The sequence below is a fragment of the Oncorhynchus kisutch genome, linkage group LG26 (assembly GCF_002021735.2).
Source record: "Oncorhynchus kisutch isolate 150728-3 linkage group LG26, Okis_V2, whole genome shotgun sequence".
NCBI lineage: Eukaryota > Metazoa > Chordata > Actinopteri > Salmoniformes > Salmonidae > Oncorhynchus > Oncorhynchus kisutch.
In genome coordinates, this window is record NC_034199.2 from 44,881,117 (window position 1) to 44,953,205 (window position 72,089).

General features: G+C 39.0%; 5 protein-coding genes and 1 pseudogene across 5 annotated transcripts; 1 reads left to right on the forward strand and 5 right to left on the reverse strand.

Moving 5' to 3' along the window:
- Nucleotides 1-1,529: 1,529 nt before the first annotated feature.
- LOC109870667 (homeobox protein Hox-D9a-like) lies at nucleotides 1,530-3,588 on the reverse strand. Its single transcript, XM_020461258.2, has 2 exons — nucleotides 2,987-3,588; nucleotides 1,530-2,654 (listed from the first exon to the last, which is right to left on the reverse strand). Exons 1-2 carry the CDS (start codon nucleotides 3,543-3,545, stop codon nucleotides 2,410-2,412), a joined length of 804 nt encoding a protein of 267 aa, XP_020316847.1. The 5' UTR covers nucleotides 3,546-3,588; the 3' UTR covers nucleotides 1,530-2,409.
- Nucleotides 3,589-6,445: 2,857 nt separating this feature from the next.
- On the reverse strand, nucleotides 6,446-8,646 carry LOC109871229 (homeobox protein Hox-D10a). Its single transcript, XM_020462035.2, has 2 exons — nucleotides 7,814-8,646; nucleotides 6,446-7,173 (listed from the first exon to the last, which is right to left on the reverse strand). Exons 1-2 carry the CDS (start codon nucleotides 8,550-8,552, stop codon nucleotides 6,899-6,901), a joined length of 1,014 nt encoding a protein of 337 aa, XP_020317624.1. The 5' UTR covers nucleotides 8,553-8,646; the 3' UTR covers nucleotides 6,446-6,898.
- Nucleotides 8,647-12,378: 3,732 nt separating this feature from the next.
- On the reverse strand, nucleotides 12,379-14,433 carry hoxd11a (homeobox D11a). Its single transcript, XM_020462254.2, has 2 exons — nucleotides 13,761-14,433; nucleotides 12,379-13,112 (listed from the first exon to the last, which is right to left on the reverse strand). The coding sequence occupies exons 1-2, from the start codon at nucleotides 14,353-14,355 to the stop codon at nucleotides 12,880-12,882; spliced, it is 828 nt and encodes a 275-aa protein (XP_020317843.1). The 5' UTR covers nucleotides 14,356-14,433; the 3' UTR covers nucleotides 12,379-12,879.
- A 5,222-nt stretch (nucleotides 14,434-19,655) lies between these two features.
- Nucleotides 19,656-21,325, reverse strand: LOC109871398 (homeobox protein Hox-D12a-like). The gene is made up of 2 exons (XM_020462256.1): nucleotides 20,713-21,325; nucleotides 19,656-20,484 (listed from the first exon to the last, which is right to left on the reverse strand). The coding sequence occupies exons 1-2, from the start codon at nucleotides 21,278-21,280 to the stop codon at nucleotides 20,246-20,248; spliced, it is 807 nt and encodes a 268-aa protein (XP_020317845.1). The 5' UTR covers nucleotides 21,281-21,325; the 3' UTR covers nucleotides 19,656-20,245.
- A 4,276-nt stretch (nucleotides 21,326-25,601) lies between these two features.
- On the reverse strand, nucleotides 25,602-26,228 carry LOC109870773 (homeobox protein Hox-D13-like; annotated as a pseudogene).
- Nucleotides 26,229-49,423: 23,195 nt separating this feature from the next.
- On the forward strand, nucleotides 49,424-51,697 carry LOC109870796 (homeobox even-skipped homolog protein 2-like). Its single transcript, XM_020461418.1, has 3 exons — nucleotides 49,424-49,829; nucleotides 50,163-50,401; nucleotides 51,086-51,697. The coding sequence occupies exons 1-3, from the start codon at nucleotides 49,424-49,426 to the stop codon at nucleotides 51,695-51,697; spliced, it is 1,257 nt and encodes a 418-aa protein (XP_020317007.1).
- The last annotated feature ends 20,392 nt before the right edge of the window (nucleotides 51,698-72,089 follow it).

Consider the following 72,089-nt stretch of genomic DNA (forward strand, 5'->3'; position numbering starts at 1 on the left):
GGTGACTGGGGTATGTTTTGCCATCCAGCAGTCTTATGGTTGGCGTAATGTTCAGTAAACAGTCGACTGCTGAACATTGATCAAGCACACCTAGACACATTTGCAATTTATTTTGATCACAAAGATCATGAAAGGAACGCTCACAGATAACAAAACAAAAAACACAGTAGAAAATAAACCTACCACAGTTAAGGTCATGAGATATGCTATGATATAATCACATATAGGAGCTGAAAATCCAACAAATCCAACAACAGCTAACATCCGTCAACATACGTGGATAAGGCTGAAAATACACATGAAAAGCGGAGTGAATTCAGTCTTGTCTTTGTCCCATGAAGGACAACATTGTCAATATTTTCATATATGTGCGCTTTCCTTTTCATTGATCTTCTGTATTCACTAACATATCCAGGACCTTTCTGTAAAACAGTATATACATAATAGTATTAATAATAACCATCAGAATAATTATATTGATGATGATGATGATAATAATAATAAATATTACACCCAATTGCTCTAATGTAAAACTGTTTTCTGTTATCAACAGGTAATTACTTTGTTAGTCATTATATTTACGCGTTAAAATACAAATCTACAGTCAACAATAGACTGAAGGAGAATTTTTTGCAGAATCTGAAATAGCTGCAATAGCCCTCAATGTGTTCTTAGGCCTTATAGGTCAAAATATTCCATATATCGATAAAAGCGATGCACAGAAGCCCCTCGTCAATGTTTACAAAAAATATTTTTCATTAATTCATTGAACATCGTCGCAAAAAAATCTTTGTGGCCCCTCGCCCTCAACCCATCGTCATCGATAGAGATGCGTTCTTCTGTCGAACAACGTCGCCCTCTAGCGCTCCTGATTTACAACTAAATGATTTCCTAGTGACCTATAGAATAAGTTGTCTCTTCATTAGTAAATACTATCTAGTAGGATACTTTACCAATGCTTGGAGAATATACCTTTACTATGTGTCAATTATCATAATTTATTTTTACCAAACTAACCAAAATGATCATACGCATAAATTCAAATCCAACCGTTTTTTTTTCGTTTTTAAAAATGTTGTTACACAGAATAGACATTACTTGACATATTTCAATGTATTTCAGAAACAGGGTTTAAATCCACCCTTGCAGTACCAATAGAATCACCACTGTAAACGGCCTTTTACACAGCAGTCAAAGTGAAGTTTTTGCCCTCGCAGTAGGACATGTAGATAGATGGTGAATAAACATGACTTTCTTTACATTTGGGGGGCTGATTTCCTCTCAGTCGCGAAGAAAAACTATTTATCGACCAGACACCCTGTAGAAAGTGTCTGCATTTTTGTTTGTCAGCAAAAAGACTCAAACACCCAAGTAAGAGGGTTTGAAGGGAGAGAGTTACCCTGGCTCATAAAGTAATTTAGACCAGACGTCTAGCCATCTATATATCTTTATGGGACCACTGTTCTTCCTGCTTTAAAGCAATTATACGTACAGGTTGGACAATAAATTGGAGATCAGTGCAACACCTCTCCCAATCATAAATACTTTATTACCTCTTTAAACAATGCAACATTCTCCTATTCAAGTGAAATCCAACCACCTTGTGAGCTAAATTCATATTATGAAAAAAGTGTTTCTAAAATGTGAGTTCAGTATACCAAATGCCACTTTACGTTGTTTAATTCTGATGACCTTAAAAAAAAATGCAAAGAAATATCCAATCAGATCATGAATCTCTTATACAGATTAACCAAATGCATTTATGCAAGAGAAAGAAACCTTCTCACTAGTCCTACTTTCCTCGTCACCAAATAGTTCTAATTTCAGTTTTGCAATAAGGCGTTATTAGTCCTATCTCTCAATTCTGCAAACTACTGCATTAGTGCAAGGGAACCTTAAATACAGCCTGAATTGGATTCGGAAAATGCAGGAATATGCTAAGATTAAGGCTACGCCCAATCATGTCTCATTTCAAAACTAACCTCAGAATAAAAACACCATGAAACTAATATAAATACTAGTAAAGAGTATCATTTCATTTTTAATTCTAGTCCCAGCCTTACAAACATAATCAGTCAGCCTCTACCTTTTAAGTAAGTTGTATAATTTCCAATTTGCGTGATGGATCTTTCACTGAATTAGGCCTACAATATTCACTGAAAATATTAGCACAAATATATCCTCTGAAAACATGACATTGTTCAAATACACCACGAAGAAAACGATACGCAAGCACATTCCCATGGGCTCATACTGGGCATAAATACTCGAGTTCTGGAGTAATTCGTTTAAGACTCAACATTAACTTTGATTCAAACCCCCCCAAAAAGAAAGAACGTTATATTCCAAGTATTCACAACAATATGGTACAGCAAAAGGCGAGGGATTACACATCCACTCTAGCATGGGCTATAAGGGATCCTTACTGCCCCTCTCTCTGTTCATCTTTTTCATTTTCATTCTTCTGTTCTGGAACCAGATTTTGACCTGTCTTTCAGTTAAATTGAGATTTCGAGCCATTTCGTTTCGTCGATCTCGTGTCAAATACATGTTGTAGAGGAATTCTTTTTCCAGTTCTAGTGTCTGATATTTTGTATATGGACATCGCTTCTTCCTTGTTGAACGTGCATGAATCCAGTTTGCTGCAGGGTTGTCTGGAGAACAGAGGACAAAGTTGAAACTCACACGAGAAATAGCAGGAAAACTAAATAAACAAACCATGAATATGGTAAATACAAGCATCAGAATGAATAATTGTATATTTGTAAAAATATATATAAAAAAATAATAACAATAATACTGAATTTGTTGACGCAATTATTATCACACGCTTGTGTTAAATACCCACTTTACATCTGTTGGCAGTGTTTTGCGGTCCGTGGTATAAGATAGACACTTTTATAGGTTAGTAAAACCTCCAATTTTACACACCCAGCTCGTACAGTTCTTAAGGTTGTAAATCAGGGTGGAAATTTCGTTTACTTACTTGGGTCAAGTTGTTTTTTCTCTTCTTTAGGCTCGCTGTGATTCGAAGTATCACTGCCAACGCTCTCTTTGGCCACATTTTTCGGGCATTCGGACAATCCACAAGCATAACCAGGGCCACGGACAACCACCTGAGTCTCTGGCTCAAAAGTGGCACTCTCAGTCCTTTTCAGTGGTAAACTTTCGGGCTTGGTTCCATTTGTTCCATAATGCCGGCTGTTATAGTGAAAGCCGGAGAAAGAAACGTTGTTAGAAATTGGGTCTATCCACGACCGAACATATCTGCTGTCTGCTGCGGAGAGGTGGGACTGGACGTAAGGATGGTAAATCCCTGATACTGCGGCGGTGGACTGCGTGTGGACCGAGGACCAAGACCCTGGGAAAACGGCTGATTTGGGTGCAAAACTGCAGGAGGAAAAATCTGCATTGTCCCCAACACCTGGTGGCATTGAGGTCGTACTGTGCGGAGACTGGACAAAGCGTGGCCTGTACACATCCTCTGCTTCATGCCCCATTATAGAGTCCACATAATAGTTACTTAGAGTGCTACTGGTCGACATTTTTGGATCCCTTCGTAGTCATATAAAAGGTTACACTGTTATGGAAACCTTTCCTCTGAACAATCACAGTATTTTTGCTGGCTTCATTCTTCAGGGATTGGTTACATGAATCACGTGATCATATTTACCAACGCAGTGAGTAAATCAGTCCGCTGTAATGGTATAGGCCTATGTTTAATTTGCCTTTTTATTTAAAGAATGCCATAGAAACCGAATGGTTAAGGAGAAAGAATGTCAAACTTTAAGTAATGATGTGTCCGTGGACGTTTTGAATGTGCATACAGTTTAGGGTGGTGCAGGTCTATTTGTTTAACGTATAGATTAGCCTCATACACACATTTATTTCACAGCCACCACTCAACATTGACGCCACACCATATTATGTGTGAAAACTCTCACAAGATATCGTCATAAAGTATATCATACACTCAATGCTTGTAAAACATTTTTATAGACTACTAGTTGTAAGTCCTCGTTAAATAAATGTAATAACATGCTATAAAATAAGGATCATTTTTGCACTGACTCTGTTTTACATTGTTAGCTTATATATTAAACTAGTCACTTTCACTAGTTTGGTTGGTCTTGTAAGTTTGAACCAGCTAGTGTTATTTGTATAGTGATGGTATTTATCTAGAGGAGAGACATAATTATTTGATGTGTATCAATAAAATATTTATGGGGTGCGTTTGATTATACATTCATGCGCCCACAATAAAACGGACGATTGGCGCAATAAAGTGGTTCTGTGCAGAGTGATGTCTAAAAGTCTGGATTTAAGAGGATCTTTTTAGGTTTACAGAACACATGACTTGTTGATTAGGCAACTTTTGTAAACTCTCATCAAGAGATGAATACAAACGTAAATAAAATCTGTCAACTGATTTATTTCAAATACATTATGCCACGATGGAACAAAAACAACGAGGAAGAAGAAGGAACAGAACTGATTATCACATAAATGTTCGCATGAGGACAAAACAACATGGCGGCGACGTGCCAATGAATTTGTGCTTGAACATCATAAGGCCCAGACATGCACTAGGGACCCGCTTCTTCAGCAGAAAGTGAACATTGCATTAGCTTGAGCTACGCAACATATTATAAGCCTTGTTAGAAGACATTATAAAGGCTCACACGTGTTTATAACACGTCATAGAGCATTATAACTTAATATTTTAACTAGTGTTGTAAAAAATAATGATGTGGCCAAGCAGGCCATTGATAAATAAAACCATGTAATCTGTTGTTGGTGTGTGTGTGTGTGTTTCAGCGTTCATTCTTCTGGACATGGGGGTGTGCAGTTCGTGTGTAAAAGAGAGGCAGAGGAAAGAGGAAAATAGTGTGTACCGAATTCAAATAGTCTACCCGGATAGAGTTATAAACTTGGCTTGGACTTCTATACACAGGGGCAGCAGATACGTCTACTACTGGGCAAAGCGATCTGCCAGTATAAGCTTACAACACAATAACAACTTAATTTCTGATATTTTGAATCATGACAGAATGTTTGGCCAATATGGTATCAATTAAATGTATTTGAATGATTACGGTTTTAACCCGAAATAAAAACATTATTGTAGTCCTTATATATGACAAGAGGTTGCTGTTTAGGTGATAGCCTATTGGATGTGTCAATGTTGTGATAAGAAAAGCATTTTATATATTCTTCTAGGCCTATTCCTTGCTCTTTTTATTTTGTATACTTTTTTTTTATTGAACCTTTATTTAACCTTTATTTAACCTTTATTGAACCTTTATTTAACTAGGCAAGTCCGTTTTAAGAACAAAGTATTATTTACAATGACAGCCTACGCTATTAGAATAAATGGTTATGTAACCTCTTTTGGAAATCTAATGAACCCGTTTTTCTAAGAAGTTCCTATATCCGGACTCCAATGGCTGTTTTTGTAGGTTTGTTGGGAACCTTCCCAGATCCGTGTAAATATAATAAAAATGTTTAGGTACATGGCATGAATAGGATACGATGCCTGTTTTTGTGTGTTTGAATAGAAGTATTCATGTGTATTTTGTGTATTTTAATAGATGTATTAGTGTGTATTTTGAGTATTTAAATAAGTATCCTACGGTGTCTGAATGCTCCAAGTAGCTCCTTCAACAAAGCCTGACAAGTTGAGGGAATTAAACATGTAGTAGGACAGGGGTATTCAACTCCTACCCACGAAGCTTGGCTCGCTGGTTTTCTGTTCCACCTGATAACTCACTGCACACACCTGGTAACCCACGTCTAAATCAGTCCCTGATTAGAGATTAGAGGGGAACAATGAAAAAAAGCTGTGGTACTGGCTTCGAGGTCCTGAGTTGAGGTTGTAGGCTATATATACGTACGCGCGCGCGTGTGTGTGTGTACACTACATATAGGCCGTAGAAACCAATTGGATAGCATATTCACAAAACAACTCAACTTCACAAGCTAACGTTAATTTTTAAATACAGGCATGTTTCTGAATGCTAATTGACAATAGGTCTAGCAATGAATTAATAATAAGAGCCATAATTTATTAATTGGTCAACAGATAGACTAGGCCTGTTAGTCTTTGAATAGCTAAACTGCAATCATGTTGAGCATAGGCCAATGCTCAAATAGGGATGTTTGTGAAATTAATGTTGCACCTAGTTTTCTTAATTTGATTGGTTCACATAACAATGTGAAACTACGGCCAGTCACTAATAATTCTAGCGGAACTAAAATAACCTTATTGCGGGCTCCTACAAATAGTTCTCTGTTTTGTTACATTTATTTATACATCTGATATACATTAATGCATTATTGTAAGTGCTCTTGATAGGATAATTTGCTAAGTGACTAAAATGTAATGTAAATGTGTCTTGATGAAAAAGCCTATGTCTACTGCAAGACGAAGCACTGAAATAAGAAATTACATTTGACTATCAATTTATTGCAGGATACATGCCACAAACATGCGTAAGATTTACACTCATTAACATTGCTCACCACATTTATGCTACATAAACGTTTACATGATTACGATTCAGCTAAGAGTTAGCGCTTAATTCTAAACGAATGTATAACTTTTCATCCACTATCGATTTAATGTGTTTTCATGTCCGAAAAATGAGCTTCCAAACAAGTCAGACTCAATCAAACCAAACCGTTTAATAATGGATACATAGTACATTTGAATAATTTAAGAAGTTATTAATGTACCCTGTGAAAAAATATATTCAAAATACACAACGCGTCACCATGTAAACATGAAAATAAAATAGCAGTCAGTCGCAGTTTCGGTGAAAAACTAAACAAAAGTCCGATGCTCCCACACCACCGCTTAGAGGAAAAAGACAATAAATCAAGCTTTCCGTAAGCAAACTCACGAAAAGGTGAGATTTGAAGTAAGTTTCCGAATTCGGTTTTCACTGTTCATTTTCTTAAGCTTCATCCTGCGGTTTTGGAACCAGATCTTGACTTGCCTGTCGGTGAGGTTGACGCCTTTACTGATCTCTAGACGGCGCTCTCGGGACAGGTACATGTTGAATAAAAACTCCTTTTCCAATTCAAGCGTCTGGTGCTTTGTGTAGGGGCATCTTTTCTTCCTGCCGCTTGTTGCAGTCATCCAATTGCTCGTTGGAAGGTCCGTTTTGCTGTCTGAAATGTAATCAAATCAACACATGTTTTAACATGACAAAATAGGAATATAATCACTCAGATTTTTCAATTAATGAAAATATGTTTTCACTAGTCACACAGCTCTGGTCAGAATGATATAATGTTTAAATTATATTGATATCGTGTTATATGCGTATTATTAGTTGGTAGTCGTGGGTCAAACGTGTTGAGAATAGTATAGGCATAAATAACAACACATTCTCTAAATTACACGACTAAGTTTTTTGACCAAATTCATATTTTAAACGAACTAAAATACACATTTGTGAGAGACGGTTTCTGTATCATCACAACACTGAGGATGAACATACAAAACAGACTATAGGCATTATTTCTCCTAGGTGTTAATATACACATAAATAAATATATATATATTTCCCAAAAAATAAAAATTTACGTTCTATTACTATCAACAAGGAAACAAATCAATTAAGAAAATATAAATATAAAATACTAATTGATGCAGACATGTCTGGTCCGCGGTTGAACCGTTTCCTGTAAAAGCCTTTAACTGCAACCTGAGTAAGGCTCTCATTAAACATTACGACTTTAGGGCTGTTTGTGTTTTATATTGGGTTTTATGATACCGCCATACGAGTCATCCTTTTACTGTACCTACCTATAGATTCTCTTTGTGTCAACTCTGGGCTGGAGACTGAAGATTCAGTGGAGCAGTTCTCCTCCCGTTGCGCGGTGGATGTAGGATTCGGGATTTCCACGGGGATGGGTGTCTTGCTGGTCTCCCGGTTATGCGGTATCTCGGCCGTTTTCTTTTCCAGTTCGACAAAAAAGGAAGACAATTGCGGTTTTGGAGTGACTCTGTTGAGCTGCACGAATGTGATGTTTGGACTTGTCTTCTCCTGGCCATAGTCCTGGTCTTTCCCAGTCGAGTAGGTTTGGTTTAATCTGAAATACCCTGGGACAGGGATCTCGGGGCAGTCAACTGAACACGATTCGGGGATTATATTAGCATATACAGGGACATCGGACGAGTTGACCTTTGCTCTCTTTTCGGAATACATGCAGAAATTCCTCTCCTCCTTAATGTTTTGTGAAAATGTGCAATTGGGCATTTGTTTGGATGGTTGCTCTATTCCGCAAGGTCTACTGGGATCTGTCCAGTTATCAATTTGAGGTATGTAAGGGTGGAAATTCATGCCCATATTTTGGTGGTTGACGTCCCCTCGTTTACTGAGAGACGGCAAGAGTCCACAGGTTTGCATTCCGTAAATTCCCATTTCTGCACCGGACGGCATGTACATGTTGCTGCTGGAGTAAAAACGGTCAGTCCTGCAAGCGCCAATCAACGAATCAACTACAAAAGTATTAGTAACAGGAGAGCTGTTGGGAAAGGACATTTTGGATAAGTTTTTAAAGGAGAGAGATGTCGTTTGTAGGCTGACATATCTAGAAAAACAACGTCCGTGTTGCTTAGGATGCCTCTCTGCCACACGACAACCTCACCAATGAAATGTGAAAATGGCCTTGAGACGCAGACTCTTTTCCCATCACATGGAAACATTGACTCATAACTAGGAAGCAGACGTGGTCAACAGCGACACCTAGAACACAGACTTGAAATGGATTCAAACTGACTGGCAAAGGACATCTTAAACATTTAGCCTGTCTTCTTTGCTTGATATGAAGAAGAAAAAATCTAAGGATGAACATGGATTTAACGTTGAGATAATTAACCGTTACATCAAGCTCCAATTCCCTTACTTTGGCACATTTAAATACATTTAAGACCATTTTAATTCACACGAATAATCTACTAAACTAAAATAACGATTTCTAATCACACGGTGTAGTGATGGAAATATAATCCTAACCGAAAATAATCCATGTACATTAGGTGGGCTATTTCAATCATTTCCAAATCTGGCTATTATAGGCCTATATCTTTTATTTTGTAATTTAATTCTTAAATAAACCGTGTCTGGTTTAGGATATTATCCTCTAAAAAACTAAATTACAAGGAAAGGTGATATCGATTGCCCGGTTCAACATTTTTGTAACCTTTGAATGCCTGCTCAGGGTACGGCACACTGTATTTGTGACCTGTATGACGGACTGGGAAAGTAGGTGGACGCATTTAATAATAAAACCATACGGAGCTAAACACGCTCCCCATAGTAGCCTATTCTCAACTCAGCATCTCATACATATAACAGGTCCAGGTTTGCAAATAGGTAGACAATGTTGATTTTATTTTTTTTACACAGAGAAATCAACAAGCATGCAAAAATAGACACCCCGATTATTTTGCTGAATAAAACGAAGAATGTTATTAGAAGCACGTTGAACAGGCCTACCTCAATTGGTTGGTGCATGTCGATTACTAAACACAAGAAGGATATACTTGACTGTGCAAACATCAAGAAAATTGTAAATTACATTTAAAGAAAATCCGGCATAGGCCGACGATATGCTTCTATTAAAGCCAGAAAATGTGTTAAGAATCAGTGTGTCTGCAGCGTATTGTTAATTAACTGCAGGAACACAGCATCTAACGAAATCATCCAGGTATTCAGACGGGTATTATAACGGATTTAATAACTAAGCAAATAATTTAGTCAAATGCGTGAACCAGGAAAAATATGCATGCTTTTGAAGGTACTCTTCGGGTTCCGTTTAAGTTAAGGTATCAAACCAACCCTGGTCTACTCAACGTCTACTCAACATTTTAGGGTTTACACTTTTAGAGATCACATTTTTTTGTAAATAATTTGACACTATCAGAGAATATGGATTGAAAGTAAAGACAACATGTTTATTAGACAAGGTCTAATGCTCGTCCAAATCAAAATAACTTGTCAAATGCGACAAGTTGCCAAGTGGTTAGAGCGTTGGACTAGTAACTGAAAGGTTGCAAGATCGAATCCCCGAGCTGACAAGGCAGTTAGCCCACTGTTCTTAGGCCTGTTCTTAGGCCATCATTGAAAGAGAGTATGAATATGTTCTTAACCTGACTTGCCTAAAATAAAATAAAAACATGCACACGACAATTGAGGAATCCAGATAGGCCTTATGACTTAACATTTTTTTTGTTTTATTTCGTCAGGGTTTCAACTGAAATTAAGTTTAACCCAGTAATATTTCAAGTCATGTCCATAACAACAAATTACCAAAGATCATGCAAATCTATCGGTTAAACTTGGGCTTGGTGTCTCCATTGGAGGCTGGTGGGAGGAGCTATAGGAGGACGAGCTCATTGTAATGGTTGGAATGGAATGAATGGAATAAGTTGAACATGTGGTTTCCATATGTTTGATGTGTTTTTGATACCAGCCTGTATCTGTATCTACAGCTCCTCCCACCACGGCTGTATATATATGCCTATGATATACATATCCACATAGTTAAAGCTAATGTTTAATCCACTTTAAAATGGTGGTGTTAGGCTACTACTTCTTAGAAACCGTGATGGTGTCCCTTTGATTGCAATGCATGGAATGCATCAACTGAACACAGTCTGCTTGGGCTATTATGTAAAAAAATATATAGAAATAAGCTATTTCCCAACATTTACTAGGCTATATTCTCTCATCAAACCCCGGACAGAAACATTAGCAGCTTTTCAATAGTTTTCTAGATCACAGTTGTAGTCACACATACGTGTGTTTTCATGAACAAACTCTAATCGAAATTTGCTACACGTCTGCCCTCGTGTGGTTAGAATGGGAACGAGGAGTCAACTGGCAATGTCTGTACAATATTTTCCGACACAACAATTTCCTAAACCAAAAACCTAATAAATAAAATATGCCAACCATCACAAGACTGACTGACATGTGTGTGTGTGATTGATTTCCAAACATATATTATATTTCTGATTTCCTACGGCTACATTTCGAATGATCAGATTCGCTGACATTATCTCAGCGAAAGGAATAACCAAAACCTACTACCGGTATGGTAAAAGTGGTCATTCCCCTGCCTCAAAAAATACAATATTTAGGTTTATTCAGGATTATATGAATTAACTGTTTCGCTTTTAGTTTACTGACTGCCTTTTTTTGTTCATGTCTGCTATAATACACGAGGGACTCACACGCTGCTTGGAATTAAACCATAGATAAAACAATATATATTTAGGGTTTCCATGTTGGTACAAAAGCTAAACTATAATATAGTATTGTTGTATGACTATAATGTCGTGCGTAATGCTGCCACATCAGAAGCTTGCGCGTGATTTTACGTATATTGCATTACATTTAATGCAACATCTCAATTGGTTAGTATAGGAGATAGGTATATCAACTTCAAATACGAAACTGTATCGCTGGATCTGATTGCTTTTCATACAAGAAAAATCACTGCTTCGCAGCCATATTGGAATCCTGCTGCAGTGCAGATATTATTCAGGCGTCGGTTGTCAAGGAGAACAGCCAAAAGGCGCCTCTACATATTCAAAGGTGAGAGGTGACGACCTTGACATTATACTAGAAGTTCAAAGGCATCAAATAACGTTTGTATATGAAATGAACAATATTTGATCGTTAGTAGGCTACTGACAACATTACAAATAAAAACACCACTGTTTTTTAAGCTGCCAAATCAAACATAGGCATTTTACGCACGGGAGTCATTCCCTTTTAATAATGGCATGCCATTTCAAGTTAAATAAAAAATATATATATACTAAACATATATACACATTTGGTCATAGCCTATGCATTTAGATTTTCTACATGTATAACTCAATAGCTTTACAAGTAAGAAAGGACTGCATCTGTCTCGACTATTTGGGAGTAAGGCCGCATTTGGAGTGGCCAGAGGGTCCAATAGCCTCTGATTTACACATTTACAGCTAGTTTTTATTATGCTGTCTAGACGGTTCAAGGTTTAGTAAACAGCCTTAGTGTAACACAACATAAAGGGATAAAAGGTCTAGTCTAAACTTTGAAGTTGATGTAAATAAAAGGCGCTTCTGCTTGGATACAAAAGGCTATTTAGAGGATATTCGCTCTATGGTCTATTCACATAACCAGCTTCAGTGCCATTAGTACTTTATAAAATATTCAATATCAGATTGCTTTGGTATGAGCATCCCTATAGGAGATGATAAAAACCTTGTTGAATTATATAAAATGATACATCATTTTATCCCTATGCCAAATGTGGATCCTGACCAAAGCCGAAAGGAGCTCGTGATTGCAATAAATTGAGGTAACGCATAACTACATTTACCATGTGTACTTTATTTGATACCACAATATACATAACATGCGTCTATTAAATGCATACACAATTCTACTATTGTAAATTACTTATTACACTCGTTAATTACTGTAATCAAAGTACGCGTTGCTTACTGCAATGTTTGTGAATCCACCAAAGCACATACCGTGTAAACTTAAATATGTACAAAAGTAAGGTATATGACTACATAGCCTAGATATTACAATTAATTACCGTCATAATTTGCAAAGGAACATTATGTCGAGGTCTCCTGGATGATTTCGACACTGGATTGAATCTTATTTTAAATAACAGGATTCATGTGTTCATTGAGGTAAGTATTTAAGTGGAAGATACAAAAAGAGTTGCATAGATAGATTCAGCCTGTTTGCAATGTTCAGTTTTGTTGTGCGGTGTTTCAACTGTTGTTTGTGCATCGCACAGATGTACCAACAAAAAAAACAGTTGTGAAGCACTTATGGCTCCTCTAAATGCAAAAGATCAATATAAAGGATTTCCAGTGAAATACCGAAACCGGTCCCGGTTTAGCTTTTTCTCTTTCATTCTTCTGTTCTGGAACCAAATCTTCACTTGTCGATCTGTCAGGTTTAACTTCCTTGTCAACTGGAGCCGCTTCTCCTTGTTTATGTACACATTGAAGAAGAATTCTCGTTCAAGTTCTCGGATCTGGAATTTTGAGTAGGGACATCTCTTTTTTCTGGACTTTGACGAACCTAAACGGGACAAACAATTGTTTTACCACACAGATGTAGAACAATGCAGTTCAGATCAAAGTTGGTACAATGCAAGTGTTAGTACAGAACATATAATTAACAAGTTAGCTGAGTAAACAAAATGATCTTCCCTCGCGTAGCCGCTAACACACACAGGCAGATATGCGGGAGCGAGTGCGAGTGAGCGCGCACATACACACGTAGGAACTCACACGGATATTTTATTTGACTCTATGTCTGTTCTACACGGTTCGTTTCGACGTTATAGGTAAAATATTTTTATGCAGCTAAAGATAACCCCTTCACATTTATGTGTCATGTATGTCGAACAATAGCATATCTTACCTCCCTGGTTATATCATTGCTTTGTTACTTTGTACATTCACTATCGTAAACAAATAAGACTGATAAACATGGCTGCATTGTAATTTACACAGTGCAAGAGAGTCAGATGACTTCTATTCAGATATGCATCAGAAGTATTGCAGCATGGCTCACCTAAACTGGTTTCCCATCGTAAATATTTTTACAACAGTAAACTCAATCTTATTGGGGTATATAAAACCGTTGTGTGCTTATAAAGGGGCACATAAAATCGGAACGACTACGTTGTGGACTTACTATAACCCATTTAATGCTTGTACCTACTTGGGCTGTTGTTCTTGTCCCCGGGGCAGTTTGATATAGAACAATCATGTTCGTCTATGTCCTCAGTTGGGTCTGAAGTCTGTTTATTACATGCAGCATCTCCGGGGAGACTGGAGTCTGCCTTCTGTTTTGAGTGTTCGGGCCCAGAGTTGTGTTTTTCAGAGTTAACAGTCTGGAAGAACTGATCGAACCCTTGTGGAAGAACCCCATTTCGGCCGACATTGGTGAATAAATTGCATGGCGAGTTCATACCGCTGTGATGCCCGTACAATGAATCATTTTTTAATATCATTTCCGCCCTGTTCGATGACGGGATTAAGTCTCCGTGCATTATCTCGTCCGTTGAGTAGTAAGAAGCGTAATTGCCCCTGTAATGCCATTTGCTTGGGTGATCCAGTCCATAGTCTCTGAAAGCCACTCCTCGAACAGGTCGGACTTGAGCTATGTTGGAAGAATAAGGACAATTATTTTGACACGAAGTAGTCTTGGGTAAAAACGAGGAGATTGATGAAAAATCAGGCGCCGAAACATAATATGTACAACTTGGTAAATACATATTTGACACACAGTTGTTACGCTCATCGTACTCCGACATATCTCCTCTTCTCTCTTTTGCTATAGCGAAAGGAATTTGTAGCTCGAGTGCGTTAAACTTTGTCCATCTATTGCACCATAGGCGTGTGGAAAGGATCCGCAAGGGAGAAAAAAATCGGAAACGTAGGCTGACGTGCAATTCATCTTGATCGATTCCTGAGTTATTTTTCTCATGTGATCCAGTAAAGGAATTACTATATACCAATATCAGTCATTATTAATAACTAGAGCAACTCATTTGACCGCAAATAACAGTTAGTTCATTGGTTTCCTGGGTTTAGAAACAACTACTTTGTAAATATGTGCTTGCTCTTGTGATATAGACATTAGTAAACAATCCCTGAGAGATTTCATCAATGCAACAGAATTCGAGTTATATAATGGCAAACCCACAACTTTGTCAGTATTTATTTCGTGTACTATATGTGCGCGCTATTAGGGAAGTAGGCAATTTACGCATCATGATAGTTCAATATATATTACACCAGACATTACATGACCAAAAGTATGTGGACACTTGCTCGTCGTACGTCTCATTTCAAAATCATGGGCATTAATATGGAGTTGGTCCCCCCTTTGCTGCTATAACAGCCTCCACTCTTCTTTGAAGGCTTTCCACTAGATGTTGGAACATTACTGCGGGGACTTGCTTCCATTCAGCCACAAGAGCATTAGTGAGGTCGGGCACTGATGTTGGGTGAAAAGGTGTTTGATGGGGTTGAGGTCAGGGCTCTGTGCAGGCCAGTCAAGTTCTTCCACGCCGATCTCGACCAACCATTTCTGTAAGGACCTTGTTTTGTGCACGGGGCATTGTCATGCTATAACAGGAAAGGGCCTTCCCCAACCTCTGCCACAAAGTTGGAAGCACAGAATCATCTAGAATGTCATTGTATACTGTAGCAAACCTCTTAAGGATCTGCCCCTTTTTTCAATTTTCGCCTAAAATGATGTACCCAAATCTAACTGACTGTAGCTCAGGCCCTGAAGAAAGGATATGCATATTCTTGGTACCAATTGAAAGAAACACTTCTAACTTCGTGGAAATGTGAAAGGAATGTAGGAGAATTTAACAGAATAGATCTGGTAAAAGATAATACAAAGAAAAAAACAACCGTTCTCTTGTATTTTTTGTACCATCATCTTTGAAATGCAAGACAAAGGCCATAATGTAATATTCCAGCGTAGGTTCCATTTAGATTTTGTCAACTAGATGGCAGCAGTGTATGTGCAAAGTTTTAGACTGATCCAATGAATCATTGCATTTCTGTTGAAGCTGTTGCATCAAGACTGCCAAAATGTGCCTAATATGTTTATCAATAACTTTTCATGTTCAAAATTATGCACTCTCCTCAAACAATAACATGGTATTATTTCACTGTATAACTACTGTAAATTGGACAGTGCAGTTAGATTAACAAGAATTTAAGCTTTCTGCCAATATCACATGTGTCTTTTCCCTGGGAAATGTTCTTGTTTACTTACAACCTCATGCTAACCGCATTAGCCTACGTTAGCTCAACCAATCACAATTAATATTTACCTTCACTGGAACTAAGGGGCCTAACCTGAACCATGAAAAACAGCCCCATACCATTATTCCTCCTCCACCAAACTGTACAGTTGGCACTATGCATTGGGGCATGCAGCGTTCTCCCGGCACCCGCCAAACACAGATTTGTCCATCGGCCTGCCAGATGGTGAAGCATGATTCATCACTCCACGCATTGTGATGTTAGGATTGTGCGAAGGCTATTCGGCCATGGAAACCCATTTCATGAAGCTCCTGACAAACAGGACAGACAAACTTTATGCGCTTTGTGCTTCGGCACTTGGCAATCCCATTCTGGGAGCTTGTGTGGCCTACCATTTCGGGGCTGACCCGTTGTTGCTCCTAGATGTTTCCACTTTAGCACTTACAGTTGACAGAGGTAGATCTAGCAGGGCATAAATTTGACAAACCTACTTGTTGGAAAGGTGGCATCCTATGAAATTGCACGTTGAAAGTCACAGAGCTCTTCAGTTAGGCCATTCTACTGTCAATATTTGTCTATGGAGATTGCATGGCTGTGTGCTCAGTTATATACACTGTCAGCAACGGGTGTGGCTGAAATAGCTGAATCCCTTAATTTGAAGGTGTGTCCACATACTTTTGTATATATAGTGTACTTGTTACAATGGCAACATTGTAGTTGACATACTCTTAGAGTTCAAGTTAAAGGGCAAATAATGTTCCCCCATGCACAGTATACTTCGAATCCAAATCTATACACACAAGTTATATGATTAATAATTTGGAGAGATAAGACAAAACAAACGTACCTTTCTTTTCAATGCTCGTGCCTCAATAATACAAACAAATGCACAAGATGCACCAAACATCCACAAAAATATATATGTATTTTATAATCCACATCTGCTACCAAAGAAAAAGAGGAAAAAGGTGAAAGGTAGAAAATAAATAGAAGGAAGAGAACAAAAACAAGAAAGAGAGACAACATGTTGACCATTGTTGATTATAGGTCATTAGAGAGGACGATCATTTTTTATTTATTTATTTATTTTACCTTTATTTAACCAGGTAGGCAAGTTGAGAACAAGTTCTCATTTACAATTGCGACCTGGCCAAGATAAAGCAAAGCAGTTCGACAGATACAACGACACAGAGTTACACATGGAGTAAAACAAACATACAGTCAATAATACAGTATAAACAAGTCTATATACAATGTGAGCAAATGAGGTGAGAAGGGAGGTAAAGGCAAAAAAGGCCATGCCCAGCGTCGTCCGGTTTGGCCGGTGTAGGCCTTCATTGTAAATAAGAATTTGTTCATAACTGAGTTAAATAAAGGTGATATAATGTTTTAAAATAAAATAATTTTAATAAATCATCCTAAATGTAAATAAAAAAGATAAGCGTCATCAGCATGATTGGTTGAAAGAAGGCTTGGCACTGCCAAGTACAACAGATCTCTGCTGGCTTTGACCATCTGTGGTCTGAGACCATGCGTACGAATAGTTTTATTGCACAGACAAAATGACGGGTTCGAGTTTAAGTGTATATTTTAGCTGGTGGAGGAGAAACCCTTTGGTGGGGGACGATTATTTAGTAACCTATAATAACCCATAGTCTATATCCTATCCTATACTTTCAACAGTATTTCAGACAATAGGCCTGTACTCATTTTCAAGTTACTTCCTTTGCACTTTACGGATAGAAATATAGGCCTATTATTAAATAACACAAAAGATGAAAGGGAAGTAAATAGTATAACATTCACCATAGTGAATTCCTAACACATTACGCCTATAATTGTGGGCCCTTACTGTTACTTTCCATAGTATTATTGCACTGATTAGGCTATGACCGTTTAATGCAAAATCTACATAAATGTCCCAGATGAGGCACTTTCATTCCACACGACTATGCGTTGTTTTGTCGTAGAACAGGAACACAATAGGGTTACTAAATTAATTTTGGCGACACCTTTGGTAACAAGTTAGAGAACGCTTTGTGTGTGTGTGTGTGTGTGTGTGTGTGTGTGTGTGTGTGTGTGTGTGTGTGTGTGTGTGTGTGTGTGTGTGTGTGTGTGTGTGTGTGTGTGTGTGTGTGTGTGTGTGTGTGTGTGTGTGTGTGTGTGTTTTAGACCCTCAAACATAGACCATTGTTTCATATAATTGTATATAACCTCAGTTGGGTCTGAAATGTTTGAGTGTAGCTAATTTGACAAAATAACTAGAACTAAATTGAAATGCTCATCTCAGTTTTCCCGAAATGCGTTGAGCCTGTGTTGTTTTTCTATATAGGGTAACCACAATGAAATATCCCCAATCTTAACAACACAGTAAATGTAAAATTCCATTATACTATCATTGTTTATATTAAATTAACATTGCAGTAGAAAATCGTGAAACACACATGGACAACTACAATGTTAAAACGTCATTACGCACAAGACATGCCCAAAAGGAAAAGTAAACGACAAACAGACGGTATAGTAGAGGGGAAAAAATATATGTTTTATTGCAACCCATGTACTAAAACAACAATATCTAGTCCTATACTACCAATAATATCGTATGCAAAATAATTGCTATTGGCAATGAACACAGATTGACACCGAAAAGATGAGTAAACTGCAAAACAGTTGTTGTTGACCAAATGGCCGAGTTGGGCCTTGTTTTCAGGCCTTGTTTTCAGGCCCGTCTAATGGATGCGTCATGAAATAGTCCTTGCAAATACCACACAAAAAAACAACAAAAAACAATTTGAATGATGAGAAGGCAGTATACTATCTGCTTAAAGTTTGTGTATGTATTTTTGGTTGTTGTAAGATACTAACTTGACCTTAACTTTGTTTTGGCGCCCCCATATCTGAAGAGCACGAGCATACGTATTCTAGCAGAGTTCTCATAAAAAGACCTTGGGAGAACACACCGTTCCCCTTTGATCCTGTCAGATAATGGAATTGTAAAACTAGAAAATATAATTTCAGAATTGTGAGCTAAATAACGGACCATTAAAAAGTTCGAGCTAGAACACTTCGAATAAGCATTTTATTAAGTACGTGTGTGCTTATTTTGGTAATAATTCTATATTTTTAAAACAAGTATAGCCTATACATTTAGTCATTTAGCAGACAGCTCTTCTCCACAGCGATTTACAGGAGAAATTATGGTTATGTGCCTTGCTCAAGGGCACATCAACAGACCTGTCGGTTACTGGCACAACGCTCCTAACCGGTCGCCCCAAATACCAAAGATTGAAATATATCCTACAAACTACTCCCTCGAAAACCATATAACCATTTCTAAACGTAACAATAAATTAATTAAATGGTTTACTAGCAAACAAAACCATAAAGATCATATAGGCTAAGGAGTAAGAGCTATATTCAGGAAGTAGTAAATTCATGTAGGTCTATTTAGGAATAGCCTATCTGTGGTTGATGTGCCACTTGATCAAATAGCCCTCGCCTCAAATGTCTACACGAATGTATACATGTGCATAATACACACACTAGTCGGCATGGAATTGGATGAATTGATGAACATGTTTTTTGCTTTTCAAGATAAGTATATATATATGTATATATATATTTAGCCGATATCACACGTGATACTAACATTGAGCCAGTAAACAGCTCAAATTAGGTCTACTCATTAACTGGACCCCCAAGGCAGTTTTATTTTAATATAGAGAACGCTATAGCTTACCCAAGAGCTCTCATTCGATTGCAGCGCCAACAGGGGAAGGCATTACATAGCCTATGATTACGCATACATAAAAAAATAAGACAAAAACACATTTACACACAATTTTATTATAGCCATGCGATAGACATGCAAACACTTACAAAATAAATCATCAAAAAAACTATTTTTCATGGTTCATTAAACCACCGACAAAATACGAACTTGAGCTTGGACGAGCAATTCCTGTAGGCCCAGTTTGATTTCAGGCAGGACCGACCCGTCCTATCAGATATGTGCAATATCCATTTCTAACCATATAATCCATTTTTATTCGTCAATACAGTACGACATATCCTACATAATTTATACATGTTATACACGTTATAAATAACATTCATTTTGATACTGCAGAAATACAAAAATAAACTATTGCATAGCTATATTAAAAGTTCTATATAAAACACAATAAACCCCTTTTTTTCTAAGAGCGTACCTTATCACTGATTTATACGCTCAGAAATACTAAGTGTGGTCATTGAACAAAATAATTAGATGTATCCAATTAACCTAAATCGCATGCTTTACAAAACACAAGTTTAATTATGTGCCTTTCTGAAAATAAATAGAGTTTGAGGTTTGAAGTGGTTGCGCTTGTCTGAACAGAATCCGCACGAGGTCACTTTCAGGGCCCAAGGCTCTCAGTTCATGGAGAACGCATGCCTGCGCATCACTAGTCTCTTTTTTTTCATTCTGCGGTTCTGAAACCATATTTTGACTTGTTGATCACTCAACTCCAGTCTGTCAGATAGTTCCTTCCGTTTTTGCCTGTTTACGAATTCGTTCATCATGAATTCGTTCTCAAGTTCAGCAAGCTGTGGCTTTGTGTATGGTTTTCTCTTCTTTCTCAGTTTCGCTTGTGAAGAGCACCAGGGTGCGCCTGGAGAATGGAAAAACTGTCCTTAGCAACTTGTGGATCTCTTGGTATAAAACCCAACATGACATGCTGAAGAATCCAAAAGCAGGCATGGTCTGCAATTATCATCGCGTAAACATCAAATATAACAATAACTATAATTTTGAGGTGACGTTACTAAATGAAGAAATAAATAGTCTAGACATACAGAGCAGTTTAATTTTAAAATAACAAAACTCGTTAGATGCTTACCATCAGAAAAAGCAGTTCTGGCACATGCATTACTTGCAGATGGTTGAATTCGGGCAATTGAATTGGCCGACTGCTTGATGCCGGAGGCAATTGCCTGGTTGGTGTAATTCAGTTCGTGTTGTGTACCGGAATCATGTGACCGTCTGTCCAAGTTCGAAAATGCATATTTCGAGCTATCGGAACTGATAAATCCATGTTCACCATAAAAGGTCTGCGAGTGTGTAGCATGTTCTTCTGGTTTGTGGTTTACATCCTGAAAGTAGTATTTACTGGACTCGTCAAATGGTCCCTTGTTGTGGTCGTTGGGATGAGTATTTACAGGCACTGAATTGTATAGAAACGGCGGAGAGTAGCCACTAAAGGCGCGGCTCTGAGGCGGAGATGTGCACGAATTTGGGGAAGTCCACGGGAGCGAGCACACCTCTCGCCTGTTGTAGGAAATCTGATGCAGCTGGGGGAGATGAGCTCCATTGCTCCGCAAGTTGGAAAAATATAACGACTCCGCAATAGGGAAATTCAGAGAACCAACATAGCCAGAATTCCGAAGATTTTGCTCACACATGTCCATGAAGCTCTCTCAAACGCTTCTTACAACCCTTTTAGCGACTGCTAAATAATAAAGGAAAATGAATTGTTGATTTGTTAATGCAGTGTCACGTGATATGCAAAACATGTTGTTCAGTCCCACCATTGGCCTTAATACCGCAAGGAAATACATTCCATAAGGTAATGTGATGTTAAGATAAAGGCCTATATAAAAAATACCAATACATGTATAGGCCTATATAAAAAATACCAATACATGTATAGGCCTATATAAAAAATACCAATACATGTATAGGCCTATATAAAAAATACCAATACATGTATAGGCCTATATAAAAAATACCAATACATGTATAGGCCTATATAAAAAATACCAATACATGTATAGGCCTATATAAAAAATACCAATACATGTATAGGCCTATATAAAAATACCAATACATGTATAGGCCTATATAAAAATACCAATACATGTATAGGCCTATATAAAAAATACCAATACATGTATAGGCCTATATAAAAAATACCAATACATGTATAGGCCTATATAAAAAATACCAATACATGTATAGGCCTATATAAAAAATACCAATACATGTATAGGCCTATATAAAAAATACCAATACATGTATAGGCCTATATAAAAAATACCAATACATGTATAGGCCTATATAAAAAATACCAATACATGTATAGGCCTATATAAAAAATACCAATACATGTATAGGCCTATATAAAAAATACCAATACATGTATAGGCCTATATAAAAAATACCAATACATGTATAGGCCTATATAAAAAATACCAATACATGTATAGGCCTATATAAAAAATACCAATACATGTATAGGCCTATATAAAAAATACCAATACATGTATAGGCCTATATAAAAAATACCAATACATGTATAGGCCTATATAAAAAATACCAATACATGTATAGGCCTATATAAAAAATACCAATACATGTATAGGCCTATATAAAAAATACAATTTTTTTTTTTAAACTAAAAGGTGTTTGTTAGATGGATAAAATGAAATCGAAGAGACGATTTTCAATGCCAAAAGATTATTCGTATTAGTATAAGGCGTTGTTGCTAGTTAGCTATAGCCTACGATTTATTGTTGTAATTTAAACAAAATATATGTTCAGTGCAAGACAATGTAATTTACACAAAATATGCTCAAGTTAAGAAAGAATGAGGCTAGTTTTACTTAGGTCTATCATATGCCAAGCTACTAAGATTTAGCTAAAATTATAAGGCAGCAGTGTAAAAACAAACATTTCGATAATGAAACCAACATTAAGATGGATGATGGTTTGCTACAAAGACTATTCCTAAAACGTAATAACACTGGGTATGGTTGCCACAGAGGCAGAACGAAAGATATTTACCTTGTCAGTTCGGGGATTCGATTTTTACAACCTTTCAGTTACTAGTCCAACGCTCTTCCCACTGGGCTACCTGCCGCCCCGTTAATGCTATGCTTGATTACTGTTCATACAATTTCAACGCAATAATACTAGCTAATCCTACTGACATAAATCCTAAAATGGAATTCTTCCTCTATTCACAGCTCATGGACATAGCCCTACATATACCTCAAACGACTGAACATAGTTTTCTTATTCTTATTATTACATTATTGGATTAAGTATTTAGAAAAATAAGCCTGCAATGGTCAAACAAACAACACGGTAGCCTTGCATCACTTCAAATGAATTGCTTCTCTCAGTAAGACCACAATATGATAACTAATGAATAACCATATGGGAAGAAAATAGATATTATACGCCTACTGCTGTTCATCCTACCTTTTGTGCCATTTGAAAAATACCAATCCCGTTCAGGCCTATGGCTATGGTTAATTTGTTATTCAAATATACATCAACGTATTTTTTCCTTCACACTTTTAAATAGTACTATCTCTTGACATATATAGTAAAGAAATGTTCTCTTTTGATACGTTTCTTTAGCAAACCTAGTTATACATATATTAGCAACTGGATTAGACTACATAAATATATATATATATTTAAATCTATTTCACAACATAAATTGCTAGGTTCTGGATTTCTATAATATCGATATTAGAATAGCCTACTCTCAACACTTTTTTCATACTGACCCCTTGACATATCTCGATTAGTCATTTTACGTTCTCCTTAAGTTTCCCCAGGAAATCTAGACTGGATCCTCGGACGCGAGAAAATGACAATTGTAAACCCTCCGTCTCCGAAAAGAAAGGCGACAGCCTAGCCTCCCATCTTTTACGAGTCTAGTAAACGTAAGAATAGATTAAAACGACATTATTTGAGCCATTGATACACAGGAAACGACGCTCCAAAATATGTTATGTGGATATTACAATATGTTATATGGATATTACAAAATATTACAAAAGCCAACGTTTTGCTTACTGAAAGCGTGTAATATCGGTATAGTTCAACGGTATATCGGTATAGTTCAACGTCAAAGTCCAGAGAGCTTAGATTAATCAAAAACAGGTCGAAATAGACTGGCTACATGTTCAGTGTGGTTTCTTTCTACAGTCGACTGTTCGCTTGTCAGAACAAATAAATTGCCTCTGGTCGCCTTTCTAGAAAATATCATGCATACAACTTTTGATGTGGGTTGATCACTAGTAAGATAATTGCCAACACCCTGACCATTTAAACCCAGGCGTGTGTTTCATATGAACTCGTGTTGTTTTCTGTGCCTGGGTGGGTGTTGTAATGAAACAGGCACATCTCGAAGCCTTAACCTTCTGACCCGAAGTCCAGCGCGCTATCGACTATGCCCCAAAAGCATGCTCGAGTGGCAGAGTCGATATCCGCACTTATAAACCCAGGGTCTTTACAGTATATTTTTCGCTGACATAGCCGGTTTTTACATTTTCATATAAAACGTCACCAAACCGATTATGATTTTTCTTAATAAAAAATATAACGATTTTCCATCATCTCTGATAACTTTATTGGCAATATAAATGTATTTCAATTGTGTTTTTCGAAAAGAAAGTGCCCTCTTGTGGAGCAATTGCGTGCTGAATCCAGTAGATGGCGAAAATAGCCCATGAATAGTTGCCATTTTATTATTCATTCCTGTGATGAGATCATAGTCTGTAAATGTATTATAAGGTCAGAAAGAAAACATTTATATACATTTTTTTTAATAAAAAAAGACTATGAACATTTTTAGATTGATCGATTAGATTGATTGATTGCAAAACTAAAAACGTGGACCTAAGTGCAAGTAGGCTACAAGTCTCAGCGTAGACCTTCTACATGCCTTCACAGCCACATCGCAAAAAGTGTGTGTTGTTAGACCATAGTCCAAGATACACAATGAATGTTTAAGAACTAATTTGATACGTCTTAGAAATATGCGAAATTTTGATTGTGTGAACAATTGAATTTTATTCACCCAATCATACCAAATTCCCTCTTTGCTTTGGCTAAATGTTACATTATGAAAACAAATTAGCGTAATTGTAAATGTGTGGTCACGTATTCAAGCAGACACATGCCCATCCATAAAAATAAAATAAATGTGTCAATTGACTTTAAGGGGCGGTTTCCCGGACACAGAAGCCTAGCCCTGGAATAAAAGGCACTTTTAATGGAGATTGAGAATGATTTGTTGTCTTTTTCTGGGTAAACCTACCCTAAATGTAATGCCCATCGTCTAAATCTAGGTGATATGATATTATTACAATATACTTCAAATATGGCCCAAGGCCTAAAATTTCAACAGTAACAAAAACATCTCAGAGATGTTTATACAATTTAAACATACACATATATGATGTCATATAAACAATAGACAATGACTCAACCGATCAATTAGCAGGTATTACAACACATTAATATGAATATTTACCAAAATAACTAATAGCTGAGACAATAATGATAATGTACTCGACGATTTTGAAAACCATATTGTTGACTTGTCTCTCAGAAAGGTTGGTGGAAGAAGCGATCCGTCGTTTTTTCTCTTTGGTAGTAAACTCTCGTAGTTCCTTGAGTTGTAAGTTTCGTGAAGGGCACCCGTTATTTCTCCAACGTCTGTATCAAGTGCTGACTGGTTCATAATGTTTTCCTCTACACAAGTATGGAACGAGAAGAACGTAGATGTTTAGAGAAGAGGAAAATCATTTTGACATGATATTACCACAAACGTAAATGGCAGTTAGTAGTGTGGTCTTGAGTGTTTTCAGGCTAAAATACTGTGTTTATTCATTCTTCTGGAACCCTCGGGTAGGCTAACTACTTTTAAAAATTTAAGTACTAAAGCCATTGTAAGTGGGTGAAATAATAGTTCAAAATAGGTCAAAGAAGCTATAACCGACCTGTGAGAGATTACTTGCAGAATTGCGAGCCCTTGGTCTATTCTCTGGTATAATAGAGTGGACTGCACCAACTATGAGCCCAGATCCATTGATGATAGTCCTCGATAGGTAAATCACGCCCGTGCCTCGGATCTCCAGGACCAGCCCTGGTTACAACAGATACATCATGATATCCAGCGATTCTTGGGTAGCCTTGGGAAAACATCACCAACATCTTTCAATCTGGACTGCATTTTTGCTGCAGTGTAGGAACTTTGTTTTAAAACACACAAAAAAAACAAGGAAGAAATGCATTGGTTTATCTGTGGAGTATCCAGACAGAGGATGGAGACTCCGGGGACGTTGATTTCATTACACCCTATTGTAATATATTACTGTCAGGGAATTTGCATCCAAAGTAACTACTCCCGAAATGACAGCCAAAAGTGAGTGATGGATTTGCAGTTGCTGTAGACAGAGTTGCATATGGTCGAAGAGATTCTGGGCCAAGAGAGTTCGGTTTGACTTAAATTGTGTATACCCTTACTCCTGAAGCAGACCTGCTTGGGTGAGAGCCACGAGCAGATTAATACAAACTACGATTAACAGAGGAGATGTTATCTCCCAAGACCTTCATTTCAGTTTTGAAGAACAGCCACCGCCATTTCTCTCCGTGGAAAACCTCACATAGTCCTCTCAGATCCACAAGGTACTGCATTTCAACGCGTGAAACCAAACCAAGGATGAAGACAAATAAGCCATTATATATGTTTCGCCTGACTAATGACAGAACACGGACAACTAAATGTGGTTGGTCGGTTGCTTTCACGTGACATGCTTTTGTGGTTTTGTTTTTTCGAAAGAATAATAGTAGAATAAGGAAAATGTCAATTATATAATACTCAGGTTTCCAAAACTATATAACGTAAAAACTGCAAGACAATTGAATATTAAATAGGCCTATGCTTAGGCATATATAACATCATAAAGTGACTTCATAAGTGACTTCATAACAATGGTTTTGTATTGTCAACAAATGTATCAAAAGCCTATTTTATTCATCAATGACAGCTTTTATTAAACCGGATATATACAGGTTAACTTAGGCTACAACGTTTTCGTTGCCAACTTCGCCAAAACTTTCTCACGGCTGAACCTATCTGAACTGCAATCAACTACGGAAACAGCCTATTCATTTTCTCGAGTAAAAATACATCCTGAACTGAACAAACAAACAAAAAATCAGAACAGAAAAAAAGAAGGTTATTGTCTGAAAATGGGGAAAAAAACATGAACACTTACATGGGAAGCAGCTAACAGCCCATTTAAAAAATGTTGCATGTCGACTTCATTAGTTATTCTTAAAATATTTATATCAAACTAGTTATGCAATTGTAATGAGAAAAGTCATAATGGTATATACAAAATAATTCCATGGTATAGCAATACAGGAATCAACATATTTTTTATCTTCGTGTTAAAAACAATGAATGCATCACATTCACATATACAATTTTTTTTTAACCGAAAACAATATTTTTCAAGCGGCTATTGGGATCGTTTTTTTCGTTGGGGAATACACAAACCACTGTGCCTAGCTATGGTTGGAATAGGAGTCTACCACTATTCAAATATTTTAGTCCTCGAAAAAAACACATTTTAAACTATTATTCAAGCCTTATACGTCCATTGGCATGGATGTCACTATAGAATCAATAACTCCAAACATTGTTCAAAGTCTTAGAATTTAATTTAGGCAATATGCAATTTCAGTAGGATCTCTTGTGAGGGTTTACTCTGCTCAAGGTTATGCCATATACTAAATAGTAAACTCCAATAAAAACAGACAATTGAGGTTGCTTTGCGTGATGTATTGTTGTCTCTACCTTCTTGCCCTTTGTGCTGTTTGTTGTCTGTGCCCTATAATGTTTTTACCATGTTTTGTGCTGCTACCATGTTTTGTGTTGCTACCATGTTGTTGTCATGTTGTGTTGCTACCATGCTGTGTTGTCATGTGTTGCTGCCTTGCTATGTTTTTGTCTTAGGTCGCTCTTTATGTAGTGTTGTGTTGTCTCTCTTGTCATGATGTGTGTTTTGTCCTATATTTATATATTTTATTTTGTATTTTTAATCCCAGCCCCCATCCCCGCAGGAAGCCTTTTGTCTCTTGGTAGGCCATCATTGTAAAATAATATATATATATTTTTTAACTTCTTATGGCTGCAGAGGCAGTATTGAGTAGCATGGATGAAAGGTGCCCAGAGGTGCCCATAGTAAACGGCCTACTCCTCCGTGCCAGTTGCTAATATATGCATATTATTATTTGTCTGGGATAGAAAACACTATAAAGTTTCTAAAACTGTTTGAATGATGCCTGTGAGTATAACATAACTCATATGGCAGGCAAAAACCTGCAAAAACCTGAGAAGAAATCTTGGTCGATTTTCAACTCAGCCCCTATTGAATACACAGTGGGATATTGGTTATGTTGCACTTCATAAGGCTTCCACTAGATGTCAACGTTCTTTAGAAACTTGTTTGAGGATTCTACTGTGAAGTGGGGGCTCATAAGGGCTGTTTGAGCCAGGTGTCTGGCAGAGTGCCACAGGCTCTGAGGCGGTCACAAGAGAGTTAGCTCTCGTTCCATTGCTTTTCTACAGATACAGGAATTCTCCGGTTGGAAAATTATTGAAGTTTTATGTTAAAAACATCCTAAAGATTGATTCCATACATCGTTTGACACGTTTCTACGGACAGTAATGGAACTTTTTGACATTTCGTCTGCAACTAGGGAACGCGCCTCATGACATTGGATTTGTTTACCAAACGTGCTAACAAAAGTAGCTCTTTGGAAATAAATGATGGACATTATCGAACTAAATCAAACATTTAATGTGGAACTGTGTCACGTTCTGACCTTTATTTCCTGTGTTTTGTATTTAGTTAGTATGGTCAGGGCGTGAGTTGGGTGGGCAGTCTATGTTTGTTTTTCTATGATTTGGGTATTTCTATGTTTCGGCCTAGTATGGTTCTCAATCAGAGGCAGGTGTCATTAGTTGTCTCTGATTGAGAATCATACTTAGGTAGCCTGGGTGTCACTGTGTGTTTGTGGGTGATTGTTCCTGTCTCTGTCTTTGCACCAGATAGGGCTGTTTTGAGTTTTCACATTTCTTGTTTTGTAGTGTTCATGTGTACATTTACATATTAAAAGAACCATGGACACTTACCACGCCGCATATTGGTCCTCTGATCCTTTTCGCCTCTCCTCTTCGGAAGAAGAGGAGGAAATCCCTGACAAACTGGGATTCCTGGGAGTGCATTCTAATGAAGATCATCAAAGGTAAGTGAATATTTATAATGCTATTTATGACTAATGTTGACGACCCAATATGGCGGTTATCTTTTTGGCTGCTTTGTTGTCTGAAAGCTGAACTCAGATTATTGCATGGTTTGCTTTTTTTTCCTTAAAAAAAAAAAATCTGACACAGCGGTTGCATTAAAGGAGAAGTGTATCTATATTTCCATGTCTAACAATTGTATTTTCATAGACATTTATAATGAGTATTTCTGTAAAATGATGTGGCTCTCTACAATATCACTGGATGTTTTTGGAACTAGTGAACATAATGCGCGAATGTATACTGAGATTTTTTAAATATAAATATGCACTTTATCGAACAAAACATATATGTATTGTGTAACAGGACGTCCTATGAGTGTCATCTGATGAAGATCATCAAAGGTTAGTGATTAATTTTATCTGTATTTGTGCTTTTTGTGACTCCTCTCTTTGGCTGGAAAAATAGCTGAATTTTTCTGTGACTTGGCGGTGACCTAACATAATCGTTTGTGGTGCTTTCGCTGTAAAGCCTATTTGAAATCGGACACTTTGGTGGGATTAACAAGAAGATTACCATTAAAATGGCATATGTTTGTGTAATTTTAATTATGAGATTTCTGTTGTTTGAATTTGGCGCTCTGCACTTTCACTGGCTGTTGTCATATCGATCCCGTTAATGGGACTGCAGCCCTACGAAGTTTTTACTGACTTAGATAAATAAAGGTTCAAATTCAAAGTAGCACGAAATGGAAACACGATCACACTTGAACATCACACCTAAACTTGCTGTCTGTACTTAACGATATAATAGACCCCCCCCCCCCAATAAAGGCATGTTATCAATAGAAAGTTGTGTTCTTCAAATCAAATCAAATAAAGATCGAAAACCGGGAGCATACAACACAATGCGTAGCTGCACATCAAATCTGATGAAAACTACAGTGTATTCGGAAAGTATTCAGACCCCTTGACTTTTTACACAGTTTGTTACATTACAACCTTAATCTAAAATGGATTCAATTGTGCCTCCCCCAATCAAGCTACATACAATACCCCATAATCACGAAGCAAAAACTGGTTTTCAGAAATGTTTGCAAATTTATAAAATACAAAAAATTGAAATATCACATTTGCATAAGTATTCAGACCCTTTACTCTGTACTTTGTTGAAGCACCTTTGGCAGCGATTTAAGCCTCAAGTCTTCTTGGGTATTATGCTACAAGCTTAGCACACCTATATTTGGGCAGTGTCTCCCATTCTTCTCTGCAGATCCTCTCAAGCTCTGTCAGGTTGGATGGGGAGCGTTGCTGCACAGCTATTTTCAGGTCTCTCCAGAGATGCTTGATCGGATTCAAATCCGGGCTCTGGCCACTCTAGGACATTCAGGGACTTGTCCCGAAGCCACTCCTGCGTTGTCTTTGCTGTGTGCTTAGGGTCATTGTCCTGTTGGAAGGTAAACCATCGCATCAGACTGAGGTCCTGAGCGCTCTGGAGCAGGTTTTTCATCGAGGATCTCTCTGTACTTTGCTCCGTTCATATTTCCCTTGATCCTGACTAGTCTCCCAGTCCCTGCCACTGAAGAACATCCCCACAGCATGATGCCGCCACCACCATGCTTCACCATAGGGATGGGGCCAGGTTTCCTCCAGACGTGGCATTCAGGCCAAAGAGTTCAATTTTAGTTTCATCAGACCAGAGAATCTTGTTTCTCATGGTCTGATAGTCTTTAGGTGCCTTTTGGCAAACTCCAAGTAGGTTGTCATGTGCCTTTTATTGAGGAGTGACTTCCGTCTGGACACTCCACCATAAAGGCCTGATTGGTGGAGTGCTGAACAGATGTTTGTCCTTCTGGAAGGTTCTCCCATCTCCACAGAGGAACTCTAGAGATGAGTCACCGCCCTGACCAAGGCCCTTCTCCCCCCATTGCTCATTTTGGCCGGGCAGCCAGCTCTAGGAAGAGTCTTGTTTCTTGGGGACCTTCAATGCTGCAGACATTTTTTGGTACCCTTTTCCGAATCTGTGCCTCTACAGAATCCTGTCTCAGCACTCCACGGACAATTCCTTCGACCTCATGGCTTGGTTTTTGCTCTGACATGCACTGTCAACTGTGGGACCTTATATAGACAAGTGTGCCGTCTCCAAATCATGTCCAATCAACTGAATTTGGACTCCAGGTGGACTCCAATCAAGTTTTTAAAAATTCTCCAATCAAAGACTTTCTTTTTTCTATTGTGTTATTGACTGTATGCTTGTTTATTCCATGTGTAACACTGTGTTGATGTTTGTGTCGCACTGCTTTGCTTTATCTTGGCCAGGTCGCAGTTGTAAATGAGAACTTGTTCTCAACTAGCCTACCTGGTTACATAAAGGTGAAATAAAAATAAATAAAATAAAAGGTTGTAGAAATATATCAAGGATGATCAATGGAAACCGAATGCACCCAAGTCTCATAGCAAAGGGTCTGAATATTTATGTAAATAATGTTTGTTTTTATTTTTTATAAATGTTGAAACATTTCTAACAACCTGTTTTTGCTTTTTCGTTATGGGGTACTGTGATGTTATTATGGGGTACTGTGATGTTATTATGGGGTATTGTGATGTCATAATGGGTTATTGTGTGTAGATTGCTTAGGATTTAAATTTATGTCATCTATTTTAGAATAACGCTGTAACATAACAAAATGTGGAAAAAGTCAAGGGGTCTGAATACTTTCCGAAGGCACTGTATATTTCCTTTATAGTTCCTGTATTTCTAACGGCCATAACAGTGGCACACACAGACTAGATGTTCTAATACGTTCATAACTAGTTGAATTCCTAAGGTTGAATCAGTCGTTGTACAGCGAGTGTAACCTTTCGCTGTGAGTACAGTTTGGGGCATAATACTTGCATTTGAAGATTCTGTTGAAGCTAATGAATAGAGTATACCTTCTAGCACAAATTTATGGTCTTAAAGGGTGGCAGCCTGCAATGGTAGAAGGTTATCACTAGATGGCTCTATCAGTTTACATTGAGAATGGATTCATCAATTGTGACTGCAGTAGCTGAATATCCATCACAGTCCAAAGCAAGTTCTACACCTGTGGGTTTAAATTACTTCCTAACGAGCACAATTTGAGAAGTCGAAAAACAAAACCAGACAATTGATTTGTGCTCTACAACCTGCTGTTTTGTCTTTGACTTCTACTCAAACGAGTGTCTTAAAAGGTTGTTGACAGACTGCACACTGTTGTAAAACAGTGTCCACCTTTAGCCCACTAACGTCAAAGACCTCATCAGTGAGTCACAAGTGCAACAATTAAACTTGATGAAGAGCTTTGGGCATAGGTTCTTAATTAAATTTAACTTCTTAGTGATCCCTTCGCACGCCAATCCCGTTAACGAGATTGATTTGACAACAGCCAGTGAAATAGCAACGTGCCAAATTCAAAAACAGAAATACTCATAATAATAATTCATAAATCATACAAGTGTTATACATCGGTTTAAAGATGAACTTTTTGTTAATCCAGCCACAGTGTCAGATTTCAAAAAGGCTTTACGGCGAAAGCAAACCATGCTATTATCTGAGGACAGCACCCCATCAAACAAACACATGAAAATCATAATTCACCCGCCAGGCGCAACACAAAAGTCCAAAATAACCATATAATTCATGCCTTACCTTTGAAGATGTTCTTCTGTTGGCACTCCAATATGTCCATTAAACATCACAAATGGTCCTTTTGTCCAATAAAATCTGTCGTTATATCCCCAAAATGTCAATTTATTTGGCGCGTTTGATTCAGAAAATACACCGGTTCCAACTCGAGCAACATGACTTCAAAGTATCTAATAAATTACCTGTAAACTTGATCCAAACATTTCAAACAATTTTCCTAATCCAACTTTAGGTATTTTTAAATGTAAATAATCGCTAAAATGTAAACTGTGTTCAATACCAGACGAAAACAAAGTGGAGCAAGCTTTCAGGTCGCGCGCCCCAACCACAACAGTACACTTGGCCCAGAGTTTCCCAGTTTCCCACTCCTCCCAGATAGGAAATGGCGACTTCTTCATGTCTCAAAGGAATAACATCAACCAATTTCTAAAGACTGTTGACATCTAGTTGAAGCGATAGGAACTGCAAGCAAGTTCCTTAGAAATCTAGATCCACATAGAAAACCCATTGAAAAGAGAGTGACCTCAAAAAATGTTTTTCCTGGATTGTTTGTCCTTGTGGTTTTGCCTGCCAAATAAGTTATCTTATACTCACAGACATAATTTTAACAGTTTTAGAAACGTTCAAGGGTTTCCTATCCAAATCGACCAACTATATGCATATCCTAGCTTCTGGGCCTGAGTAGTAGGTAGTTTACTTTGGGCACACTTTTCATCCGGTCGTGAAAATATTGCTCCCTAGCCTTAAGAAGTTTTTAACTAAATGATTCTAAAATGAAATAGAAATAAAATAACACTGAACTATTCCAATGATAGAACCTAAGTATCATGGCTAATTTAAACCATCTACAATTAATCATATACAGAGTATGCCTATTTATTTACATATAAATATGAATTAAAACACTACATAATACGAATCAACCAATAATGATACTATTTGTTTCATGTATTTCATAAATACATACTATTTATATTTAAGTTTTGTTGGCCCTTTTCGGGAATAGCCTACAAAAGCTGACTAGTTTTAATGACAAACGACAGCTATAGTAACCTATATCACGTGACATATTAGTCTATTCATGCATCATAAGGGGAAAACACATGGCTAGACCTACGTGTTTTGTTTACTGACAAAATGACAGCTATCCTATATATCAGGTGACATAATAGTCTATACATGCATCCCAAGGAGCCAATTTCCCAAATAATTAAAATTTTCGTGCTAATATCCCATTGTGACAATGTGTGTAACATCCATTTGTGACTTCACAATACAAATTGACACTTCCCTATGCCCCGCCCCACTTGGTTACTGTTGCAATCTTGGACAACAATTTCCCAATGCTTCCCAATTCTCCATTCAACCACTGGCAAATTATTATTTAACCTTTATTTAACTAGGCAAGTCAGTTAAGAACAAGTTCTTATTACAATGAAGGCCTACCAAAAGGCAAAAGGCCTCCTGCGGGGATGGGGGCTGGGATTAAAAATGTAAAATAAAATACAAATATAGGACAAAACACACATCATGACAAGAGAGACACCACAATACTACATAAAGAGAGACCTATAAGACAACAACATAGTATGGCAGCAACACATGAAAACACAGCATGGGAGCAACACAACATGGTAGCAGCACAACATGGTAACAACACAACATGGCAGCAGCACAACACATGATACAAACATTATTGGGCACAGACAAGAGCACAAAGAGCAAGAAGGTAGAGACAACAATACATCACGCGAAGCAGCCACAACTGTCACTAAGAGTGTCCATGATTGAGTCTTTGAATGAAGAGATGGAGATAAAAAGGTCCAGTTTGTGTGTTTTTTGCAGCTTGTTCCAGTCGCTAGCCTCTGAAAAGAGAAGCGACTCAGGGATGTGTGTGCTTTGGGGACCTTTAACAGCATGTGATTAGTAGAACAGGTGTTGTATGTGGAGGATGAGGGCTGCACTTACGAAGGGTATACAGAGATGGCCAGTTTACAGAGGAGTATAGAGTGCAGTGATGTGTCCTATAAGGAGCGTTGATGGAAAATCTGATGGCCGAATGGTAAAGAACATCTAGCCTCTCGTGAGCACCCTTACCTGCCGATCTATAAATTACGTATCTGTAGTCTAGCATGGGTAGGATGGTCATCTGAATCGGGGTTATTTTGGCAGCTGGGTTGAAAGAAGAGCGATTACGATAGAGGAAACCGAGTCTAGATTGAACTTTAGTCTGCAGCTTTGATATGTGCTGAGAGAAGGACAGTGTACCATATAGCCATACTCCCAAGTACTTGTATGAGGTGACTACATCAAGCTCTAAACACTCAGAGGTAGTAATCACAACTGTGGGGAGAGGAGGGGCGTTCTTCTTACCAAACCACATGACCTTTGTTTTGCAGGTGTTCAGAACAATGTTAAGGGCAGAGAAAGATTGGACACTAAGAAAGCTTTGTTGTGGAGTGTTTAACACAAAATCCGGCGAGGTGCCAGCTGAGTATAAGACTATATCATCTGCATATAAATGGATGAGAGAGCTTCCTACTGCTTGAGCTATGTTGTTGATGTAAATTGAGAAGAGCATGGGACCTAGGATCAAGCATGGCAGTCAAATAGGAATCCTAACTTAATGAAGTGGTGATTAAAGAGTACAGCCACGTGCTCCTTGTCAGTAACAACCACATCATCAAGGGACATGGGCCACTGTGAGGAGGAGGGTTTATTCTCCAGGTCTTTAACCGTTTTCCAGAACGTCTTGGGGTTAGACCCACAGAGAGAGAACTGCTCCTTAAAAGGCTAGGGGTTCCGCTAGACAACAACCGCTGAAATGGCAGAGAGCGAAATTCAAAAATATTTTTAAAGAAATATTTAACTTTCATACATTCACAAATGCAATACACCAAATTAAACCTTAATTTCTTGTTAATCTACACATCATTTCTAATTTCAAAAAGGATTTACAGCGAAAGCACACCATACCATTATGTTAGGTAAGTGCCAAGTCAAAGAAAAACACAGCCATTTTCCAGCCAAAGAGAGGAGTTACAAAAAGCAGAAAAAGAAATAAAATTATTCACTAACCTTTGATGATCTTTATCAGATGGCACTCATAGGACTTCATGTTACACAATTCATGTATGTTTTGTTCGATAAAGTTCATATTTAAATCCAAAAATCTCAGTTTACATTGACGCGTTATGCTCAGTAATGTTGTGCCTCGATTTACAGAAATACTCATCATAAACATTGATAAAAGATACAAGTGTGATGCACAAAATTAAAGATATACTTCTCCTTAACTTCTCTAGGGTAGGGGGCAGCATTCGGAATTTTGGATGAAAAGCATGCTCAAATTAAACGGCCTGCTACTCGGGCCCAGAAGATATGATATGCATATAACTGGTAGATTTGGATAGAAAACAGTAGTGTCTGTGAGTACAACAGAACTGATTGAGCAGGCGAAATCCTGAGAAAAATATTTTGTGGTTTTGTTTTTTTGTTTGTGGTTTTGTAGTTTTCTATTCAATGCCATTACAGTATCCATTGACGTAGGACTCAAATTGCAGTTCCTATGCCTTCCACTAGATGTCAACAGTCTTTAGACATTGTTTCAGGCTTGTATTCTGATAAATGAGGGAGTAAGACCAGTCTGAATGAGTAGACCCTGACGTGTCATAGAGCTTTTGCATGCACAATCCCAAGAGAGTGCCTATCTCCTTTACCTTTTATATTGATGACTTTATTGTCCGGTTGAAATATTAGAGATCATTTAGGCTAAAAATAACCCGAGGCTTGAATATAAACATCGTTTGACATGTTTCTATGAACTTTATGGATACACTTTGGATTTTTTGTCTGCCTATTTTGATTGCATTTGAGCCTGTAGATTACTGAAGAAAACACGCGAACAAAACTGAGGTTTTTGGACATAAAGAGACTTTATCGAACAAAAGGAAAATGTATTGAGTCAATTAATGTCTTCTGCGTGCAACCATATGAAGATCATTAAAGGTAAGGGATTAATTTTATCTCTCCCAGGAAACCCAGTTCCACAATAAATGTTCGCGTTGTTAGATAAAGTTAATCTTTATGTCCAAATATCTCCTTTTTGTTAGCGTGTTTAGTTCACCAATCGAAATTCACAAGGCGCGGGCAAGTCCAGACGAAAGTCCCGACGAAAAGTCCAAAAAGTTATATTACAGTTCGTAGAAACATGTCAAAAGATGTATAGAATCAATCTTTAGGATGTTTTTATCATAAATCTTCAACAATGTTTCAACCGGACAAATCCTTTGTCTTTAGAAATGACTTAGCTCATGGTCTTCTGCCAGACCCCTTAGTCAAACAGCTCTTATTCGCTCCCCCTTCATAGTAGAAGCCTGAAACAAGGTTTTAAACTGTTGACATCTAGCCTTAGGGAGTACAATATGACCCCATTTACACTGTATCTTGGAAAGGCAATGAGTTGAAAAACTACAAACCTCAGATTTTCCACTTCCTGGTTGGATTTTTCTCAGGTTTCCGCCTGCCATATGAGTACTGTTATACTCACAGACATCATACAAACAGTTTTAGAAACTTCAGAGTGTTTTCTATCCAAATATACTAATAATATACATATATTCGCTTCCGGGCCTGAGTAGCAGGCAGTTTACTCTGGGCACGCTTTTCACCCGAACGTGAAAATACTGCCCCCTATCCCAAACAGGTTAAAGTAACTAACTTAGGCCTTCCGGATAGCCTGAGTGCACTTAGTATGCTTCTGCAGAGCTATTTGCCAAATGGAATTCTTGAGGTGGAGTAACTGCAAGATCACAGTCAAACCAGAGGCTGAACCTGTGTCTTTTTCTTTATGGTTGCGTATTTGTTAACAATACCACTGAAAACGAATACCACTGAATACCACTCAATACCACTGAAAATGAATACCACTCAATACCACTCAATACCACTGAAAAAAAGAAGGTCCAAGCGTCTTCGAAAGAGCAGACCAAGCTGATACTATACCAATTTACAGAGGCCAGGTCATAAAGGAAGTCTTGCTCATGAAAGTTTTTTAGCAAGTGTCCATGACAACTCAGAACAGGTCGTTTCACTGAGCAGCCATTACGAACACAGGCTGTAAAACAGTGAACACTAAGGTCATTACAGAAAACACCAGACTGATACCTATCAGGATTATTTGTAAGGATAAACATCAAGGAGAGTAGCCTTTTCTGGGTGTTTTGGAGTCATATCTTGTGGGATTTGTAATAATCTTAGAAAGCTTTAGGGAGTCCCATTGCTTTAGAACTTGGTCAGGCAGATTAAGCATGCCCCAGTTCAGGTCACCTAGCAGGACAAATTCAGACTTAGTGTAAGGGGCCAGGAGAGAGCTTATGGCATTTAGGGTACAGGCCGGTGCTGATGGTGGCCGATAATAACACCCAGCAACAGTCAATAAAGAGTTATTTGAAAGTTTAATGTGTAAAATCAGCTAATTGAATTGTTTGGGGACAGACTTGGTGGAGACAACCGAGCACTGAAGGTATTTCTTGGCAAAGATTTGCCGAAAAAGGTTATAACCAGGAAGGTTCAAAACACTATTTCTTAACCACATCTCAGTAATGACCAACATACTGTGAACCCACACTTTCAATTCATCCATTTTAGGTAATAAGCTTCTAGTTTTAACGTGCAGAAAACCCAGGTTTTTACGAGAGCAGAAATCAGTGAAGCAGATATCAGAGCACGATTCAGAATTGGGGCTAGGAACAGTAGATGGGCCAGGGTGTACATGCACATTTCCAGATATCATCAGCAGTAATACAATCAGGGCACAGCAGAGGACAGGGAGAGCTCTGCAGTGTTGATTTATGACATTTAAATGTGCATTAGATGGCAACAAGATCACATTGTACAGCAATTTCATCAGGTAACATGAATACAAAACCGGTGAGACGTTGTTAGAATAGGATGGGAGGCGAAATGTCTGTGTAACCAATAGAGAGTCAAAGTCCTGGGTGTGGGAACAAACATAGTTGGACCAACCCATGGTTGGATAAACAAGCAAGTTCATAGTCAACAAAGCTCATAGGAGTCATGAAGCAAATATCATAAAGCTCAAGAGAAAAATATAAAGACTTTGGGCTAGCCATTGTAAGTTCAGAGTCACTCGCCCCACAGTGCATGTGTGCTGGAGGCGAGCGAAAGCTCGGGAGAGAGGGGAGAGTGTGGTGGGGGTACCTTTACCAGACAGGGGGAGACAGGCCAGGGCAGACGGTGAACAGAGAGGGGTGAGTGTGGTGGGGGTACCTGCGCCAGACAGGGGAGACAGGCCAGGGCAGACGGTGAACAGATCGCCAGGTGGAATCCAAGCAGCAGTGCAGCAGGCAACGGTAGTAGGTGTTATACCGACTTGGGAGAAGCTTTTTTTGGGAGGAAGATTCCTTGTAGAAAATCCCAGCTAGCTGGCTAACAAAATGGCGGACGGAAGACAGGGTGGTGCGGCAGGTGCCGCTTCTCATTCGAATGCTGTAATTTGATCTAAACCATCAGATGTACGCCGATCCCAGCTAAGTAACTCATGCAAAGAGTTAAAGCGCAATTATGTGTTTTATCTCCAGTACTCTGCCATGATTGTCAGTTATGTAGCTGCTCTACTGATAATCTCAGTGCGTCCTTGCTGGGATGACACAATCAGTCTACTACCGGAGAATATCAACACCAAACACATTGGTTCACCGTTCCACGGGAGCGGACAGTACACAGCATACCATAATGTTCTGAATAATGGCCATGTCTACCTCGCTCCTTATTCTACTGAACCGCTTAGGCGTAACAAACACAAGTCCAACATTTATCGGAAACTGTTAAACTACCTGTTCGCTACCCTCCTGCTCTCCGGGGATGTACAACTCAATCCTGGGCCCAATATCACCGAGCCAGTGATACGCACCGGAGTGGAGAGCGGTGGATGGCCTCATCCACTGGTCGTCGCAGCAGTGGAGGTGGGTGAGTGCTATGGTCCTATGGTTTCTCTCGACTCACCCGGTTCCAGGATAGATTTTGACTCTTCAAACATACCAGAGTCGCTATATGCGATCCCTGACTCTGCTTCTGGTACGCAAGCTATTTTAATTAGTTCCCCGCATCCAGTGCAGGCGGGAGGGATTGTTAATTGCGCTACCGAACTGCCCCTAATCAAAACGAAACAAAACGGCCTAAACCCAGCCGTCAGAAAACACAGAAAATGTAACTTTTTTCAATGTGTCAATCACTCTCGAGTCATCTGGGACCCACGAGCTAAGCCCAAGGGACTACTAGGGGGGCACTTGAACATTCGTAGTGTCATTCCAAAAAGTGATCAAATTCAACATCTACTCACAGACTCCAACCTTGACTTTCTCTGCCTCTCAGAGACATGGCTTCATAAACACTCTCCATGTGCTGCTTTGGTTGTGCCTGGCTACAATGTTTTCAGGAGAGACAGGATTGAGGGAAGAGGAGGGGGTGTGATGATTTACATTAAAGAACATATCCGATGTAAACAAATTGAGTGGTCATGTGATAATGAACTAGAATGTATCGGTCTGAACGTTACACTGTCTCCCCAAATGTCTTTTACCCTCATTGGAATGTATAGGCCACCTTCCACCAAAAGTGTGTTTTTTGATCAGTTTAATACCATGCTTAGGGAATGTGATTTTGGGAAAGAGGTCATCTTAATGGGAGATTTTAACATTAATTATGAAGACAAGTGTTGTAGGAAAACCCTCAAACGGATCACTAATACCTTTGACCTTACACAGCTAGTTAAAGGGCCAACCAGGGTGACTTGTTGCTCTAAAACACAGATTGATTTGGTGTTCAGTAATAAACCAGAGAGAGTGACTAAATCATTCAATATGGTTACTGGGCTGTCTGATCATAATCTGACACTTATAGCCAGAAAGCTGTCTAAGAGCAGGTTTAACCTCTCTACTGTTAGAAAGCCGGATCAACTCAGAATACCTAAGAGTGAATTAAATAATTTTGAAAAAGCAATTAAGGGAATAAACTGGAATGATCTCTTGTCCTATACAGACGTGGAAGCTGATAGTCAGGTTTTTCTATCCACAATCCAGACTACAATAAATGGCTTCCTAAAGAAAATCAAATCCAAACCTGGCCAAAAGAGCACTCTTCCTTGGCTAAATGGAGAAATCTGGAAATTGATGAAAGAACGAGATTATGCTCTAAAAATAGCCCTAAAATCTAAATTAGAGCATGACAGACGTAGGTTTACCATGTTGAGAAATAAGGTGATGAAAGAAATCAGACAGGCCAAGGCAAACTTTTTTATTAACATAATTGGTGAAGCAAAGGGAAATTCTAAATTGATATGGGAGAATCTAAAAAAGTTAACAGGGAAAGACCATAGTAACACTGCAAAAAGACTAGAAATCATGGTGAATAACAATCTAACACAGGATGCAGTCGAAATAGCAATAGCCTTCAATTCCTACTTTATTGACTCTGTCAGGGTACTGACACAGAACCCCTCCACTTGTTTCTTGGGCTCAGTGCTAGTGAATGACACTCAACCTGTCTTCATCATAAGGGAGGTTTCTGAGTCAAAGGTGAACAAGGTGATTAGCTCACTAAAGAACTCTAAAGCCAAAGATGTGTTTGGGATGGACTCTACCTTTCTTAAAAACTACAAAGAGTCACTCATTGGCCCCATTACTAAGGTCACCAACACATCTATTGGTCTCGGTGTGTTTCCAAGGGTATGGAAGTCGGCCATAATAACGGCCATCTTTAAATCAGGAGACCCTGCTAACGTGAGTAACTACAGGCCCATTAGTATATTACCTGTGGTGTCAAAGGTTGTTGAAAAGTGTGTAGCAGAACAACTGATTGCCCACCTCAACAACAGCCCCTTCACATTACACTCCATGCAGTTTGGCTTCAGAGCGAAACACTCCACAGAAACGGCCAACTGCTTTCTTCTGGAAAATGTGAAGTCCAAGATGGACAAAGGGGGTGCTGTTGGGGCTGTGTTTCTGGACCTAAGGAAGGCTTTTGATACTGTTAACCATGAGATTCTCATCACAAAATTGTCCAAGTTCAACTTTTCCCCTGATGGCTTGAGATGGATGAAATCATACCTTGAAGGCAGAACTCAGTGTGTCAGAGTGAGCAATGAGCTGTCGCCCACTCGTAGCTATGATGTGGGCGTGCCCCAAGGGTCAATACTGGGGCCCCTCCTGTTCAGCCTGTACATTAATGATCTGCCTTCTGTCTGTACTGGGTCTGAAGTTCAAATGTATGCAGATGATACAGTGATATATGTGCATGCAAAGAGCAAACAACAAGCTGCACAAGAACTCACTACTGTAATGGTCCAGGTTACAAAGTGGCTCAGTGACTCGTGTTTGCATCTCAATGTGAAAAAAACTGTTTGCATGTTCTTCACAAAGAGGGCAACAGATGCTACTGAGCCAGATGTCTATGTGTCACGGGAGAAGCTCCAGGTGGTATCCGATTTTAAGTACCTTGGCATCATACTTGATTCCAACCTCTCTTTTAAAAAGCATGTGGAAAAGGTCATTCAAATAACCAAATTCAACCTAGCTAATTTCCGATTTATACGAAATTGTTTGACTACAGAGGTAGCAAAACTGTACTTCAAATCTATGATACTCCCCCACTTAACATACTGCTTGACTAGTTGGGCCCAAGCTTGCTGTACAACATTAAAACCTATTCAGTCTGTCTACAAACAGGCTCTCAAAGTGCTTGATAGGAAGCCCAATAGCCATCATCATTGTCACATCCTTAGAAAGCATGAGCTCTTGAGTTGGGAAAATCTTGTGCAATACACCGACGCATGTCTTGTATTCAAGATCCTCAATGGCCTGGCTCCCCCTCCACTCAATATTTTTGTTAAACAGAAAACCCAGACATATGGCAGCAGATCCACAAGGTCTGCCATGAGAGGTGACTGTATAGTTCCCCTAAGGAAAAGCACCTTTAGTAAATCTGCATTCTCTGTGAGAGCTTCCCATGTCTGGAATACACTGCCATCAGACACACATAACTGCACCACATATCACACTTTCACAAAATGCTTGAAGACATGGCCAAAGGTCAATCAGATTTGTGAACATGGTCCCTAGCTGTGTGTTGCCACTCCATGTTGTCTGTTGTCTGTAGCTTGTGAGGTGTGGAAACACTTTGTTGCTTTTATGAATTTTGTCTTGCTGCTTTTTGTTTTATGCTGCTCTGTCTGAATGCTACGTCTTGCTTGTCCTATGTTGCTCTGTCTGTATGCTATGTCTTGCTTGTCCTATGTTGCTATGTCTTGCTTGTTCTATGTTGCTATTGTCTATATTGTAATTGTTTTTAATAACCTGCCCAGGGACTGCGGTTGAAAATTAGCCGGTTGGCTAAAACCAGCACTTTTACTGAAATGTTGATTCATGTGCACTGTCCCTGTAAAAATAAAAATAAACTCAACTCAAACTCAAACTCAATTCACTCAGTAGCGAGCAAGTCTCTGTCCACCGTATATTCCACGTGGAAAAGGAGGTTGTTAGCTAGCTATATCTGTTCAGTTTCGGCGAATGGTCATTTATGACGTCCAAACACAGTTGCCCTGTGGCTGTTGAATTTTGGAGATTCTGAGGAGAATATCTTCTCTGCACAGATGGAGGGGGCGTCAAAGGCCTGTGAAAATCAGCTCCAAGTGATTTTAATTTTCCAAAGTATTCCCACGCACTCCACACACAGAGACACATACAAACCTCTAGACCATCTTTACTGCACACACAGAGACACGTACAAACCTCTAGACTCTAGGCTTACTCCACACACAGAGACACGTACAAAGCTTTCCCTTGGCCTCCATTTGGCCAATCTGACCATAACTCTATCCTCTTGATTCCTGTTTACAAGAAAAAACTAAAGCAGGAAGTACCAGCGACTCACTCAATAAGGAAGTGGTCAGATGATGCAGATGCTAAGCTACAGGACTGTTTTGCTAGCACAGACTGGAACATGTTCCGGGATTCTTCTGATGGCCTTGAGGAGTACACCACATCAGTCACTGGCTTAATCAATAAAGTGCATTGATGACGTTGTCCCCACAGTGACCATACGTACAGTTGAAGTCGGAAGTTTACATACACTTAGGTTGGAGTCATTAAAACTTATTTTTCAACCACTCCACAAATTTCTTGTTGTTAAACCATTGTTTTGGCAAGGCGGTTATGACATCTACTTTGTGCATGACACAAGTCATTTTTCCAACAATTATTTACAGACAGATTATTTCACTTATAATTCACTGTATTACAATTCCAGTGGGTCAGAAGTTTACGTACACTAAGCTGACCGCTTTTCCTTCCAGTTCTCTGCTGCCAATGACTGGAACAAATTGCAAAAATCGCTGAAGCTGGTGACTTATATTTCCCTCACTAACTTTAAACATCAGCTATCTGAGCAGCTAACCGATCGCTGCAGCTGTACATAGCCCATCTGTAAATAGCCCACCCAATCTACCTACCTCATCCCCATATTGTTTTTATTTACTTTTCTGCTCTTTTGCACACCAGTATTTCTACTTGCACATCATCATCTGCTCATCTATCACTCCAGTGTAAATTTGCTAAATTGAAATTACTTCGTTACGATCGCCTATTTATTGCCTTACCTCCTCAAGCCATTTGTACACAGTGTATATAGACTTTTTTTTCTTCTATCGTGTGTTATTGACTGTACACTTGTTTATTCCATGTGAAACTCTGTGTTGTTGTTTGTGTCGCACTGCTTTGCTTTATCTTGGCCAGGTCGCAGTTGTAAATGAGAACTTGTTCTCAACTAGCCTACCTGGTTAAATAAAGGTGAAAATAAAATGGGGGAAAAAACTGTGCCTTTAAACAGCTTGGAAAATTACAGACATTTTTGTTATGGCTTTAGAAGCTTTTGATAGGTGAAATTACATCATTTGAGTCTATTGGAGGTGTATCTGTAGATGTATTTCAAGGCCTACCTTCAAACTCAGTGCCTCTTTGCTTGACATCATGGGAAAATCAAAAGAAATCAGCCAACACCTCAGATAAAAATTGCAGAACTCCACAAGTCTGGTTCATCCTTGGGAACAATTTCCAAATGCCTGAAGGTACCACATTCATCTGTACAAAGAATAGTATGCATGGATAAACATCATGGGACCACGCAGCCGTCATACCTCTCAGGAAGGAGACGAGTTCTGTCTCAGAGATGAATGTACTTTGGTGCGAAACGTGCAAATCAATCCCAGAACAATAGCAAAGGACCTTGTGAATATGCTGGAGGAAACAGGTACAAATGTCTCTATATCCACAGTAAAAGAGTCCTATATCGCTCAGCAAGGAAGAAGCCACTGCTCCAAAACCACCATAAAAAAAAGCCAGACTACGGTTTGAAACTGCACATGGGGACAAAGATCATACTTTTTGGAGAAATGTCCTTTGGTCTGATTAAATAAAAATATAACTGTTTGGCCATAATGACCGTCCTTATGTTTGGAGGAAAAAGGGGGAGGCTTGCAAGCCGAAGAACACCATCCCAACCATGAAGCACAGGGGTGGCAGCATCATGTTGTGGGGGTGCTTTACTGCATGAGGGACTGGTGCACTTCACAAAATAGATGGCATCATCATGACGGAAAATGATGTGAATATATTGAAGCAACATCTCAAGACATCAGTTAAAGCTTGGTCGCAAATGGGTCTTCCAAATGGACAATGAAGCCAAGCATACTTCCAAAGTTGTGGCAAAATGGCTTGAGGACAATATTGTCAAGGTATTGGATTGGCCATCACAATGCCCTGACCACACTCTCATAGAAAATATGTGAGCAGAACTGAAAAAGCGTGTGCGAGCAAGGAGGCTTACAAACCTGACTCCGTTACACCAGCTCTGTCAGGAGGAATGGGCCAACATTCACCCAACTTATTGTGGGAAGCTTGTGGAAGGCTACCCTAAACATTTGAACGAAGTTAAACAATTTAAATGCAATGCTACCAAATACTAATTGAGTGTATGTAAACTTCTAACCCACTGGGAATGTGATGAAAGAAATTAAAGATGATGATGATCCTAACTGACCTAAAACAGGATTTATTTTTACTGGGATTAAATGTCAGGAATTGTGAAAAACTGAGTTTAAATGTTTTTGGCTAAGGTGTATGTATACTTCAACTGTAGATATTGTCTTGTTCATCACAGGATGGCCTTACTACTCACAGAAAATGGAACACCTCAACGCTCAGGCATTGTGATAATCTAGGGAAACTCTGGGGGGCGCCAAAGGATGCATACACGACGTTCCTTCCTGCTTTGTTACATTCCGTCACCGTATACACGATGCATTCACCGTTAACCTTACCGTTAGGAGCCATTCTCCCTCTGAATCTGACACCATTTAGGAGACAGAGCATTACCTGGATGTATTCTGTTCCAAACAATATTACAATATACCTTATAGTTCATGATGCCTAAAAGATCTAGAAGCAACAACACATCGGGAGACATGCTACTAACTCATCACAATATTAATACCACAATACTTGATAACAGAAGAAACATGTGATTGCAACCTGTGTAACCTATACATTTTGAGATACCGGTAGTAACTTGTGTAACCTATACATTTTGAGATACTGGTAGTATAGTTCTAAAATATGCACGACACCAAATCATATACAATACAGGTCTGATTATAATACAGTTTCAAACCTGTGTAAAAAAAAAAGGTAATATTTCATGAGGAGTTTGATTGAACTCAATAAAACATAATTATTCCAGGCTTGAAAATTACAAAAAGAAAGAAGAAATTAGTTTTCGTTAGGTCCAAATTCTTATTAATTGTAGTTCATTCTAAATCACAGTATATTGTTCGAGAAGTAAGGGAGACAATAGGCTACGAATAAAAACCGAAACTGCCAATATCACAAGCATTGTGGCATTGGTTACACCATACTGTGGCATTGGTTACACCATACTGTGGCATTGGTTACACCATACTGTGGCATTGGTTACACCATACTGTGGCATTGGTTACACCATACTGTGGCATTGGTTACACCATACTGTGGCATTGGTTACACCATACTGTGGCATTGGTTACACCATACTGTGGCATTGATTACACCATACTGTGGCATTGGTTACACCATACTGTGGCATTGGTTACACCATACTGTGGCATTGGTTACACCATACTGTGGCATTGATTACACCATACTGTGGCATTGGTTACACCATACTGTGGCATTGGTTACACCATACTGTGGCATTGGTTACACCATACTGTGGCATTGGTTACACCATACTGTGGCATTGGTTACACCATACTGTGGCATTGGTTACACCATACTGTGGCATTGGTTACACCATACTGTGGCATTGGTTACACCATACTGTGGCATTTTATTTTTATTTTTTTATTTCACCTTTATTTAACCAGGTAGGCTAGTTGAGAACAAGTTCTCATTTGCAACTGCGACCTGGCCAAGATAAAGCATAGCAGTGTGAGCATACAACAAAGAGTTACACATGGAGTAAACAATTAACAAGTCAATAACACAGTAGAAAACGAAGGGGGGGGTCTATATACAATGTGTGCAAAAGGCATGAGGAGGTAGGCAAATAATTACAATTTTGCAGATTAACACTGGAGTGATAAAAGATCAGATGGTCATGTACAGGTAGAGATATTGGTGTGCAGAAGAGCAGAAAAGTAAATAAATAAAAACAGTACGGGGATGAGGTAGGTGAAAAGGGTGGGCTATTTACCAATAGACTATGTACAGCTGCAGCGATCGGTTAGCTGCTCAGATAGCTGATGTTTGAAGTTGGTGAGGGAGATGAAAGTCTCCAACTTCAGCGATTTTTGCAATTCGTTCCAGTCACAGGCAGCAGAGTACTGGAACGAAAGGCGGCCAAATGAGGTGTTGGCTTTAGGGATGATCAGTGAGATACACCTGCTGGAGCGCGTGCTACGGATGGGTGTTGCCATCGTGACCAGTGAGCTGAGATAAGGCGGAGCTTTACCTAGCATAGACTTGTAGATGACCTGGAGCCAGTGGGTCTGGCGACGAATATGTAGCGAGGGCCAGCCGACTAGAGCATACAAGTCGCAGTGGTGGGTAGTATAAGGTGCTTTAGTGACAAAACGGATGGCACTGTGATAGACTGCATCCAGTTTGCTGAGTAGAGTGTTGGAAGCCATTTTGTAGATGACATCGCCGAAGTCGAGGATCGGTAGGATAGTCAGTTTTACTAGGGTAAGCTTGGCGGCTTGAGTGAAGGAGGCTTTGTTGCGGAATAGAAAGCCGACTCTTGATTTGATTTTCGATTGGAGATGTTTGATATGAGTCTGGAAGGAGAGTTTGCAGTCTAGCCAGACACCTAGGTACTTATAGACGTCCACATATTCTAGGTCGGAACCATCCAGGGTGGTGATGCTAGTCGGGCATGCAGGTGCAGGCAGCGACCGGTTGAAAAGCATGCATTTGGTTTTACTAGCGTTTAAGAGCAGTTGGAGGCCACGGAAGGAGTGTTGTATGGCATTGAAGCTTGTTTGGAGGTTAGATAGCACAGTGTCCAAAGACGGGCCGAAAGTATATAGAATGGTGTCGTCTGCGTAGAGGTGGATCAGGGAATCGCCCGCAGCAAGAGCAACATCATTGATATACACAGAGAAAAGAGTCGGCCCGAGAATTGAACCCTGTGGCACCCCCATAGAGACTGCCAGAGGACCGGACAGCATGCCCTCCGATTTGACACACTGAACTCTGTCTGCAAAGTAATTGGTGAACCAGGCAAGGCAGTCATCCGAAAAACCGAGGCTACTGAGTCTGCCGATAAGAATATGGTGATTGACAGAGTCGAAAGCCTTGGCGAGGTCGATGAAGACGGCTGCACAGTACTGTCTTTTATCGATGGCGGTTATGATGGCATTGGTTACACCATACTGTGGCATTGGTTACACCATACTGTATCTGACATAGATTGTTTAAATTATACATATAATATAATGATGCTGTCAAAATGTGTTTTACGGGTGTGCAGTGTAGAACACAAACATGACAAAAACGCAAAACACAACTTCAATTTTTGATAAAAAAGTGAAACAGTTATATTCACAATCATACCTCGCATTTAAACGCTGTTAAATGCTGTTTAAATGCTGTTAAATGGATCTCACTAAATAAATATTTAAGTAATAATGTATAATTCAAAAATGCCTCAGTGAAATGATCGATGGAGAAAGAGAAGCAGACTGAGGGGCAGAGACAAGAGAAGGGAGAAACAACAGTGAATCAAAGCATAATGATATTCCTGAAAGAAGAGGGAGATGTTGCCGCGCTCGTTTTATTAATCAGTCTGTCAATTTCAGGCGAGGCCAAACCCACGAGCAATCTAAAGCAGACTCGGATCAATCCAGGAACACACACTCACTCCACTCCTCACTTCTCCTCTTCCGCTCCACGTGTATATCCATTCGTCTGACCGCAGGCCGCATCCATCATCAAATGAACGCCATCTCGTATTTATTTGCTTATAAACCTATTATAATATACGATAATTCGAGCAGCTTCACGCGTACCTTTACATTTTGGGCTAAAAATGATTCACGGGTCATTTTGAACGGTCATTCGTTGCTCGCATTGGTATTCTATTTATTTTTTACGTCTATCTCTCATAAAAAAGGGTGTTATATTGTTTAGAGACAGTTGCTGATCTGAATGCGGATTAACTCCGCCACAACTCATCCGAGCACCAGCCCCGGAAATTGATTTTTTTTCTACAAGGCTTAATGATGGAGAGGAGAAGAAAAGAGATGATTCTGATGGAGAGAGGTCTACACAGTCCCGTGTCTGGCAAAAGGCTCTCAAACCTGTCAGACTCGGCTGGAAATTCAGTGTTGGAGGCCCTTGAAAATGCTCAGCACAGTGATCGACTAAACCCGACAATAACTTCCGCCTCGCTTCATGGAAGTCTCGGGGATATTCCAAACAAAGGCAAGTTCGAAACGGACAGTCTTTTCGGTGCCCACCACAACAGCGAGAATAACTCCTCAGCGGAGATTTCCTTGTCAGAAAGCAGAAAACAAATCCACTTGTACCCTGAAGTTTCTCAAGACTCAGACATGAACAGTGATGTGGAAGTGGGATGCCCATCGTATCGTTCCCCGAGCCAACACAAGGAAAACAACAACAAAGGTAAAATTCACTTGGACCTCAAATGTAATGATCGAAATAAATAATGAAAGATAAATAAATGTATTTGATATTTTAAAACAGATAATGGATAACAATACCAATATTATAATAATATAACAATATTATAAATAATAATAACTAATAAAGAAAACATGTGTGTTTCATGTTCAAATATTTCACAACTAATGCTACAAAACATGATGTATTATTTAGCGTATAGGCATTATCTCATGTGATTTCATAAGAATGTATAATAGTCAGTATACACAACAACATTACCTATAAAGCTTAGATGAGATTATCGAATAATAATTGCATATTTATTTCCTAAAGGTTTTTCTGACAATAATTCTGGAGGCTCCAACACAAATTCATCCTCCCTTTCCAATTTTAACGGCAATGGAATGTGTTCAAACATGTCAAATGCGGATCAGGTGAGAAGGTACCGGACTGCATTTACCAGAGAACAAATAGGAAGACTGGAGAAAGAGTTTTACAGGGAAAATTATGTCTCAAGACCAAGAAGATGTGAACTTGCCGCATCACTCAATCTACCTGAAACTACAATAAAGGTAGGCCTGTGTTCTGTTATATGCATTACAGGGTGGTGCAACGGTCTAAGGCACTAGAGCTAGAGGTGTCACTACAGACCCTGGTTTGATTCCAGGCTGTATCACAAGTTAAATAAAGGTTCAATCCTTTAAAAAATGTAAAATACATGAAATAATAATGTAGGTTACATCACAAATAGTTAGGAATATATATGCTACAGTTATATTACACACTCCACTAAAACACACGATGGTCAACATGCATACATCGGAACACACACACACACACAGAGAGAGAGAGAAAACACACACACGCACAGAGCAAACCTATAAACGAATCCGTTTTGTGAGCAAGACAAAGTTCTACTCGAATCTATTCCAGAAATTAATCTGAAATGAAGTAATTAATTAATTAATTAATCTGAAATGAACAAATGAAAAAAAAGTAACTATAAAAAAGTCAACACATATCTTCAACTTGCTGATTTGTTTAAGGGTCCCTAAAAGTAACTATTCACTAAAATATGTATACCTGCCTATTCGTTTTAAACTCGTTTTAAATATTGATATAGGCACACGCATGTCCTGAACACTGGGAAAATGCATGCGAGTCGACCCGATATTTTGTAATACTACAATGCTACAGTTCGGGTTGGATTTAATAGGGTCCTAAAGTAAACATGGATGATGATTCTCTGTCTGTAGGTATGGTTCCAGAACAGGCGGATGAAGGACAAGAGGCAACGTTTGGCAATGTCTTGGCCCCATCCAGCAGATCCAAGCTTTTACACCTACATGATGACGCACGCGGCAGCCACCGGAAGTCTACCATACCCTTTCCATTCTCACATACCTCTACACTATTACCCGCATGTGGGTGTCACAGCAGCTGCCGCTGCCGCAGCTGCGTCTGGTGCTGCATCGTCACCTTTCACTACCTCCATTCGCCCTCTCGATACTTTCCGTGCACTCTCCCATCCTTATTCACGCCCAGAGCTTCTCTGTGGCTTCAGGCACCCAGGACTTTATCAGTCAGCCTCAGGCCTCAATAGCTCTGCGGCAGCATCAGCAGCAGCGGCTGCAGCATGTGCAGCTGCGGTCAGCGCACCATCGGTCACTGGGCCATGCTCGTGCCTCAGTTGTCACAGCAGCCAGGCGGCCAGCGCGCTAGGCTCCAGAAGTACAAACACTGACTTCACCTGCACCGCATCCGGGCAAAGGTCCGAAAGTGGATTCTTTCCGTATTCTGCCGCTGTCCTGAGCAAAACCTCGGCTCCATCACCAGATCAGAGAGAGGAATCTTCACTAAACAGATAACTTCATCGTGTGGAAGAACTAAATCAAGTGCAGTTGGTTCTGTTTTATGCTTTGCTATTAGTTTATACATAGGCCTACATCTACGACTCCAATATTTGGGGGACAAATAAAGGTCATTTCAAAACAATTAGCATAATTCGCTTTTTTTTTTTAAAGAAGCCAAAATGTGTTATCATTGGTAAGTGCTAAATTGACAGTAATTTAAAGGACTATTTTGTTAGTGCGTCGGTGATGAAGCTTTTTCCTGTGCCTTAAAACCTAGAAATAACGATCTAATTCAGTGATAGGCCCACTGTACTCGTGATTTATCCACTTATATCAAATATATTTTCCATCAATTATCTTCTTCTCGAATTGCCCAGTTATATTTTGGTATTAATTTAAGTCACTGTAAAAGTAAACATTTTTATGTATTTATTATTGTTCTCTGCATTTATCAAATCAATGCTGGGCATTGCTTATCTCTACGAAATATTGTTACGTGTAGATTCGTTATTAATGTAGGTTATGGTGAGAATCATATTTACAATATGTGCCACAACAACTACTACTGAATAATAACCGGTACAGTTCAAGGGATATTCCTAATCTTCAAGTAAGGTGCATAGAATTTTGCACCGCTTCGAACTTGGCAGTAATGGTGTTCAGAATAGAGAATTATGGCGAAAATTGCCAATCTTGTACTTTCACTCCTCGTTCTGAGACCCGCTGTCGGGTGCTAATAACCCCCTGAGGGAAGTCATTAGACATGACAGATAAAAGACTTGGAACATACAACATTGTTCTTTTTTTAAGTGTACTCGGTAGAGCCAATGTTCGTTTCAGTTAGAAGTTGGATGAACGCCCTTTACACTTTTCCTGTTATATTTCCGTTACATGTTATATGGAGCAATCTCGTTCAATAAAAAACGGTATTTCTATTCCCTCCCAATAGGGCCCCCTTCACTCAACATACAGTACATATCGTTAAAATAGTTTTAAACCAAAATATTGACCGCTGTGGATTGGAAAATGACCCATGACGTGGAAATTACATTTCTTATATATATAGATATTAATAATTTATCTGACTTGTTGAATGTATATTCAATTTCAATCCGTATACACTGGAGATCATACACGCCTATTTCACCATAATTTTTTACTATTATATTGTAAGGTAAACATGCTTCTATGGCAACTACAATCCAAATAAGTCGTATGCAAAATACACGTTATAAGTCCATACATGTAAAAGGCGAGAGTACATGTTGTACTACATTGAAACAAGGCCTCCAAGGGCTGATAAAACGATAAGTGAACGCTGTTTAAAAGGGTTGAAATAATGAAATACTAGTGTATTTCCCTATGTCCCCAGGGTCTCTGAGATACATGGATCTCTATATTATATATCTGTATTTAAAATATTACCAACTGTATGAATTTACACATTTTAACTTGAGAATAATGTGTAAATATCTTTATGTATATCATGTCATTTATTGATGATGTTTGTTCTTGGGAAATAAATCTTTTTTTTTTTAAATCGTCAAACATTTTCCTATCTTTGTTTGAGATATTGAAAACACACTATATGAATACATGTCGATATTATTGTCAAAATCACAGGTTTGAAGAGGTATGATAAAAGTGAGATCATCTTTGGTTATGGATATTACATTTCGTGCAATATGTTTATTATGCACTTTATGTATTTACATGTTTAATCAATAGGTTCTTGACTGACTTGCCTAGATAAATAAAGGTGAAATCAAATCAAATCAATAGGGAAGCTGTATCTGTAGCATATAAGAAGCAGGGTCATACTGGCAGGCTACTTGGGCCTATTTTCTCTCCGTAAAGTCTGTCTGGCATTAATTAAAACGACGCCGAAAACTATTGGCAATATAAAGACTGCTATCACGGGTCATTCCGAATCTAAAATGTACCATTCTTTTTTACATTACCTCTAAATTATATAAGCTGATACTGTCGTTAATTACAGTTGGTTAAATATATACCAGAGTGGCTTCAAGGGACTTTGCGATAAGTTACATTTTTTGAACGTCCCCATTAAAGACATGGGATTAGGGCAGCAGCAGCGGACCTGGGCGTGATATATCGCCATGTTTCCCTGCGGAAGGTTCCAACCCCTACAACAAAGGCACTGAGTTAGATAAAATATACATAGGAAAAGACAGTGGAAAAACACTGCCCACAATAACACGATCAGTTTTGTATCCAATGTGCAGACTGACAAAAATAATTCATCATAACATGCAACAAAAAAAACTGTCACCTTTGCCGAAATGCTTTTGACAAGAAAAATCATCTTTGGGTTGTTTAATATATTGTATACTTTCTTTATTTCGGGTGCTAATAGAAAACAACGAATTAAATGTCCACCAGAGAATGAAATACAAAGATCGATGATTCTGCCCCTACTGTCCAACCACCCCTATTTAATTGACTGTATTTTATGGGTAATTGAACTGCTTGTTGTAATTTGAATATGTTATAGAAACGAACACTACATTTACTGACATTCATCGCATTTTTTTTGACATTGACTATCTGATCAGCCCGTCATGCCAACCTCCAATTCTTCATTACATACTGTTTATGATCTGTTACAGAACAACGTGCTTGCTCCAGAGTGATTGATTGCCTTATTAACGCGTGTTCTTGTAAGTGTGACCGAACTGATTACGATGCATATGTTTAGAATAATGTTTCATTTAGCTGACTGCAAGTAATGTAGGGTGACAGCTGCTGCGGGAGGACAAAAACCTAAACTAGAGGGAGCAAGTGGGGCCAAAACACTCCACCGTTAATTATTAAGGTGGAAATACAAAATAAGAAAGTGACCCGACTGCTCCATCTACTGCTCCATCTATGGATTTCTTGCTGAAGTTATTGAATAATGCGTTATGTGGCCTTCTGTATCAGTACTGAGACTTCTGATAGTCATTTGGTTATAGTAGCGTGGTAAAATACACCTATACACCTATATCACCATAGAATTAAATTCTGCCCCTGAACAGGCAGTTAACCCACTGTTCCTAGGCCGTCATTGAAAATAAGAATTTGTTCTTAACTGACTTGCCTAGTAAAATAAAGGTAAAATTTTTTTTTTTGTAATATAGACCTATCTAAATAACAGAAAATCTACTTTTTTGTTGTTGCACTTTTTGCATTTTGGCGTCCAACTCATTTACAAACATGACCTCACATGAACAGACACATGTCAACTTGATTTAATCAGATTTGGAGAGCCTTCTCTGGCATCATGTTAGGAACATATTGTACTTATTTCAGTCTGATGCTGTAAACAGTCTAATGGCATGCCAGATGTTGCCATATTTGTCGTGCAGGCTAAATGTATAATTGTAGGCTTATCATGGCTTTCAAAAAGGGAGATTTATGCTATTATTAGCCTACTGAAGTAAAATCATCTCCACCGCTGTTTGTCTCAAATTAATGCTTATTTTCAAATGTTACTTTCATATATTACATTACATAAATGTAGCTATAACCCATTTAGACAGAATTAAATTGTTAAATTAACTTATCAGCCCCTAATGATGATGAATGAGATATTAATTCAGATTCAAGCCTGACAATTTGCAATTTTACGCATTTTGATAGTTTTCAAATAACATTTAGAATAGCAGGTCATCCCCTCAATCAATATAAGCATATAATTCGGTCTCTCGTAAAATAAATATATATATTTTCATGAATATGTATTGAAACATGTTCGCAATTATCTTTGGAAATGACCTTCACTCGATTAAACATAAATTCTTGTGGTATGTGGTATGATCCACAAAGCATTGTTTTTAACGCGACTTTGTTCTTCTACCGCCTGCACCAAACGCCCGTTTGCTAATATATTATTTTATTTTCGTAAAGGATATGCCAATATTAGCATACATTTCAGGTTTGCGTTTTAACTCTGTTCATGCAATCAACACTACACGTTTTTCTCCATAAATGCATTTAGAAATCCATTTGATTGAAATAAAGAACTATCCTTGTGTTTGAATATTTGTAGTGTAGCATATACGGTATGGCCTAATGAACTTCACACAGCTTATTGGATACACCTGTCTTCCGGATTCACATATACAGTTGAAGTCAGAAGTTTACATTCACATTAGCCTAAAACATTTAAACTCAGTTTTTCACAATTCCTGACATTTAATCCTAGTAAAACTTCCCTGTCCTTAGGTCATTTAGGATCACCACTTTATTTTCAGAATGTGAAATGTCAGAATAATAGTAGAGAGAATGATTTATTTCAGCTTTTATTTCTTTCATCACATTCCCAGTGGTTCAGAAGTTTACATACACTCAACTAGTATTTGGTAGCATTGCCTTGAAATTGTTTAACTTGCTTCAAACGTTTCGGGTAGCCTTCCACAAGCATCTCATATGGGTTGGGTGAATTTTGGCCCATTACTCCTGACAGAGCTGGTGTAACTAAGTCAGGTTTGTAGGCCTCCTTGCTCACATGCTTTTTCAGTCCTGCCCACAAATGTTCTATAGGATTGAGTTCAGGGCTTTGTGATGGCCACTCCAATAACTTGACTTTGTTGTCCTTAAGCCATTGTGCCAAAACTTTGGAAATATTTTGGAAGACGCATTTGGAAGACCCATTTGCGACCAAGCTTTAACTTCCTGACTGATGTCTTGAGATGTTGCTTCAATATATCCACATAATTTTCCTCCCTATGATGCCATCTATTTTGTGAAGTGCACCAGTCCCTCATGCAGCAAAGCACCCCCACAACATGATGCTGCCACCCCTGTGCTTCACGGTTGGGATGGTGTTCTTCGGCTTGCAAGCCTCCCCCTTTTTCCTCCAAACATAACGATGGTCATTATGGCCAAACAGTTCTATTTTTCTTTCATCAGACCAAAGGACATTTCTCCAAAAAGTATGATCTTTGTCCCCATGTGCAGTTTCAAACCATAGTCTGGCTTTTTTATGGTGGTTTTTGAGCAGTGGCTTCTTCCTTGCTGAGTGGCCTTTCAGGTTATGTCGATATAGGGCTCATTTTACTGTAGATATAGATACATTTGTACCTGTTTCCTCCAGTATCTTCACAAGGTCCTTTGCTGTTGTTCTGGGATTGATTTGCACTTTTCGCACCAAAGTATGTTCATCTCTAAGATACCGAACGTGTCTCCTTCCTGAGAGGTATGACGGCTGCGTGGTCTCATGGTGTTAATACTTGCGTACTATTGTTTGTACAGATGAACGTGGTACCTTCAGGTGTTTGGAAATTGCTCCCAAGGATGAACCAGACTTGTGGAGGTCTACAATTTTTTATCTGAGGCCTTGGCTGATTTATTTAGATTTTCCCATGATGTCAAGCAAAGAGGCACTGAGTTTGAAGGTACCTTGAAATACATCCACAGGTACACCTCCAATTGACTCAAATTGTCACGTTCTGACCTTGGTTCTTTTGTTATGTCTTTGTTTTAGTATGGTCAGGGAGTGAGTTGGGTGGGTTGTCTATGTTCTTTTTTCTATAATTTGGTATCTCTGTGTTTGGCCTGGTATGGTTCTCAATCAGAGGCAGCTGTCAATCGTTGTCCCTGATTGAGAACCATACTTAGGCAGCCTGTTTTCACCCTTGAGTTGTGGGTGATTGTTTTCTGTTATGTGTCTGTCACCTTACAGAACTGTTTCGTTTCGTTCTCCTTTGTTATTTTGTTTAGTGTTCTCTGTTAAATAAATATATGACGAACACTCACCGCCGAGCGTTATACAAATGATATCAATTAGCCTATCAGAAGCTTCTAAAGCCATGACATAATTTTCTGGAAATTTCCAAGCTGTTTAAAGACACAGTCAACTTAGTGTATGTAAACTTCTGAACCACTGGAATTGTGATACAGTGAATTATACGGGAAATAATCTGTCAACAATTGTTTCAAAAATGACTTGTGACATGCAGAAAGTAGATGTCCTAACCGACTTGCCAAAACTATAGTTTGTTAACAAGAAGTTTGTGGAGTGGTTGAAAAATGAGTTTTAATGACTCCAACCTAAGTGTGTGTAAACTTCCGACTTAAACTGTAGTCTATGAGCCTCTCAGTCCAGGATAGTTGCCACAGAATAATACAAAGCACATAAGAACTAGGCAATAAAAAAAGTACTGTGTCCTAAGAAAACTCATAGTGCAATTAACTTGACATGCACGATTATAGTGACAATACCAGGAAATATGCATTACATTCACTATTGCTTGAACATAACTATCTGCAATGAGGCAGGAAAAGGAGCTGACCATTGCTGAAACGGACTGGTTTCTACTGTATCCCATCAATATATACAAGGCGTGAAAGTTGTGACTATTGTCAATCACATAATGTAATTGTACAGTGCCATATACTTAAGTATTAAGGCCAAAGGGTGTGTGGTTACGGTGTATTGGCCATATAGCATAAACCGAGGTGTTTTGTTGCTATTATAAACTGGTCACCAATATAATTAGAAACAGTAAACAAGTATTTGTGTTATTCTGTGGAATATTGTCTGATATACACAGTGGTGTAAAGTACTTCAGTAAAAATACATTTAAGTACTACTTACAGTAAATAGTTTGGGGTATCTGTACTATTTATATTCTGGACAACTTTTACTTTTACTCCAGTACATTCCTAAAGAAAATTCTGAACTTTTTACTGCTTACAAAAGTAGTCGTTACATTTTGAATGCTTTGCAGGACATGAACATTGTCTAATTCACGCACTTATCAAGAGAACATCCCTGGTCATCCCTACCTTCTCTGATCTGGTGGAGTCACTAAACACAAATGCTTCATTTGTAAATTTTATCTGAGTGTTGAACTGTGCCCCTGGTTATACGTAAATGAAAATATCAAGAATATTGTGTCATATGGTTTTCTTAAAACCTCTTAGAGCTACCCCCCTACTTTTTTCAATTTCCGCCTGAAGACATACCCAAATCTAACTGCCTGTAGCTCAGGCACAGAACCAAGGATATGCATATTCTTTTGAAAGAAAACACTGAAGTTTGTGTAAATGTGAATTGAATGTAGGAGAATATAACACAATAGATCTGGTTTAGATAATACTATGAAAAAAAACATACGTTTAACATTTTTATTGTTGTATCATCTTTAAAATGAACAAAATAAAACAAACATTCAGATAGGATGATGGGTACAATTTCAGTGAAAAACATGAGGGCAACAGTACTTGTGCAAAGTTTCAGAATGATAACTTCCAAAATGAGTGTGCTACATGACGTTTATCATGAAGTCACCCAGGTGTTCCACACAAGTAGCCCAAATGTACCCAAGTGGCCAAATTGGTGAGTTATACATTTCGATAGGAATAACTATATACAAAATACCAAAATGGTATTCTAACACCCCCCCAAAAATGGAGAGAAAACATGAAAAAAAAATATACATTTACAAAATAACACTTTCAATACTTGGAAGACCCTCAGTCCTCTACACAATATTGTGCTGCTGATGCCAGGTGCCATAGCAGTCTCTTTCTGCTGTAAAGCAGAGGGTCACCAAGCATGTGGTGCAGGTGATGGGGGACTTCATTTTGCAAAGAACACAGCGACGCCTCCATGCTGTGCCCTTTTGGCCCTGAGGTACATCCATGCCTGCAGAAATAAATTTGAGCAGATGAACACCACTTGTGGCAGGAGCTGGATGAACCAGCTTCAGTGGGGGATGGACCCCTTGGCACTGGGGGCTCCCATTCGGAGTCAGTGTCACTGTGAAAGAAAATGTTCAGTTAGAATAGTTTCACATATGAGCCCTGTATCAACAGGTATAATAAACATATATATATATATAGAGTACAGGGAAAATAAGGTTGAATATATTATTATAGACTTGCTAGATCTACTGTCTCATTTATATTATGACAGACCAGCTGTATCTACTGTCTCCATTTCACTTTGGCAATTGTTGTGGGCCTGCCCTCCCCTCAACAGCCTCAAATAGGCTATTAATTTCAAACAACGGCATTAGCACGAGAAGAACTTAAGTCCAAAACGATGTCCTCTCCGTTCAAAAAATATTCCTCCATTTGGGAATCGCTAAATGAATCGTCCTCGATCACTTTCATCTAAAATTGTGTGTTCATCTGTATACTGTATCTAGACTTAGATTTTTAGCTTTCCCTGACTTAGTCGCCATACTGATTGATATATAAACAGCTGAATATGCGCTTTACCAAAACAATGCTGTGCGCAACATGCGTTGCTCCTTCCGGTAGGAATCATCAACGGCGAATGAACCTCTTTACGCCGGAGTTTAATACATGGGTTGGTCTTCCAACACATAAACATTACATATTACTGTTTACCTCAGCTTATTGGCTATCTACCCAGCTAGATTTCAAGACGATAAGTGGTCATTGGGTTAAAATACAGTCAATCAACGAAACAGGGGTCATATCATTGGTGCACAATGATGTCATTACTTGTTGTCTTCAAATCGGTTTCTTTCAGTCAATACGTCCTGCGAAATGACCCATCACATTTGGTTGTGTTACAAACAAACCAGTTGATTGCAATGAAACCAAACATGACTGGAAAAGTCACGGTTTGTGTGTGTATTTACCTCAAATGTGTCGTCGAAAATGGAATGAGACGGAATTCACGACACAAGCGGGTTTACAAAATGTTTCGTGTTAGGCTATAAAATGGATTTGAGCAAACAAAAGACCATTCATTGTGTAACAATGAGCATTGGGATTGCAAACAGAGGAAGATCAAAGCTAAACAATTTATTTTATTGCAGTTTGTTACGCCTGTTTGTGTCACGTTCTGACCTTTATTTCCTTTGTTTTGTCTTTATTTAGTATGGTCAGGGCGTGAGTATGGTCAGTCTGTGTTTTTCTATGTTGGGGTGTTGAGTTCAGCCTAGTATGGTTCTCAATCAGAGGCAGGTGTCATTAGTTGTCTCTGATTGAGAATCATACTTAGGTAGCCTGGGTTTCCCTTTTGGTTTGGGGGTGTTTGTTTCCGTGTGAGTGTTTGTTGCCACACGGTACTGTTTTGGTTTTCGTTTATGTTCACGTTTATTGTTTTGTATTTCATAGTGTTCTGTTTATATCTTAAAATAAACGTTATGGACACTTACCACTCTGCGCATTGGTCCTCCGATCCTTCTCGCTTCTCCTCCTCAGAAGAGGAGAAGGAATGCCGTTACAGTTTGTTACGCCTGTGCTGGTTGAAATAGTTGTTTTTTATGGGGCTCTATCCTCAGATAATCGCATTGTATTCTTTCGCAGTAAATCCTTTTTTAAATCTGACAACGCAGTTGGATTAGCAAGATTCTAGGCTTTCGAAACATGTGAGACACTTGTATTTTCATGAATGTTTAACATGACTAGTTATGTAGCGATCACCGTATGTTATCGAATTTCATCCCGCTACAGGGTTCGGTGCACAGAGAGGTTAATATAAGACATTTTAAATTATTTACACTTTTACTTTTGATACTTAAGTACATTTAAAACCAAATACTTTTACTAAAGTAGTATTTCACTGGGTGACTCACTTTAACTTGAGTTAACTTAAAAAGGAATCTTTACTCAAGTATGAAAGTTTGATATTTTTTCTACCACTGGATATACAAGCGGCTGAAATGCTGTTTCAGCCAATCAGCAACCAGGACCCAAACTACCCGGTTTATATTTAAGCAATAAGGCATGAGAGGGTGTGGTATATAGCCAATATACCACGGCTAAGGGCTGTTCTTATGCACGACGCAAAGCAGATACAGTCCTTAGCCGTGGTATATTGGCCATATACCACAAACCCCCGAGGTGCCTTATTGCTATTATAAACTGGTTACCAACGTAATTAGAGCAGTAAAAATAAATGTTTTGTCATACCTATGGTATACTGGTCTGATATAACACGGCTGTCAGCCAATCAGCATTCAGGGTTCGAACCACTCAGTTTATAATATTCAATATACCATTAAGAAGCTTAGTTTAGGGTTTTCCTGAGAAGGCAGTTTTCATTTAAAATTGACTATTTTTCTGTGTGACCAATCCAAGCTGACAATATTGGAGAGGTTAAACCACTTGATTTCTTATAAACAGAGAACATCTTTCGGACTTTGCAGCAATGTGACGACGCTACTATAGAAGTAATATGCTTTTCTTTGGAACAACTCTTTGTTGTATGCTCACACTGCTATGCTTTATCTTGGCCAGGTCGCAGTTGCAAATGAGAACTTGTTCTCAACTAGCCTACCTGGTTAAATAAAGGTGAAATAAAAAATAAAAAACTTCATGTATCTACACATTTCTCTGCAGTGATGAAAAATACATGCTGCTGATTGAAAATGGCTTTAGAATGCTAGTAATGCAATGTAGCAAATGTTAAAGAATATGGAGCCACATACAATTGACAGTTCATGCTATGGGCTATTTATTTTTACCTTTATTTTACTAGGCAAGTCAATTAAGAACAAATTCTTATTTTCAATGACGGCCTAGGAACAGTGGGTTAACTGCGTGTTCAGGGGCAGAACGACAGATTTTGTACCTTGTCAGCTCGGAGATTTGAACTTGCAACCTTTCGGTTACTAGTCCAATGCTCTAACCACTAGGCTACCCTGCAACCCCTATGTGTAATGGATGTGAAACGGCTAGCTAATTAGCGGTGGTGCGCGCTAAATAGCGTTTCAATCGGTGACGTCATGTGCTCTGAGACCTTGAAGTAGTGGTTCCCCTTGCTCTGTAACGATGGGTAACGATGCTTCGTGTGTGTGACTGTTGTTGATGTGTGCAGAGGGTCCCTGGTTCGCGCCCGGGTATTGGCAAGGGGACGGTCTAAAGTTATACTGTTACATATGGGTTCATAGTGTTAGCTGAGGGTTACAGGTTTTTACTGCATGAAGGTCTACACATGTGTGACTAAGGCCAAGCTAAGGCCAAGCTGCTTGCTTAGCAAGTAGGCCTATTGCTTATTCCTGTAAGACGTACTGTAAGTCCCTCTGGATAAGAGCGTCTGCTAACTGATTAAACTGTAGGAGAATGATTTACATATACTATTTCTCTATGCGTTCACATGTAATAGCGATCCTAGTATTGGGCCTAAGCTTTCATGGTTAGCCATCTAGCAATTCGTGTTTGGTGAGGCAAATGTAGTGAAAGTAATATGTATAATGTTACAATTGTTTATAAAAGAGATTTAATACAACAAAAAACACTCGGGATGCAGCAGATCACCTACACCGTTGTGTGATGTTTGTGTAGAGTTTGCTCCTTGTTTGCGCATTGATAAGGGATATAGATCAAACTTTATTTGGTTTAGCACTTGCTCTTTGTAATTCTAGTAATCAAACATATTTGTAATTTACTTTAAGAATTGTTGTACTAGCACAAATTATTTTTGAACTCGGTGGCAATTTATTTGGCGACGGCGCATTTCAGGAAGTGGCTTGATCAAGACCGCGCTGTATTCAACAGCTTTCCAAGCAGGAGGGAGTAGCCTGGCAAAAGGTGAGCATCTCCTTTAATAAAACAATACAACCACTAGCATGTTATTTACCTACTTGGTCACCTACACAGTATACATTTTTAGTCGGTAAATTAACAAGTGCCCTTTATATATATAAAAAAGAATGATAACTTTTCAGCACAAGAATAGCAAGGACATTAGCCACTATGTTACATGCTAGCTAGCTGGTTAGCACTGCACACACCATGTTAAAATTGCAATTTAGTTAAATTAAGAAAATCAGATATTTGGTTGTTTGGCAAATGGTATTTTACTATATCAGTTTAAAAGCAGATTACTTGTGCAATTCTGCTACATGTACTGTAGTATAATTGTAGCTAAGCTTGATGTCATCATGCTGTTAAATAGTACCCCTCTAACCAGCAGCACACATGGTGCCAACTTGCAGACATGCTGACTCACTTGTTGTAATGGTCGTCGGTGGAAGAAGGTGAGGACCAATGCGCAGCGTGGTACTTGTTCATGTTATTTATTTAAACTAAACACAACCGAAACAGCTCCGACAGGTGCAAACCACACTAAACAGAAAGTATAATCACCCACAACTCAAAGGTGAAAACAGGCTGCCTAAGTATGGTTCTCAATCAGGGACAACGATTGACAGCTGCCTCTGATTGAGAACCATACCAGGCCAAACACAGAAATACCAAATCATAGAAAAAAGAACATAGACCACTCAAGAAGCATTTGACTCAACACCGAAGAAATGTTCATGAATCAGTTACTGCTTGAATAAAATCTGACCTCTGTAATTTTTCTGAGCCCTGTAATGTTAAGCAGTACTTTTCTCATTTGAGAAGTCATTTCAACAATAAGGATTATATGCAAGAAGAGATTCAGAAAAGAAGATTAGGGTAACTGTTGATACAGCAATGATGACTGCTTTCTCATTAAGAAGAAAGGAGATTGTGGAAGATGAGCCCCTTGTGATTGACGTCAAATCTAGATGGCCAGCGCTGTTCACAGACACACAAGTAAATGCTTTTATATAATCTGCCAAAAAATCCAACAAGATTTTCTGTGCTTGTTGAAATTAATATACACAGTTTCTCATACCTCAAGAGCTTGTCTCCCTTCAGACCTTTGTGCATTTTGAGATTAAGGTGATTAGAGGACACAAGGAACTACATAAGTTATTATTGAATGTAATATGCTTTCCACAAATGTATTCCTTTTATCTGTAGTGCTCTTAGGCTGGGTGTAAAAATCATAACTCTCTGACTGTTTATAGGTCACACAAATGCAGGGCTCTATAGTGTAAGCGTTTCACTCACATTTTCTGAAGTCAATTATGGTTATAAACCATTGTCGTTTTCAAAGTATTTCTGTCATTTAGTTTCATGGCTTGACTCTGAATTCCTTAAACTATATTTAACAATGAGCACAGTGGGAGTCACAGACTGTCATAGATGCATTTTAAATTATCCCAACTGAGACTTAGCTAGTTTTCATGTTTCCAAGCTATGTCTATTTTAATAGCATGCTTCTGGGTTTTTCAGTGTTTCAGATTAAACTGCAAAATCAAGATATTTCCCCCCAAATCAGTATAAGTACTGTAGCTCCATTAACATGGTAATCCTTTGTTTTGAAAGTGGCAGTCTATCATTTTAATCTTTTATACATTAAATGCTTTATAGGATTTTTTTATTTTTGTAAAAGTTTTGTAGCAATGTAATTAGCTATTTTGCTTGGTGGCCTCAGTGCTCTGGCTGATTGTTTTGGTGCACTGGTAGATTAGGCGCCCACTTAAGGCATAGTGGCCTTGTCCCTAAAATTCTTTCCCTGGTATGTTACAGTATGCTCTTCAAACAGGTTGCTCTGGAGTTCATGAGACTGGTGTCTGTTGACCTCAAGAAGACATTTTATGAAGGCCTGGACAGGCATCTTTCCAAGCTCCTTGAATTCTACTGGGCCAAGAGTGGTGGAGGGATGGAACTAAAACACCTTATGGACAGTCTTGACAAAGACGTATGTTCCATTATATTGACATTAAAGTCTTCTGTACAGTTATTACCTACATTTTGGTGTATTGATAATTGCTACTTTTTAAAACACACATTGGGGATGAGACCTTAACATTGACAACCACATTAACAATGTAGGAAAACAGTAAATTGTGCAGGTAGCCTAGTTGTTAGAGTGTTGGACTTGTAAACGAAAGGTTGCAAAATCAAATCCCCGAGCTGACAAGGTAAAATAAAAATGACGTTCTACCTCTGAACAAGGCAGTTAACCCACTGTTCCTAGGCTGTCATTGAAAATAAGAATTTGTACTTAACTGATTCGCCTAGTTTTAAAAAAGGAAGAGAGAGGCTGTGCTCTGAGGCTTGCCATACTTCCTGTGAGAAGACCCTACACATTTTTTGAAGACGTGAGGTAAACAACCCTAGAACATAACCTTGTGCTTTCACCCAGGAGTGAAATGTCCTATGAATCCTGATGCACTGTAACATTCAATGGAGTCAAGTTGAATGTCTGTCCCCATCTGAAGTGATTATTATAACACACAGGCCAAATCAAATGTGAGCCAACTACAGTACAGTCGTGGCCAAAAGTTTTGAGAATGACACAAATATTAATTTTCACAAAGTCTGCTACCTCAGTTTGTATGATGGGAATTTGCATATACTACAGAATGTTATGAAGAGTGATCAGATTAATTGCAATGTTCCACTTTGCCATGCAAATGAACTGAATCCCCCAAAAACATTTCCACTGCATTTCAGCCCTGCCACAAAATGACCAGCTGATATCAGTGATTCTCTGGTTAACACAGGTGTGTGTGTTGACGAGGACAAGGCTGGAGATCACTCTGTCATGCTGATTGAGTTCGAATAACAGACTAGAAGCTTCAAAAGGAGGGTGGTGCTTGGAATCATTGTTCTTCCTCTGTCGACCATGGTTACCTGCAAGGAAACAAGTGCCGTCATCATTGCTTTGCACAAAAAGGGCTTCACAGGCAAGGATATTGCTGCCAGTAAGATTGCACCTAAATCAACCATTATCGGATCATCAAGAACTTCAAGGAGAGTGGTTCAATTGTTGTGAAGAAGGCTTCCGGGCGCCCAAGAAAGTCCAGCAAGCGACAGGACCATCTCCTAAAGTTGATTCAGTTGTGGGATCTGGGCACCACCAGTACAGAGTTTGCTCAGGAATGGCAGCAGGCTGGTGTGAATGCATCTGCACGCACAGTGAGGCGAAGTCTTTTGGAGGATGGCCTGGTGTCAAGAAGGGCAGCAAAGAAGCCACTTCTCTTCAGGAAAAACATCAGGGACAGACTGATATTCTGCAAAAGGTACAGTGATTGGACTGCTGAGGACTGGGGTAAAGTCATTTTCTCTGATGAATCCCCTTTCCGATTGTTTGGAGCATCCGGAAAAAAGCTTGTCCGGAGAAGACAAGGTGAGCGCTACCTTCAGTCCTGTGTCATGCCAACAGTAAAGCATCCTGAAACCATTAATGTGTGAGGTTGCTTCTCAGCCAAGGGAGTGGGCTCACGCACAATTTTGCCTAAGAACACAGCCATGAATAAAGAATGGTACCAACACATCCTCCGAGAGCAACTTCTCCCAACCATCCAGGAACAGTTTGGTGATGAACAATGCCTTTTCCAGCATGATGGAGCACCTTGCCATAAAGCAAAAGTGATAACTAAGTGGCTCGGGGAACAAAACATCGATATTTTGGGTCCATGGCCAGGAAACTCCCCAGACCTTAATCCCTAATAGAACCTGTGGTCAATCCTCAAGAGGCGGGTGGACAAACAAAACCCCACAAATTCTGACAAACTCCAAGCATTGATTATGCAAGAATGGGCTGCCATCAGTCATGGATGGCAGGATGTGGCCCAGAAGTTAATTGACAGCATGCCAGGGTGGATTGCAGAGGTCTTGAAAAAGAAGGATCAACACTGCAAATATTGACTCTTTGCATCAACTTAATGTAATTGTCAATAAAAACCTTTGACACTTATGACATGCTTGTAATTATACTTCAGTATTCCATAGTAACATCTGACAAACATATCTGAAGACACTGAGGCAGCAGACTTTGTGAAAATTAATATTTGTGTCATTCTCAAAACGTTTGGCCACGGCTGTATATAAGGACGTCACTTTTAGAAATGTTTTATTTATCCTCAATCTAACTTACTAGACATTCAGTTGAGAATCGTGATTTAGCATGCTTTTTGTCCAGAAGAAACTAAATCTTTATCTCGGATAACTTTATCATGGACTGCAAAGCAAAACATCTCGGACCATACATTAAACACAATACTAGGTTTGGGCGATAATACCTAACTACCATGTAAACAACTATTGAAAGCTGTTGTCGACCGTTGTGAAATGTATGTATGCTCAAGTTTAGGCATATTTGAACGTATCACACATCCCTGGTGTATGGCAGCACACAATACTGCAGTGCCCTTAGTGATATGGCAAATTCCATATTGTTAGACTAATAACAGAATTAAAGTGGTGCTGTGAGGAATTCCAAATTCAAATCAAATCAAATCAAATTTTATTTGTCACATACACATGGTTAGCAGATGTTAATGCGAGTGTAGCGAAATGCTTGTGCTTCTAGTTCCGACAATGCAGTAATAACCAACAAGTAATCTAACTAACAATTCCAAAACTACTGTCTTATACACAGTGTAAGGGGATAAAGAATATGTACATAAGGATATATGAATGAGTGATGGTACAGAGCAGCATAAGCAAGATACAGTAGCTGATATCGAGTACAGTATATACATGTGAGATGAGTATGTAAACAAAGTGGCATAGTTAAAGTGGCTAGTGATACATGTATTACATAAGGATGCAGTCGATGATATAGAGTACAGTATATACGTATTCATATGAGATGAATAATGTAGGGTATGTAAACATTATATAAGGTAGCATTGTTTAAAGTGGCTAGTGATATATTTACATCATTTCCCATCAATTCACATTATTAAAGTGGCTGGAGTTGAGTCAGTGTCAGTGTCAGTGTGTTGGCAGCAGCCACTCAATGTTAGTGGTGGCTGTTTAACAGTCTGATGGCCTTGAGATAGAAGCTGTTTTTCAGTCTCTCGGTCCCAGCTTTGATGCACCTGTACTGACCTCGCCTTCTGGATGATAGCGGGGTGAACAGGCAGTGGCTCGGGTGGTTGATGTCCTTGATGATCTTTATGGCCTTCCTGTAACATCGGGTGGTGTAGGTGTCCTGGAGGGCAGGTAGTTTGCCCCCGGTGATGCGTTGTGCAGACCTCACTACCCTCTGGAGAGCCTTACGGTTGAGGGCGGAGCAGTTGCCGTACCAGGCGGTGATACAGCCCGCCAGGATGCTCTCGATTGTGCATCTGTAGAAGTTTGTGAGTGCTTTTGGTGACAAGCCGAATTTCTTCAGCCTCCTTAGGTTGAAGAGGCGCTGCTGCGCCTTCTTCACGATGCTGTCTGTGTGAGTGGACCAATTCAGTTTGTCTGTGATGTGTATGCCGAGGAACTTGAAACTTGCTACCCTCTCCACTACTGTTCCATCGATGTGGATAGGGGGGTGTTCCCTCTGCTGTTTCCTGAAGTCCACAATCTCCTTAGTTTTGTTGACGTTGAGTGTGAGGTTATTTTACTGACACCACACTCCGAGGGCCCTCACCTCCTCCCTGTAGGCCGTCTCGTCGTTGTTGGTAATCAAGCCTACCACTGTTGTGTCGTCCGCAAACTTGATGATTGAGTTGGAGGAGTGCGTGGCCACGCAGTCGTGGGTGAACAGGGAGTACAGGAGAGGGCTCAGAACGCACCCTTGTGGGGCCCCAGTGTTGAGGATCAGCGGGGAGGAGATGTTGTTGCCTACCCTCACCACCTGGGGGCGGCCCGTCAGGAAGTCCAGTACCCAGTTGCACAGGGCGGGGTCGAGACCCAGGGTCTCGAGCTTGATGACGAGCTTGGAGGGTACTATGGTGTTGAATGCCGAGCTGTAGTCGATGAACAGCATTCTCACATAGGTATTCCTCTTGTCCAGATGGGTTAGGGCAGTGTGCAGTGTGGTTGAGATTGCATCGTCTGTGGACCTATTTGGGCGGTAAGCAAATTGGAGTGGATCTAGGGTATCAGGTAGGGTGGAGGTGATATGGTCCTTGACTAGTCTCTCAAAGCACTTCATGATGACGGATGTGAGTGCTACGGGGCGGTAGTCGTTTAGCTCAGTTACCTTAGCTTTCTTGGGAACAGGAACAATGGTGGCCCTCTTGAAGCATGTGGGAACAGCAGACTGGTATAGGGATTGATTGAATATGTCCGTAAACACAATTCAGATCAAAAGCTGTAAAAACAATTGATTTTTAGTTTTTATAGGACAATTAGTCACTACACCATGCATGCAGTGCTGATTTTTGCCATTTGAACAGGAATTTCAATCAGTTTTCTTTCCCAACATTGGTTGTTAGTGGGCTCACGCCCGTTCCTGTCTTCAATATAAACGTTGCATTTTAGCCTGTGCTTTTGTGTAACAAATTTAATTGCTTCTTGTAGGGAATCAATGTCCTATCTAAACTTTTTTTTAATATCTAGAAATATAGTTTTCGCAGCTTTTGTAAGCTCGTCATTTACAAAGAAAGTAGTAGAGGTGGATTTCTACACAGTGCACCTTTAATATAATGAATGTTGTAGAAAGAGCTCATTGCCAAAATAGCACTGAATGATGGATGAGGCTTTACATGGTTTCCCCCCTCATTGTCAGCATTGGATGACCATGAGCCTTTGCGGGTGCTATAGCGGACAATCAATAGTTTTTTTTTGCAAATAGGAAAAGAACAGACATGTTTTACCTCAACTAAGAACGCGTTCTACCTAGACCTGGGAGCAATCCTGGTTGACTGTAGCGCTTAAGGACCATGCTTGTTTACTGGCACAACGCACCTGACCACGAGGTTACCTGACACCCCACTTGCCTGCATCAATATGCAACAATACATCTGTAGACAGTTTCACAAAAAAATTGTATTGGAGGATGTTTTGTAGGGCAATGCCTCTAATCTTTGCGTATTTTTAGTATATATTTTTTATTTTCTGTTTTTCAGAAGACAAGTGATTCTGAGAAAGTCACCCGGCGGAGTGAAAATCGGTATCCTTGACGATGTGGGTGTTGCCCTTCCTTTTCGTTGTGGATGGAGCTGCAGCAGATGACCCAACGCCAGCTGACGATGTGGGCGTTGCCCTTCCTTGTCGTTGTGGATGGAGCTGCAACAGATGACCCAACGCCAGCTGACGATGTGGGCGTTGCCCTTCCTTGTCGTTGTGGATGGAGCTGCAGCAGATGACCCAACGCCAGCTGACGATGTGGGCGTTGCCCTTCCTTGTCGTTGTGGATGGAGCTGCAGCAGATGACCCAACGCCAGCTGACGATGTGGGCGTTGCCCTTCCTTGTCGTTGTGGATGGAGCTGCAGCAGATGACCCAACGCCAGCTGACGATGTGGGCGTTGCCCTTGTGATAGAATAGCAGCTGATCATACATGAGCTTCACAATGTCCCAAATGCGTTTGCCATTTTGATTGGACTTGTTGTCCGAAAATGGATTACCCAAAAGGTTTGAGGTTGTTCAGAAAATATTATTGAAGATTGGTGCAGAAAACTGTACCGCAAAAGTGCGTGGTCTGAAGAACCGTCTGCTTTATTAAAGCTTCTTCATTTTAAAAATGACTTTATATTTGACAATGATTGATTTACTAACAAGAGTACATTGATCAATTCAACAACTTACATTGATATCAATTAATTCCATCTAGCTTGTAATGACAACAAAATAGTCCTTCTGTGTATTTCAAAACATTTATTACACTATGTATTAACAAACAAATACATTTGCAACAATGTATTGATCCCTAGAATGTATTTTGATTGCCATTAAAATACATTATTAACAATGCATATTTTTAGATTCATGTCTTTGGGTACATTTAAACGGGCATCCAAATTCTGCTGTCACTAATTGGTATTTTTAACCAATATCAGCCGAGAACATTTTTTTTTCTAAAGATAAACGATTTGTCAAACAATTCCCCCATTTGTAAATGGCACCATTGAAACATGGTTTTATGGCACACTAAATAAAAATTCAAACACTGAGCAAAGACAACAGTCAGAATGGTTTCTGAGACAAGTTGGTGTTGAGTGTGAAACAAAATTCTAACATGCTGTAAACATTTTCAGAATGCACTGTAGTTAATGGGAAGAGATGATAGCAAATCAATGGTCTCTAACAAAAGACGGTTGTAGTTTGAGACTGAAAGTCACTTATGTCTTCCCAAAACTGAGATTTGTAAAATGAAGGCAAATAACAGCATCGCTGTCCGAGGAATTAACTCAACTACTGCGAGTAAGAAAAAAAACACACCGTCTTAATAAATCTGAACTTTGTTCAACTGTACACAATGGGTTAAATTAAGTTTACATGTTGAGTTAGAACAGTGGTTCTCAACTTGCAGCCTGTGGCAAGCTTGTCTGTTATGTCATTAATAGTATAGATATTTATTTATGGCCTGCTTGACTTGCTCATAGCAACGGTATAGAATCACCGGCCAAACAGGTTGAGAACTCTGTGTTACAATAACTCAATATGAAGTAGGCTTGACTTAAGTGCATGTTGCTTGAACAAGGTTAACTCGTTGGGTAGAACAACAGATGTGTACATTGTCAGCTCGGGGATTTGAACTGGCAAACTTTCAGTTACAAGTCCAATGCTCTAACCACTAGGCTACGCTGCCACCCCGTTATAATGGCAAATGGTTAACTATTTTATAAATTAAGTAACTGGCTTTAGTTCAGATAACTTCTAGCTTTAATGTTGTTTCAACTGGTTATTTCCAGTCATCTAGTTGCGTG

What these genes read in the sequence shown, in the direction of transcription:
- LOC109870667 (XM_020461258.2), bottom strand. Translation starts at nt 3,545, where the DNA reads ATGTCGACCAGTAGCACTCTAAGTAACTATTATGTGGACTCTATAATG. An exon ending in GAAAAAACAACTTGACCCAA is followed by an intron (nt 2,655 to 2,986) that starts GTAAGTAAACGA and finishes TCTGTTCTCCAG; the next exon opens with ACAACCCTGCAGCAAACTGG.
- hoxd11a (XM_020462254.2), bottom strand. Translation starts at nt 14,355, where the DNA reads ATGTCGGAGTACGATGAGCGTAACAACTGTGTGTCAAATATGTATTTA. An exon ending in GGACAAGAACAACAGCCCAA is followed by an intron (nt 13,113 to 13,760) that starts GTAGGTACAAGC and finishes TGTCCCGTTTAG; the next exon opens with GTTCGTCAAAGTCCAGAAAA.
- LOC109870796 (XM_020461418.1), top strand. Translation starts at nt 49,424, where the DNA reads ATGATGGAGAGGAGAAGAAAAGAGATGATTCTGATGGAGAGAGGTCTA. An exon ending in CAAGGAAAACAACAACAAAG is followed by an intron (nt 49,830 to 50,162) that starts GTAAAATTCACT and finishes TATTTCCTAAAG; the next exon opens with GTTTTTCTGACAATAATTCT. An exon ending in TACCTGAAACTACAATAAAG is followed by an intron (nt 50,402 to 51,085) that starts GTAGGCCTGTGT and finishes CTCTGTCTGTAG; the next exon opens with GTATGGTTCCAGAACAGGCG.
- LOC109871229 (XM_020462035.2), bottom strand. Translation starts at nt 8,552, where the DNA reads ATGTCCTTTCCCAACAGCTCTCCTGTTACTAATACTTTTGTAGTTGAT. An exon ending in GACACAAAGAGAATCTATAG is followed by an intron (nt 7,174 to 7,813) that starts GTAGGTACAGTA and finishes ATTACATTTCAG; the next exon opens with ACAGCAAAACGGACCTTCCA.
- LOC109871398 (XM_020462256.1), bottom strand. Translation starts at nt 21,280, where the DNA reads ATGGACATGTGTGAGCAAAATCTTCGGAATTCTGGCTATGTTGGTTCT. An exon ending in CAGAACTGCTTTTTCTGATG is followed by an intron (nt 20,485 to 20,712) that starts GTAAGCATCTAA and finishes TCCATTCTCCAG; the next exon opens with GCGCACCCTGGTGCTCTTCA.